General features: G+C 50.4%; 1 protein-coding gene across 5 annotated transcripts; it reads right to left on the bottom strand.

Annotated features, from left to right (window-relative positions):
• Positions 1-11012: 11012 nt before the first annotated feature.
• Positions 11013-40937, bottom strand: LOC103091757 (uncharacterized). 5 transcript variants are annotated; one of them, XR_012930155.1, is made up of 5 exons: positions 40807-40937; positions 39158-39300; positions 32201-33646; positions 17201-17952; positions 11013-17147 (listed from the first exon to the last, which is right to left on the bottom strand). XR_012930155.1 is itself a non-coding variant. In XM_076053935.1 (4 exons), the coding sequence occupies exons 2-4, from the start codon at positions 39234-39236 to the stop codon at positions 17735-17737; spliced, it is 1743 nt and encodes a 580-aa protein (XP_075910050.1). In that variant the 5' UTR covers positions 39237-39367; positions 40807-40937; the 3' UTR covers positions 11013-17734. The 5 variants fall into 5 exon arrangements, 3 of the variants coding, with proteins under 3 accessions (XP_075910050.1, XP_075910049.1, XP_075910051.1); XR_012930156.1 differs by having other exon boundaries at positions 17463-17952; XM_076053935.1 differs by having other exon boundaries at positions 11013-17952; positions 39158-39367.
• Positions 40938-70547: the final 29610 nt, after the last annotated feature.

The raw sequence follows: 70547 nt of genomic DNA, 5'->3' as shown, positions 1-70547 counted from the left end.
CTCTCTCCCCCATCTCTCTCTCCCTCTCTTCTCCCCCATCTCTCTCTCCCCCCCCCTCTCTTCCCCCCTCTCTCCTCCCCCATCTCTCTCTCCCCCCATCTCTCTCCCGCCATCTCTCTCCCGCATCTTTCTCCCCCATCTCTCCTCTCCCCCATAGCCCTTTAGCTCTCTACATCTCCCCCCCCCACGTCTCACCACCTGCATGTCCCCCCCCCCCATCCCTCTAGCCCTACAGCCTGCCCGGTCTGCTCGCTCGCTCTCCCTGCTGATACCACACAACGCCCTCTCTCTCTCTCTCCATCCATCCCTCCCTCTCTCCCTCCCTCTCCCTCCACCTCTCCATCTCTCTGCCACATCTCTGCACCTGTTACCCTCCCTGAATCTTCCATGCTTCTTATCTCCATACACATCTCACCCTACCTCCATCTCCCTGACTCTCCCCTCACTCTCACAACGTTTCTCGTCTCTCCCTAGCCCCATCTCCCCCAACATCTCTCTCCCCTCAGTCTCTCCTACACTCAACTCAACCACTCATTCACTCACTCACTGATTCACTCAGGCCACTCATTCACTCACTCACTCAACCACTCATTCACTCACTCACTCAACCACTCATTCACTCACTCACTCAACCACTCATTCACTCACTCACTCAACCACTCATTCACTCAACCACTTATTCACTCATTCACTTACCCATTTACTCGCTCGTTCGTTTATAAAGTCATTAATTCTCTCGTTCAGCCATTCATGGAGTGGTTAGCGCGCTGCGCTACAAACCCGGTGTAATAAACATCGCCACTAGAGAGACAAAGGCGGCCGGGCGTGGAATTGGCCACCCACCCCCTCGTGTGCCGTACCGGCCTTCATAGGTGCTCGCTAACAGTACTTGCCCCAAAAGTCTACACGGGAGATCTTTGTCTTTGTATGTGTGTGTGAGAATGTGTGTGTGTGCTAGCAGGTGTGAGTGTGGGGAGAGAAGGGGAGAGGGAGGGGAGTGTGAGATGGGTTTGGACAGGTTAGTGACTCTATTTGATTGAGTGAGTAGGTGAGTTAATGATTGAGTGAGTGTGTGAGTGAGTGTGTGAGTGTGAGTGTGTGGAGTGAGTGTGTGAGTGCGTCAGTAGGTGAGTTAATGATTGAGTGTGTGAGTGAGTGTGTGAGTCAGTAGGTGAGTTAATTATTGAGTGAGTGTGTGAGTGAGTGAGTAGGTGAGTTAATTATTGAGTGAGTGTGTGAGTGAGTATGTGAGTGTGTGAGTGAGTCAGTAGGTGAGTTAATGATTGAGTGTGTGAGCAAGTGAGTGTGTGTGTGAGTGTGTGAGTCAGTAGGTGAGTTAATGATTGAGTGAGTGTGTGTGTGAGTGAGTGAGTCAGTAGGTGAGTTGATGATTGGGTGAGTGTGTGAGTCAGTAGGTGAGTTAATGATTGAGTGTGTGAGTGAGTGTGTGAGTGAGTCTGTGATTGTGTGAGTGAGTGTGTGAGTCAGTAGGTGAGCTAATGATTGAGTGAGTGAGTGTGTGAGTAAGTGTGTGAGTGTGTGAGTGTATGTGTGAGTGAGTAGGTGAGTTAATGATTGAGTGAGTGAGTGTGTGAGTGAGTAGGTGAGTTGATGATTGAGTATGTGAGTGAGTGAGTGTGTGAGTCAGTAGGTGAGTTAATGATTGAGTGAGTAGGTGAGTTAATGATTGAGTGAGTGTGTGAGTGAGTGTGTGAGTGAGTGAGTGTGTGAGTGAGTAGGTGAGTTAATGATTGAGTGAGTGTGTGAGTGAGTGTGTGTGTGAGTGAGTGTGTGAGTCAGTAGGTGAGTTAATGATTGAGTGAGCGTGTGAGTGAGTAGGTGAGTTGATGATTGAGTGTGTGAATGTGTGAGTGAGTGAGTGTGTGAGTCAGTAGGTGATATAATGATTGAGTGAGTAGGTGAGTTAATGATTGAGTGAGTGAGTGTGTGAGTGAGTAGGTGAGTTAATGATTGAGTCGAGTGTGTGAGTAGGTGAGTTAATGATTGAGTGAGTGTGTGAGTGAGTAGGTGAGTGAGTGAGTGTGTGAGTAGGTGAGTTAATGATTGAGTGAGTGTGTGAGTGAGTAGGTGAATTCATTATTGAGTGAGTGTGTGAGTGAGTGAAAGTGAGTGAATGATTGAGTCAGTGTGTGAGTCAGTGTGTGAGTGAGTAGGTGTGATAATGATTGTGTGAGTGAGTGAGTAGGTGAGTTAATGATTGAGTGTGTGAGTGAGTAGGTGAGTTAATGAATGAGTGTGTGAGTGAGTGAGTAGGTGAGTTAATGAGTGAGTGTGTGAGCGAGTAGGTGAGTGAATAATTGAGCGAGTGAGTGCATTAGTTTTCGACTGAGTGAGTGAGTGGGGTTACTAGGTGAGTGGATAAACAAGTGAGCGAGTTAGGCAATGACGAGTGGCTAAGTGACTGAGTGAGAAACAGCCATGCGATTAAGAATGAAGTCACTCTGAGAAAGAATTAGAAACTATTATGCATGACCTGCCTGCACCTGTCCGCTCCCTCTCCTCCTCCCCATCCTCCCCACACCTGCTAATGCTGAACACACACGCACACGCACGCACACACGCACACGCACGCACACACGCGTGTTTCAGTGGAGTTGCAGCACCTATGAAGGCCGGCAACCACGCCCGGCCGTCTTTGTCTCTCCCCACCCCCCCCCCCCCCCCCCTCCCCTTGCTCACGTAGAAATATAATACACACCGCACCATGTAACAATTTAAGGGCTACCCGTTCGGGTATTGGTCACTGATGTTGGGCCGTGAGCGGGGAATCCAACTCGAGTCCCAGGGATCGCAGCGCTAACCACTGCGCCACCGCTCCCTTCCACATACAGGGACAAGACAAAGGTCCCCCGTGTAGCCTTCGCGGACTGTAGGGGCAAGTGCTGTTTTGCGAGCACCTATGAAGGCCGGCACTGTGGCACACGAGGGGGTGGGTGACCAGCACCACGCCCGGCCGCCTTTGTCTCTCCCCATTAGCGACGTTTACACACCGCACCAGGTACTAATTTGAGGCTGAGTCGACCTAGGGGAGGCCCCCTCGCGAACAGCACACGCGCACAGACATGTGCACACAAGACAGAGGCTGCCCGTGGGAGGCCGATGGGACTGCGGAGAAGGGCTGCGTGCAGCTGCAGCACTTGTCGTAGTTAATGATAAAAAAAGAGAGAGCGACATGGAGTAGGACGAGAGGGGGTAGAGAGAGAGAGAGAGGGGAGCAGAGAGGGGGTAGAGAGAGAGAGGGGTAGAGAGAGAGAGGGGGGGGGCAGAGAGGGGGTAGAGAGGGGGGTAGAGAGAGAGAGAGGGAAGGGGTAAGGAGAGCAGAGCGAGAAATCTTTTGTTAAATCTTTCATTTAAAAGGGGGGGGGGGGGGGGGGTTACATAAAGCAAAGCATTAAGAAAAAAACCGTAATGATGAACAAAACAAAGTGGCGACTACACCGAGCATCTTCTTCTTGTTTCCTGTGATCGTAAAAACAGAAGGGATAGAGACAGGCGAGAGAGAATGGAGAGAGTTAAGGGAGAGTTAAGGGAGAGAGAAGGGAGAGAGAAGGGAGAGAGAAGGGAGAGAGAAGGAGAGAGTTAAAGGAGAGTTAAGGGAGAGTTAAGGGAGAGAGAAGGGGAGAGTTAAGGGAGAGTGAAGGGAGAGTTAAGGGAGAGAGAATGGGAGAGTTAAGGGAGAGTTAAGGGAGAGTTAAGGGAGAGAGAAGAGAGAGTGAAGGGAGAGTTAAGGGAGAGTTAAGGAGAGAGAGTAAGAGAGAGTGAAGGGAGAGTTCAGGGAGAGTGAGGGAGAATTAAGGGAGAGTTAAGGAGAGAGAAGGGAGAGTTAAGGGAGAGTTAAGGGAGAGTTAAGGGTGAGAGAAGAGAGAGTGAAGGGAGAGTTAAGGGAGAGTTAAGGGAGAGAGAAGGGAGAGTTAAGGGAGAGTTAAGGGAGAGTTAAGGGAGAGTGAAGGGAGAGTTAAAGGAGAGTGAAGGGGAGAGTGAAGTGGAGAGAGAAGGAGAGAGGGGGCCTTCTCAGCGGCAGCGGGGAGAACGCTCCCCATCGGCGTTGGGATGACGAGGCCCCTCTCAGTCCCCCTCCACCGGAGCTCTCCGTCGTGCCACTGCATCGCCAATGCCGACAACCGAAGGCGGATCACAACCTGTGCCGGCTGGAAGACCTGCCGGAGGTGGCCTTCGCAAATGTAAAAAGGAAGGTGCTCTACTCCTACATGGTCCGGTTCCACCAACAGGACACCCTGAGGAGCCACAAGGACCATGCCTGGAGGAGAGCCCTGCCCTGCGTCTCTCCGGAGAGGCCTCGCTGGAGGCAACTCCACTCCAGCCCGACGTACAACCGCATCGGCGACCCAGCTGGAGCATCGCCCACGGCACCGTCACCACCGACGTCTCCCCGGCGCGCTTCACCGACACGTCCCGGAGTGCCGGTTCTGCGGTAAAGTGGAGACGGTGGCGCACCAATACGTGGAGTGCAAGAGCCTGGACTCGCTGTGTTCAAGCTCCTGAGAAACATCCTCCTAAGGTTCAGCCTCCACTTCTACCCCGACGGTCCTCATCTTTGGATACACGAAGGGCGACGCACCCCAACATCTTCAGGGGCCTGGTCAACGTGCTCTTCGGCCACGCCAAGCTCGCCGCTGTACTGGGCGAGGAAGGTAGCCCTGGAGGGGCAACGTCCGGCCAGCAGCCTGGGCATCTTCCACGCTCCGGTCGGAGCCAGGGTGTGGCCGGAGTTCCGCCACGCGTGGCTGACCACGCCGTGCCGGCCTTCAAGGAGCAGTGGGTGCTGGAGGAGGCCGTGTGCTCGGTGGCAGATGACGGTAGAGAGCTCTGTGCGTGCACATTGTGAGATACCCCGTCGGAGGCCGTTAGACTGTTGGGAAGGGCTGCGTGCAGATGCAGCACTTGTCGTAGTTATAAAAAAGAGAGAGTGAGCGAGAGAGAGAGCGAGAGAGAGCGAAATGGAGTAGGAAGAGAGGGGGCAGAGAGAGGGAGGAGGGCAGAGAGGGGGTAGAGAGAGAGGGAAGGGGTAAGGAGAGCAGAAAAAATAAAAATATATATTGTTGGGTCTTTCATTTAAAAGGGGGGGGGTTACATAAAGCAAAACATAAAAAACCGAAATGATGAACGGAGCAAAGTGCCGACTACACCGAGCATCTTCTTGTTTCCTCTGATCGTAAGAAAAAAGAGAGCGAAGGGAGAGAGAAGGGAGAGTTAAGGGAGAGTTAAGGGAGAGTTAAGGGAGAGAAAAGGGAGAGTTAAGGGAGAGAGTGAAGGGAGAGAGAAGGGAGAGAGTTAAGGGAGAGTTAAGGGAGAGTTAAGGGAGAGTTAAGGGAGAGTTAAGGGAGAGAAAAGGGAGAGTTAAGGGAGAGAGTGAAGGGAGAGAGAAGGGAGAGAGTTAAGGGAGAGTTAAGGGAGAGTTAAGGAGAGTTAAGGGAGAGTTAAGGGAGAGAGTGAAGGGAGAGAGAAGGGAGAGAAAAGGGAGAGTTAAGGGAGAGTTAAGGGAGAGAGTGAAGGGAGAGTTAAGGGAGAGTTAAGGGAGAGAGTTAAGGGAGAGTTAAGGGAGAGTTAAGGGAGAGAGAAGGGAGAGTTAAGGGAGAGAGTTAAGGGAGAGAGTTAAGGGAGAGAGAAGGGAGAGTTAAGGGAGAGAGAAGGGAGAGTCAAGGGAGAGTTAAGGGAGAGTTAAGGGAGAGAGTTAAGGGAGAGTTAAGGGAGAGTTAAGGGAGAGAGAAGGGAGAGTTAAGGGAGAGTTAAGGGAGAGAGAAGGGAGAGAGTTAAGGGAGAGAGTTAAGGGAGAGTTAAGGGAGAGAGAAGGGAGAGTTAAGGGAGAGTTAAGGGAGAGAGAAGGGAGAGTTAAGGGAGAGAGAAGGAAGAGTTAAGGGAGAGTTAAGGGAGAGAGAAGGGAGAGTTAAGGGAGAGAGAAGGGGAGAGTTAAGGGGAGAATTAAGGGAGAGTTAAGGGAGAGTTAAGGGAGAGTTAAGGGAGAGAGAAGGGAGAGTTAAGGGAGAGAGTGAAGGGAGAGAGAAGGGAGAGAAAAGGGAGAGTTAAGGGAGAGTTAAGGGAGAGAGTGAAGGGAGAGTTAAGGGAGAGTTAAGGGAGAGAGTTAAGGGAGAGTTAAGGGAGAGTTAAGGGAGAGAGAAGGGAGAGTTAAGGGAGAGTTAAGGGAGAGAGAAGGGAGAGAGTTAAGGGAGAGAGTTAAGGGAGAGAGTTAAGGGAGAGTTAAGGGAGAGAGTTAAGGGAGAGTTAAGGGAGAGAGAAGGGAGAGTTAAGGGAGAGAGAAGGGAGAGTTAAGGGAGAGTTAAGGGAGAGAGGTTAAGGGAGAGTTAAGGGAGAGAGAAGGGAGAGTTAAGGGAGAGAGAAGGGAGAGTTAAGGGAGAGTTAAGAGAGAGAGAGTTAAGGGAGAGTTAAGGGAGAGAGTTAAGGGAGAGTTAAGGGAGAGTTAAGGGAGAGAGTTAAGGGAGAGTTAAGGGAGAGTTAAGGGAGAGAGTTAAGGGAGAGTTAAGGGAGAGAGTTAAGGGAGAGTTAAGGGAGAGAGAAGGGAGAGTTAAGGGAGAGAGAAGGGAGAGTTAAGGGAGAGTTAAGGGAGAGAGTTAAGGGAGAGTTAAGGGAGAGTTAAGGGAGAGTTAAGGGAGAGAGTTAAGGGAGAGTTAAGGGAGAGAGTTAAGGGAGAGTTAAGGGAGAGAGTTAAGGGAGAGTTAAGGGAGAGTTAAGGGAGAGAGTTAAGGGAGAGTTAAGGGAGAGAGTTAAGGGAGAGAGTTAAGGGAGAGAGTTAAGGGAGAGTTAAGGGAGAGAGAAGGGAGAGTTAAGGGAGAGTTAAGGGAGAGTTAAGGGAGTGAGAGGAGTAAATCTCTGCGGGTTGCTAGGCGACTCGTATTGTGCCGGAGTTGGTGAGGCGCTGTGAAGGGGCGACGGTGGGGGGAGGGGGGCACGGGGAGGAGGGGGAGAGGAAGGCACGGGGGGGGGCACGGAGGGGGCACGGGTGGGGGGGGCAGGGGGGGGAGGGGGGCTCGGGGGGGGGGTGTAGCAGGGCGAACCCACGTGTCTCTGAGTCCACGGCGCTCTCTAACGGTACTGGTGCCGGTCAGGGGAATGTGGAATGTGCCACAAAATGTGCTCAGGACGGGGCCAGCGGAAATTGCCGCGTGAGTCGTCCAACACCTCACAGGGCCACTGTGAACCCTGACACACTCACTGTGACATTGACACGGCCACTGTGAACCTGACACACTCACTGTGACATTGACACGGCCACTGTGAACCTGACACACTCACTGTGACATTGACACGGCCACTGTGAACCTGACACACTCACTGTGACATTGACACGGCCACTGTGAACCTGACACACTCACTGTGACATTGACACGGCCACTGTGAACCTGACACACTCACTGTGACATTGACACGGCCACTGTGAACCTGACACACTCACTGTGACATTGACACGGCCACTGTGAACCCTGACACACTCACTGTGACATTGACAGGGCCACTGTGAACCTGACACACTCACTGTGACATTGACACGGCCACTGTGAACCCTGACACACTCACTGTGACATTGACACGGCCACTGTGAACCTGACACACTCACTGTGACATTGACACGGCCACTGTGAACCTGACACACTCACTGTGACATTGACACGGCCACTGTGAACCTGACACACTCACTGTGACATTGACACGGCCACTGTGAACCCTGACACACTCACTGTGACATTGACACGGCCACTGTGAACCTGACACACTCACTGTGACATTGACACGGCCACTGTGAACCTGACACACTCACTGTGACATTGACACGGCCACTGTGAACCCGACACACTCACTGTGACATTGACACGGCCACTGTGAACCCTGACACACTCACTGTGACATTGACACGGCCATGACAAACCTGACACACTCACTGTGACATTGACACGGCCACTGTGAACCTGACACACTCACTGTGACATTGACACGGCCACTGTGAACCTGACACACTCACTGTGACATTGACACGGCCACTGTGAACCCTGACACACTCACTGTGACATTGACACGGCCACTGTGAACCTGACACACTCACTGTGACATTGACACGGCCACTGTGAACCTGACACACTCACTGTGACATTGACACGGCCACTGTGAACCTGACACACTCACTGTGACATTGACACGGCCACTGTGAACCCTGACACACTCACTGTGACATTGACACGGCCACTGTGAACCTGACACACTCACTGTGACATTGACACGGCCACTGTGAACCTGACACACTCACTGTGACATTGACACGGCCACTGTGAACCCGACACACTCACTGTGACATTGACACGGCCACTGTGAACCCTGACACACTCACTGTGACATTGACACGGCCATGACAAACCTGACACACTCACTGTGACATTGACACGGCCACTGTGAACCTGACACACTCACTGTGACATTGACACGGCCACTGTGAACCTGACACACTCACTGTGACATTGACACGGCCACTGTGAACCTGACACACTCACTGTGACATTGACACGGCCACTGTGAACCTGACACACTCACTGTGACATTGACACGGCCACTGTGAACCTGACACACTCACTGTGACATTGACACGGCCACTGTGAACCTGACACACTCACTGTGACATTGACACGGCCATGACGAACCTGACACACTCACTGTGACATTGACACGGCCACTGTGAATCTGACAGAACCACCATTCTTTTTTACTTCTCACTCTGTGAGTCTCTGTGAGTGAGGAGTCTTGATGAGTCTCTGTGAGTCTCTGTGAGTCTCTATCCGTCTCTGTGAGTCTCTGTGAGTCTATATCAGTCGCTGTGAGTCTCTGCGAGTCTCTGTGTGTCTTTGTCAGTCTATGTGAGTCTCTGTGCTGTGAGTCTCTATGAGTCTCTGTGCGTCTCTATGAGTCTCTGTGCTGAGTCTCTATGAGTCTCTGTGAGTCTCTATGAGTCTCTGTGAGTCTCTATGAGTCTCTGTGAGTCTATATGAATCTCTAGGAGTCTCTGTGAGCCTCTGTGAGTGAGGATTCTTGATGAGTCTCCATGAGTATCTGAGTCTCTATGAGTCTGTGAGTCTCTATGAGTCTCTATCAGCCTCTGTGAATATCTATGAGTCTCTGTGAGTCTCTATGAGTCTCTGAGTCTCTATGAGTCTCTGTTAGTGAGGAGTCTTGATGAGTCTCTATGAGGCTCTGTGAGTCTCTATGAGTTCTATGAGTCTCTGTGAGCCTCTGTGAGTGAGGAGTTTCTATGAGTCTCTGTGAGTCTCTATGAGTGAGTCTCTATGAATCTCTATGAGTCTCTGTGAGTGAGGAGTCTTTATGAGTCTCTATGAGTCTTGATGAGTCTCTATGAGTCTCTGTGAGTCTCTATCAGTCTCTGAGTCTCTGTGAGTCTCTATGAGTCTCTGAGTCTCTGTGAGTATTGATGAGTCTCTATGGGTCTCTATGAGTCTCTGTGAGTCTCTGTGAGTGAGGAGTCTTGATGAGCCTCTATGAGTCTCTGTGAGCCTCTATGAGTCTCTGTGAGCCTCTATGAGTCTCTGTGAGCCTCTGTGAGTCTCTATGAGTCTCTGTGAATCTCTATGATTCTCTGTAGTCTCTATGAGTCTATGTGAATCTCTACGAGTCTCTGTGAGTCTCTGTGCTGTGACACTCCCTACTTAGTGGCTACGAGGCACCTCTGCGTCGACTCAGACTGAAATTGTAAATCTCCTCCGAGATGACGTGGTGGTGGTGGTGGTGGTGGTTAGAGCGTAGTCCGCTATATACTGCATATATGTTTACATTTACAAAACAGTTTAACATGTAGGCTTTCGCGACCAATATTATTCATAATAAAGGTTTTTGGGTTAGATCGCGTTTATTTATAAATGTGTCGTAACCCTCCACCACCCGACACGGCCAATCAGCAAAAAAAGTGTCACGTTGACAAAAGACAAATAATTCACTACTTCAGCCCACCGGTGTGTTGAAGAGTTAATCCACATTTACAGTTTGAGTACGACGTTTCGCTGGTAAATACTTCCAGCATCATCGGGCAATTCGCCAGAATGGTAAAGCCCTCGCTTGCTCCTGGTTTTATATAGAGCAGCAGGGTGACGTCATCACTTAACTCATCAGGTGCAGTGATTAGAGGCGGAGGGGGGGGGGTAATGTAATTATATAAGCGATTAGTAATCAGTCATTGGTTATGATTAGTAATCCATTGAAATTGAGAGGAACAAGAATAACTTTAATCGCTCTGACAGCTACCGGCTTAGTGCGGCCTGGAAGCGTATTATTAAATAATACACATTACATTCTGATTTAAAGAATTACTAATCTACAACTCATTACTAATCATAACCAATGACTGATTACTAATCGATTATATAATTACATTACCCCCCCCTCCGCCTCTAATCTCTGCACCTGAAATGAGTTAAGTGATGACGTCACCCTGCTGCTCTATATAAAACCGGGAGCAAGCGAGGGCTTTACCATTCTGGCGAATTGCCCGATGATGCTGGAAGTATTTACCAGCGAAACGTCGTACTCAAACTGTAAATGTGGATTAACTCTTCAACACACCGGTGGGCTGAAGTAGTGAATTATTTGTCTTTTGTCAACGTGACACTTTTTTTTTGCTGATTGGCCGTGTCGGGTGGTGGAGGGTTACGACACATTTATAAATAAACGCGATCTAACCCAAAAACCTTTATTATGAATTTACAAAACAATCCCGCGACCCGAGTTCGACTCCCGACCAATTCTGCCACTTCCTCCGCCTAGGTCGACTCAGCCCAAAATAAAACAAACCCCACACACAACGAGGAAACTCACCAACACTGGGAAGACAAAGGCGACCGAGCATGGACAGCCAATGCCCACCCCACCACGGCCTCCCACAAAGGCGTGCAGTGGTGCTCATCCAGCAGTGGATCGATAGTCCGATGGCACAACGCACAAGGATGGCACAAGAATCTGACGAGTTAAAATGTAGAAATATATTTATTATTATTACAAATATCTATCGACGAGACTTCCCCGTATAAAACGCGCCTCTGCCTCCTGCTGGCTTGTGTGTACACGTGTGTGTGTACACGTGTGTGTACACGTGTGTGTGTAAACGTGTGTGTATGTACACGTGTGTGTATGTACACGTGTGTGTACACGTGTGTGTGTACACGTGTGTGTATGTACACGTGTGTGTGTGCACGTGCGTGTAAACGTGTGTGTGTATACGTGTGTGTGTACACCTGTGTGTACACGTGTGTGTGTGTGTGCACGTGCGTGTAAACGTGTGTGTGTACACGTGTGTGTGTGTGTAAACGTGTGTGTACACGTGTGTGTAAACGTGTGTGTGTGCACGTGCGTGTAAACGTGTGTGTGTACACGTGTGTGTGTGTGTGTGTGCACGTGCGTGTGTTAACGTGTGTGTGTGTGTGTAAACGTGTGTGTACACGTGTGTGTGTAAACGTGTGTGTACACGTGTGTGTGTGTGTACACGTGTGTGTAAGTGTGTGTGTACATGTGTGTGTAAACGTGTGTGTACACGTGTGTGTGTGTACACGTGTGTGTGTGTATACGTGTGTGGGTAAACGTGTGTGTGCACGTGCGTGTGTAAACGTGTGTGTGCACGTGCGTGTGTAAACGTGTGTGTGTGTAAACGTGTGTGTGCACGTGCGTGTGTAAACGTGTGTGTGTGTAAACGTGTGTGTGCACGTGCGTGTGTAAACGTGTGTGTGTGTAAACGTGTGTGTGCACGTGCGTGTGTAAACGTGTGTGTGTGTAAACGTACGTGTGTGTGTATACACGTGTGTGTACGCGCGTGTGTTAACGAGTGTGTTTACACGTGCGTACATGTGTCTACACGCGTGCCTGTGTTTGTACACGTGTGTGTACACGTCTGTGTGTACACGCGTGTATGGCTATAGGTTTAAAAAAACACGTGTGCGTGTACACGTGCTGTACAATGTACGTGGGTATGTGCGTACACGTGGGTATTGCATACACGTGTGCGCGTACACGTGTGAGTATGAACAAGTGTGTGTGCACGTGTACACGTGTGTATGTATGGGTGTGTTCACATGTGTGTGTTCACGTGTATGGCTATAAGTCCTTCAACACGTGTGTGTGTGTGTACACGCGTGTGTGTATATATACGAGCGTGGGGAGCGGTGGTGCAGCGGTTAGCGCTACGCTGCGCTACGAACCCGGCGACCCGAGTTCGATTCCCGCTCACGGCCAACACCGGTGACGATTATCTGAACCGGTCCTGGGCCTCCTCTGTGTCGACTCAGCCTCAAACGAGTACCAGGAGCGGTGTATAAACATCGCCACTAGGGAAGACAAAGGCGGCCGGGCGTGGTGCTGGCCTCCCACCCCCTTGTGTGCCGTTCCGGCCTTCATAGGTGCTACTCGCTAACAGCACTTGCCCCTACAGTCTGTTACAGGCTACACGGGGGATCTTAGTCTTCGTATGCATGTCTTTGTTGTACACGTGTGTGTGTGAACACGTGTGTGTATGTGTATGTATGTTGGTGCCGAACGGCAACGCTGTGGTGGGCAGTGCCGTGGGGGGGAGGGCCAACTTAGATTCGCCATTCCCCTCATGGCGTCTGTGACAATCCACAGCGGCCAAATGGGGGCTCTGGACGGGTGCGAGGGGCTGGTAACCCCTCCACCTTCAATTAATTACCATAAAACCACGATTTAAAATTTGTATTAAGCTTTTGCCGGAGGTCCCGGGGGGACAGGCGTCTATGACGTCTCCTGGCCAAACCCCAATTGGCGGAGGCAGGAGACTGAATCCTTACCCTCGGGGCTCCTCCAGAAACAACAAAAAACCACTACGGGTGGCCACGTATAATGTTCAAAGGCTCACTGCAGAGGAGAGGCTGCCACTCCTCTGCTGGGAGCCGGACCGGTACCGTCAAGATCTCTATGGTATTCAGGAGGTCCGGTGGACCGGCTCTGGCTCCTGCCACCATGAGGGGTGAACAGTCCTCTACTCGGGGCAGGAGACTGCCAAACAACAGGGAGTGGCTCTTCTTCTGAACAAAAGAATGAAGGGGGCATGTGAGCGTGGCGGAGAGGTGTGGGAAGCTGTATGCCCCAGGCTACTTTGGGCTCGCCTTCCCATCAACCAGAGGCGAGGAGTGGTGGTCGTGGTTACTTATGCCCCCACGGAAGACGAACATCCGTGGAGGGATGCAGGCAAGGCCGATGAGTCAGATGCCTTCTATGACCTCCTGTCACAGGTGCTGGCTAAAGTGGCCCCTCGGGATAGAGTCATCTTGTTGGGTGACTTCAATGCTCCAGTTGGTCATGATGCTGGCACCTGGTCTAGAGTGATTGGAAGGCATGGGCCAGATCAGCTCGATAACAACGGTAGGAGACTGCTAGATTTGTGTGCAGCCCATGGGCTTGTAATTACAAACACGCTGTTCCGGCATCGCCACATCCACACAACATCATGATGCATGCCGGGTCCAAGCAAGAACATCTGCTGGACTACATAGTGACAGAACAGCGTATGCGGGCCCATGTCCTTGACACCAGGACCTACCGTGGAGCTGATCTGCCCACTGACTATCGACTTGTCATCTGCCATTCTTCCACTCCGGTGGTGGGTCTACACCCAGGACCCCATTCAACCCCATAGTGGCATGGTCTCAGCTAGCTGATGAAAGCTGCAAGCGAGAATTTCATCATCACTTGCGGCTGGGGTTGGCATCGTCCCCGACTCCTCCTGATGTCGAGGGTAAATGGGCGAGGTTTAGGACTGTGACTCATGCAGCTGCAATGGCTGCTTTGGGTATGCAGTCCAGACCTCCCCAGAGACCCTGGCGACAGAGGAGGTGTTCAGGCTGGCTGAGAAAAAGCGACAGGCCCACCGTCATCGGTTACAGAATCCCACGTCAGAGATTGATGAGGCTTACCGCAGCCTTCGCTCGGAGGTTCGGAGAGCCGTGAGGCGCTGCAAGGATGGGTGGTGGTCGCGGGTTGCTGAGGAGATGGAGTCTGCCTCAGTGGCCCGCGATCACAAATCGCTCTTCAACTCCATCAAAAAAATAACCTGCAGCGCCACACCTATTACCATCATTAGGGTAAGAACGGTGATCAATTATCCGACCCCCAAGAACAGGTTTGCAGATTTGCTGAACATTTCTGTGAGGTCCTGGGGGAGGGGAAATCCCTCGGCCTGGAAAACATCGTGGGACAAAGTAGGGATGATCCTGCTGAGGCTGCGGTGCCTCAAATAATGGAAGAAGTCACCCCCTGTGAGTGGCTGGCTGAGGTGCCATCTGTTGAGGAAGTACTGAAGGTGATCCGGAGTCTGAGACCAGGAAAGGCACCAGGCAGAGATGATCTCCCAAGCGAAATGCTGAGGGAGGGTGGCGTTTATGCACAGACTGCCCTACATAACATAATAACAGTCTGGACCACTGGACGAGTTCCGCAGGATTGGAAGAATGTCCTGGTGGTCCCCCTTTTTTGAAGGGGGACTGCACAGACTGTAATAACTACAGGGGCATCTCCCTCCTCAGTGTGCCGGGAAAGGTCCCGACAAGGATTATTCAACATCGCCTTGCGAGGCACGCTGAGGAGAGGCTTGCAGAGCCCCAATGCGGTTTCAGGAAAGGGCAGTCCTCCACAGATGCTATATTTTCTGTCCGTCTGTTACAGCATTGACCTGGTCAAGGCCTATGATACCATCAGTAGGCCTGGGCTCTGGGTTGTTATTCGTGCTTTCAGAGTCCCTGACCCTCTGCTCACGATCATTAAGGACCTTCATGATGGTGAGCGGGCTCGGGTAAAACTATGTGGCCGGGAGTCGGAGGCATTCCCTGTTCACCTTGGGGTGCGACAAGGATGCCCTCTGGCTCCCAAATTATTTAACATCTATTTCGACCACGTAGTTCGTGAAGCCTTCAATAGCTGTCCCGGAGGAATTTCCATCTGGTACAGACACAATGGGAGGCTGATCGATGCCCGGGTGCAGTCAAGGGATGGCTTCCTAATGCTCAACCATGTTATGTATGCCAATGATCTGGTAATTGCTGCTCACTCAGAGGAGGAGTTGGAGGCGCTGCTGCTGAACCTGGAGCTTGCCACTAAGAGGTGGGGCCTTACCATCAGCCCCACCAAAACTAAGCACCTGCCTGGGTATTTTGTACCATCGGACACTCCACCCCCACAACTTCCAATTGGTGATAGGGCAGTTGTGGAGAGAGTGGAGAGTTTCCCATACCTGGGCAGTGTGCTTATGACCGGCTCCAGTTTGAGAGCAGAGGTCTCACTCCGAATTAGTCGAGCAGCAATAGCTTTTCATCGGTTGCGTAACACTGTGTGGAAACAACCTGGTCTGTCGCTCCGCACGAAGCTTTAGGTCTTCTCGGCCACGGTCATTCCCTCCCTTCTCTACGCTTGCGAAACGTAGACCCCCTTAATGGAACATCTTCGCCGGTTAGAAATGTTTAGGCTGGCGTGCCTACGATCCATCCTGGGTTTAACCAGGCTGGATTGTGTGAGGAGCTCACATATCCTTGAAAGATCTGGACAAAGTCCCATCGGTGAGCTCCTCCGGCAGGCAAGGCAGTGTTGGCTGGGTCATGTAGTCCGCATGCCCAGCCACCGCATGCCTAAACAGCTTTTGTTCGGCCGGATAGAGGAGGCTACACGGGCACCGCACGGGCTAGGGAAGAGATGGAGTGATTTGGTACAGGAGGATGTGGAGCTGAGTGGACTTGCCGATGACTGATACCAGCAGTGTCAAGATCGGCCTCTGTGGAGCGAGGCTCGTGAAGGACGCTACTGGGCAGTTGGAGGCAGTCGCCCTCAAATAACAATGGAGGGTGGAGGAGCGACGCTCACAACAACGAGCGGAGCGCTGGGTGGCTAAAGCACAGGAAGTTGGCACAGTCGGGGGCACAGGTGGTGCATCTGCCAGTCATCTCAGTCATCTCAGTCAGTCGACCCGTGGCACCTGGGTCTGCCCCGTGACCTCCTGACCGCGGGCGTTCGACACTTCACGTGGCCTCAAGGTGCACATGGCCTGGCACAAGCGTCGTGGTGACGTCACTGCCACTTAGTGGCGAATGGCGGTTCTTGTTTTATGTATATATGTGTGTGTATATGTGTGTGTGTACACGTGTGTGTGTGTACGTGTACACGTGTATGGCTATAGGTCCTTTTCAACATTGCCTATGTACACGTGTGGGGGAGGGGGAGCGGTGGTGCAGCGATTAGCGCACTGCGCTACAAAACCGAGTTCGGTTCCCGCTCACGTACGAACATCAGTGACAGCGCATAACTGGACCGGTCCTGGTCCTCCCCTGGGTCGACTCAGCCCTAAATGAGTACCTGGTGCGGTGTGTGTAAACATCAGCATTGGGAATACAAAGGCGGTCGGGCTGGGCTGGTGCTGGGCACACCACCACCACCACCTCCACCTACTAAGCACTTGCCCCAACAACCTGGGTGGGCTACCTGGGGCACGTTTGCCTGTGTGTGTGTGTAACAATTGGACGTCTTCAAGTTTCAAGAGTAATTTCACTTTAAAGTTAAGACCACAATTAATACAAAAAAATAGATTCAACCACGAATAACAATCGTGGGTCACTTACAAGTAGATATTATAATACTGCTGTGCCAGGCTAGGTTACCCTGGGATTAATACATCTTGGGTCTGTGTGCGTGTGTGGATGTATACGCAGTGCAATGCTCTTCGCAAATCCATCATCAATACTTTCTAAGGCACGCGCGTGTGTGCGTGTGTGCGTGCGTGTGTGTGTGTCATCTGCAAGCAGCTGCCTGTGCGTTTGTGCAATAGTCTGCTGGTCTGTACGCGTGGGAGTGTGCGCGTGTGTGCGCCGATCTGTGCATGCAACAGATTCAAACTCTCCTCTAATCGCACCTCCACTTCGCCCGTGTGTGCGTGGGAGAGCGAGTGCCTGCCAGTGCGTTTGTGCACGCACGCACACACACACACACACGCACCTTGCCAGGGCGTTTGTGCTGCGAGCCGAAACTTGCCCCTTTTTTTTTGTTCTTAGCGCAACAAACACCTGCTTGGCCGCTCGCCTGCCAGTGCGTTTGTGCGCGCGCACACACGCACGCACCTGCCGGTGCGTTTGTGCACAATAACCTGCCGGTTCCGTTTGTGCACAATAACCTGTCGGTGCGTTTGTGCACAATAACCTGCCGGTGCGTTTGTGCACAATAACCTGCCGGTGCGTTTGTGCACAATAACCTGCCGGTTCCGTTTGTGCACAATAACCTGTCGGTGCGTTTGTGCACAATAGCCTGCCGGTGCGTTTGTGCACAATAACCTGTCGGTGCGTTTGTGCACAATAACCTGCCGGTTCCGTTTGTGCACAATAACCTGTCGGTGCGTTTGTGCACAATAACCTGCCGGTGCGTTTGTGCACAATAACCTGTCGGTGCGTTTGTGCACAATAACCTGTCGGTGCGTTTGTGCACAATAACCTGTCGGTGCGTTTGTGCACAATAACCTGCCGGTGCGTTTGTGCACAATAACCTGCCGGTGCGTTTGTGCGCACACACACACACACACACCTGCCAGTGCGTTTGTGCGAGGAACTTCAAACACACGCCCTCGAGTCTACGTGTTCGAGCGACGTCCGCCCGCCCCGCCCGCCCCGCCCGCCCCGCCGTTGCGCTCGCGGGCTGTGCCTGCCTGTGCGTGTCAGTGCGAGGAGGACGAGGACGAGGACGAGGAGGAGGAGGAGGAGGAGGCGCAGGTGCCTTCCTCGTGCTTGTTGAGCAGCGACATGCGCGAGAAGGTCTTGGCGCAGCGCAGGCAGTGGTACTTCTTCACCTCCGAGTGCGTCTGCAGGTGAGCTCGCAGGTTCGAGCGGTCGGCGAACGCGCGGTTGCAGTGCGGGCACGAGAAGGGCTTCTCGCCTGCACCACCACGCACGCGCGGGCGGGCGGGCGGGAGAGGAGACGGGGAGGGGAGGGAGGTGGGAGGGAGGGAGTGGGGAGGGAGTGGGAGGGAGGGGGGGAAGGGGGGAGTGGGGAGGGAGTGGGGAGGGAGGGAGTGGGGAGGGAGTGGGGAGGGAGGTGGGAGTGGGAAGGAGGAGGGAGGAGTGGGAGGGAGTGGGAGGGAGTGGGAGGGGGGAGGGAGGTGGGAGTGGGAGGGAGGGAGGGGGAGGGAGTGGGGAGGGAGTGGGAGGGAAGGAGGGGGAGGGAGGTGGGAGGGAGTGGGGAGGGAGTGGGAGGGAGTGGGGAGGGAGTGGGAGGGAGTGGGGAGGGAGTGGGGAGGGAGTGGGAGGGAGGGAGGGGGAGGGAGGTGGGAGGGAGTGGGGAGGGAGTGGGAGGGAGTGGGAGGGAGGGAGTGGGGAGGGAGTGGGGAGGGAGTGGGAGGGAGGGGGGGAAGGGGGGAGTGGGGAGGGAGTGGGGAGGGAGGAGTGGGAGGGAGTGGGAGGGAGTGGGAGGGGGGAGGGAGGTGGGAGTGGGAGGGAGGGGGAGGGATGAAGGAGGGAGTGGGGAGGGAGTGGGAGGGAGGAGTGGGAGGGAGGAGGGGGGAGGGAGGTGGGAGTGGGAGGGAGGGGCCACACGTGTGAATCAATCGCGAGCTCGAAGGCACGTGCTGGCTTTATACACAAATACACAAAGTGGGAGCGCACACACTCGTGATGGGCGCCTCGCCTGCACCACAAACGCACGGCAGGTCGAGAAGACTGCGAGGAGCCCACGAAATGTCAGAGGCGCGGCCATTGTGAACCGAGTGTGGGTGACGTGTCTCTATTCACGTCTATGGGTCTCTGTGTGTGAGTCTATGTGTCTCTGTGTGAGTGAGTCTATGTGTCTCTGTGTGAGTGAGTCTATGAGTCTCTGTGTGAGTCTATGGGTCTCTGTGTGAGTGGGTCTATGGGTCTCTGTGTGAGTGAGTCAATGGGTCTCTGTGTGAGTGAGTCTATGGGTCTCTGTGTGAGTGAGTCTATGGGTCTCTGTGTGAGTGAGTCTATGGGTCTCTGTGTGAGTGAGTCTATGGGTCTCTGTGTGAGTGAGTCTATGAGTCTCTGTGTGAGTGAGTCTATGGGTCTCTGTGTGAGTGAGTCTATGGGTTTCTGTGTGAGTGAGTCTATGGGTCTCTGTGTGAGTGAGTCTATGTGTCTCTGTGTGAGTGAGTCTATGGGTCTCTGTGTGAGTGAGTCTATGTGTCTCTGTGTGAGTGAGTCTATGGGTTTCTGTGTGAGTGAGTCTATGGGTTTCTGTGTGAGTGAGTCTATGGGTCTCTGTGTGAGTCTATGGGTCTCTGTGTGATTGAGTCTATGGGTCTCTGTGTGAGTGAGTCTATGGGTCTCTGTGTGAGTGAGTCTATGGGTCTCTGTGTGAGTGAGTCTATGGGTCTCTGTGTGAGTGAGTCTATGGGTCTCTGTGTGAGTGAGTCTATGAGTCTCTGTGTGAGTGAGTCTATGGGTCTCTGTGTGAGTCTATGGGTCTCTGTGTGAGTGAGTCTATGAGTCTCTGTGTGATGAGTCTATGGGTCTGTGTGTGAGTGAGTGTATGGGTCTATGGGTCTCTGTGCGAGTGAGTCTATGTGTCTCTATGTGAGTGAGTCTATGGGTCTATGGGTCTCTGTGTGAGTGAGTCTATGTGTCTCTGTGTGAGTGAGTCTGTGTCTCTATGTGAGTGAGTCTATGGGTCTCTGTGTGAGTGAGTCTATGGGTCTCTGTGTGAGTGAGTCTATGGGTCTATGGGTCTCTGTGCGAGTGAGTCTATGTGTCTCTATGTGAGTGAGTCTATGGGTCTATGGGTCTCTGTGTGAGTGAGTCTATGGGTCTCTGTGTGAGTGAGTCTATGGGTCTCTGTGTGAGTGAGTCTATGGGTCTCTGTGTGAGTGAGTCTATGGGTCTCTGTGTGAGTGAGTCTATGGGTCTCTCTATGTGAGTGAGTCTATGGGTCTCTATGTGAGTGAGTCTATGGGTCTCTATGTGAGTGAGTCTATGAGTCTCTGTGCGAGTCGCCGCGGTTGCAGCTTAATCCCAGAGTTGGAGCTCAGATGGCCGGGGGCCTCCAGGGCACAAGCCCGCACCTGTGTATCGACAGGTGCGGGCGAGCACAGGTGAGAGCGAGCTCACCTGTGTGTCGACAGATGAGTCCTAGCTCACCTGTCGATACACAGGTGGGCTAGGACTCACCTGTCGATACACAGGTGAGTCCTAGCTCACCTGTGTATTGACAGGTGAGTCCTAGCTCACCTGTGTATCGACAGGTGAGAGCGAGCTCACGGTGCGGGTAGTGTGGGACAGGTGGGGGAAGGGACAGGTGAGTGGAGGACAGGTGAGTGGGGGGGGCAGGTGGGGGGGGGGGGGGGACAGGTGGGTGGGGGGGGCAGGTGGGTGGGGGGGGCAGGTAGGGGGGGGGGACTTCACACTTTTGCCAACAGGTGCGAATGCACACACAGCAGACAACGTTTCGCCCGTACAGCCCACGCAGGCGGCTGCTAGGGGGGTGGGTGGGGTGCTTAGGTGAAGTGCAGTGAGCAGCAACAGCAGCAGCAGCGCTGTGGCACACGCCAGGGTGGTGGTGGTGGTGGTTGGTGGCCAGAATCGCGCCCACCCGGCCGCCTTTGTCTTCCCAGTGGGTGATGGGTGTTGTTGATGAATATATACATCATCTAAATCCAAGACCGATTTAGATGATCGTCCCTGGTGCTGGCCGTGAGCGGGAATCGAACTCGGGTCGCCGGGTTCGTAGCGCATCAATACAATGACCCCCTCCGTGCGCCCGTGTAGCCTTCACAGACTGTAGGGGCAAGTGCTGTTAGCGAGCAGCACCTGTGAAGGCCGGCACGGTACACGAGGGGGTGGGTGGACGGCACCACGCCCGACCGCCTTTGTCTCCCCAGTGGCGATGTTTACTACACACCGTACCAGGTTCTCATTTGAGGCTGAGTCGACCTAGGGGAGGCCCAGGGACCGGTTCAGATAATCGTCACTGGTGGTGTTGGCCGTGAGCTGGAATCGAACTCGGGCAGCTGGGTTCGTAGCGCAGCGCTAACCACTACACTACCACTACCCACACACACACAGACACACACACAAAGGCATACACTCACATACACAAAGATCCCCCATATAGCCTTAACAGACTGTAGGGGCAAGTGCTGTTAGCGAGCGGAACCTATGAAGGCCGGAACGGTACACGAGGGCGTGGGTGAACAGCACCACGCCCGACCGCCTTTGGCTCCCCAGTGGCGATGTTTACTACACACCGCACCAGGTACTCACTTGAGGCTGAGTCGACCTAGGGGAGGCCCGGGACCGGTTAAGACAATCGTCAATGGTGGTGTTGGCCGTGAGCGGGAATCGAACCCGGGTCGCCAGGTTCGTAGCGCAGCGTAGCGCTAACCGCTACACACACATTAACATGGTCCACAGACTAACACTACCCATAGACTAACATTGCCATAGACTAACATTACCCATAGACTAACATTGCCCATAGACTAACATTACCCATAGACTAACATTACCCATAGACTAACATTACCCATAGACTAACATTGCCCATACACTAACATTACCCATAGACTAACATTGCCATAGACTAACATTACACATAGACTAACATTACCCATAGACTAACATTACCCATAGACTAACATTGCCCATAGACTAACATTACCCATAGACTAACATTACCCATAGACAAACAATACCCATAGACTAACATTGCCCACAGACTAACATTGCCCATAGACTAACATTTCCCATAGACTAACACTGCCCACAGACTAACACTACCCAGCTACTCACTCACTAAATCACTCACTCAACCAACCAGCTACTCACTCACTCACCCACTCACTCAACCATGCAACTACTCACTAACTCACTCACCCACCCACCCACTCACATCCCCACTCACTCACCCACATACCCACCCACTCACATACTCACCCACCCACTCACACACTCACTCACTCACATACCCACTCACTCACCCACCCACCCACTCACCTCACATACCCACTCACAAACCCACCCACCCACTCACTCATCCACCCACTCACTCACATACCCACCCACTCACCCACTCACTCACTCACATACCCACTCACAAACCCACCCACCCACTCATCCACTCACTCACTCACATACCGACTCACTCACCCACGCACCCACTCACATACCCACACACTCACTCACCCACCCACCCACTCACTCACATCCCCACCCACATACCCACCCACCCACTCAATCACATACTCACCCACCCACTCACACACTCACTCACTCACATACCCACTCACTCACCCACCCACCCACTCACTCACCTCACAAGCCCACTCACAAACCCACCCACCCACTCACCCATTCACTCACTCACCCACCCACTCACTCACATACCCACCCACCTACTCACCCACTCACTCACTCACATACCCACTCACAAACCCACCCACCCACTCACCCACTCACTCACATACCCACTCACCCACTCACATACCCACTCACTCACCCACCCACCCACATACCCACTCGCTTACTCACCCAAACATCCACTCACCCACTCGCTTACTCACCCACCCACTCACCACACTGCAGTGTCAACTAATTTCTCTCTCTGCTCCTTCCCTCGCAACTGTTCCACTCTGGAATTCCCTCTCCCATCACCACCACCATCACCACCATCATCACCACCATCATCACCACCATCATCACCACCATCATCACCACCATCATCACCACCATCATCACCACCATCATCATCATGACCACCACCATCACCACCAACAACAAAAATCAGCGCTCAATTCAAGACAACGTGTTCGACGCTTATCCATCGCGACATTGGTACGGGTGCGGTTTGTTGCTGGCCGCTTCGCGTTTTGGGCATTTGGAATTAGGGACCCATAGACTCACATAGAGACCCACATAGTCATATAGAGACCCAAGGACTCGCATAGAGATTCATAGACTCTGATTGAAGTGCATAGACTCCCACACAGATCCACAGACACGCATAGAGACCCATAGACTCTCATAGAGACGCACAGTCATATAGAGACCCACAGACTCGCATAGAGACCCATAGACTCTCATAGAGACCCACAGACTCTCATAGAGACCCAAAGGCTCTCATAGAGACCCACAGGCTGTCATAGAGACCCACAGACACGCATAGAGACCCATAGACTCGCAAAAAGACCCAGACTCTCATAGAGACCCATAGACTGGAATTGAGATGCAAAGACTCACACACAGACCCACAGATATGTATAGAGATTCATAGACACTCATGGAGACCCATACATACACATAGAGATGCACACTCTCAAAAAGACCCACAGACTCTCATAGAGACGCATAGACTCCCATACAGATCCACAGACACGCATAGAGACCCATCGATTCGCATAGTGACCCACAGACTCTCATAGAGACCCACAGACTCGCATAAAGACCCAGATACCCTCATAGAGACCCACAGACTCTCATAGAGACCCACAGACTCTCATAGAGACCCACAGACTCTCATAGAGACCCACAGACTGTCAAAGAGACCCACAGACTCTCATAGAGACCCACAGACTGTCATAGAGACCGACAGACTCCCATAGAGACCCAGATACTCTCATAGAGACCCACAGACTCTCATAGAGACCCACAGACTCACATAGAGACCCACAGACTCACATAAAGACCCACAGATTGCCATAGAGATCCACAGACTGTCATAGAGACCCACAGACTGTAATAGAGATCCACAGATTATCATAGAGACCCACAGACTCTCATAGAGATCCACAGACTCTCATAGAGACCCGCAGACTCTCATAGAGACCCACAGACTCTCAAAGAGACCCACAGACTATCATAGAGACCCACAGACTCTCATAGAGACCCACACACTGTCACTGAAACCCACAGACTCTCATAGAGACCCACAGACTCTCATAGAGACCCACAGACTGTCATAGACACCCACAGACTCTCATAAAGACCCACAGACTCTCATAGAGACCCACAGACTCTCATAGAGACTCATAGACTCTCATATAGACCCACAGACTCTCATAAAGACCCAAACACTCACATAAAGACCCATACACTCACATAGAGACCCACAGACTACTCATAGAGACCGACAGACTCTCATAGAGACCCACATATTGTCATGGAGACACACAGACTGTCATAGAGACCAACAGACTTTCATAGAGACCCACAGACTCGCATAGAGATTCATAGGCTCTCATTGAAGTGCATAGACTCCCATACAGATCCACAGACACGCATAGAGACCCATAGACTCGCATCGAGACCCACAGACTCTCAAAGAGACCCACAGACTCTCATAGAGACCCACAGACTCGGATAGAGATCCAGATACTCTCAGAGACCCACAGACTGTCATAGAGACCTATAGACACGCACAGAGACCCACATACTATCATAGAGACCCACAGACTCTCATAGAGACCCACATACTATCATAGAGACCCACAGACTCTCATAGAGACCCACAGACTCTCATAGAGACCCACAAACTGTCATAGAGACCCACAAACTGTCATAGAGACCTACAGACTCCCATAGAAACCCACAGACTCTCAGAGATCCACAGACTCTCATAGAGACCCACAGACTCTCATAGAGACCCACAGACTCTCATAGAGATCCACAGACTCTCATAGAGACCCACAAACTGTCATAGAGACCCACAAACTGTCATAGAGACCCACAGACTCTCATAGAGACCCACAGACTCTCAGAGATCCACAGACTCTCATAGAGACCCACAGACTCTCATAGAGACCCACAGACTCTCATAGAGACCCACAGACTGTCATAGAGATTCACAGACTCTCATAGAGACCCACAGACTGTCACAGAGACCCACAGACTCTCATAGAGACCCACAAACTCTCATAGAGACCCACAAACTCTCATAGAGACCCACAGACTCTCATAGAGACCCACAGACTATCATAGAGACTCATAGACTCTCATTTAGACCCACAGACTCTCATAAAGACCCAAACACTCACATAAAGACCAATACACTCACATAGAGACCCACAGACTACTCATAGAGACCGACAGACTCTCATAGAGACCCACATATTGTCATGGAGACCCACAGACTGTCATAGAGACCAACAGACTTTCATAGAGACCCACAGACTCGCATAGAGATTCATAGACTCTCATTGAAGTGCATAGACTCCCATACAGATCCACAGACACGCATAGAGACCCATAGACTCACATCGAGACCCACAGACTCTCAAAGAGACCCACAGACTCTCATAGAGACCCACTGACTCGGATAGAGATCCAGATACTCTCATAGAGACCCACAGACTGTCATAGAGACCTATAGACACGCACAGAGACCCACATACTATCATAGAGACCCACCGACTCTCATAGAGACCCACAGACTCTCATAGAGACCCACAGACCGTCATAGAGACCCACAAACTGTCATAGAGACCTACAGACTCCCATAGAGACCCACAGACTCTCAGAGATCCACAGACTCTCATAGAGACCCACAACCTCTCATTGAGACCCACAGACTGTCATAGAGACCCACAGACTGTCATAGAGACCCACAGACTCTCAAAGAGACCCACAGACTCTCATAGAGATCCACAGACTCTCATAGAGACCCACAAACTGTCATAGAGACCCACAGACTCTCATAGAGACCCACAGACTCTCATAGAGACCCACAGACTCTCATAGAGACCCACAGACTCTCATAGAGACCCACAAACTATCATAGAGACCTACAGACTCTCACAGAGACCCACAGACTCTCATAGAGACCCACAGACTGTCATAGAGACTCACAGACTCTCATAGAGACCCACAGACTGTCACAGAGACCCACAGACTCTCATAGAGACCCACAAACTCTCATAGAGATCCACAGACTCTCATAGAGACCCACAGACTCTCATAGAGACGCACAGACTATCATAGAGACCCACACACTGTCATTGAGACCCACAGACTCTCATAGAGACCCACAGACTCTCATAGAGATCCACAGACTCTCATAGAGACCCACAGACTCTCATAGAGACCCACACACTGTCACTGAGACCCACAGACCATCATAGAGACCCACAGACTCTCATAGAGACCCACAGACTGTCATAGAGACTCACAGACTCTCATGGAGACCCACAGAATGTCATAAAAATCCACAGACTCTCACAGAAACCCACAGACGATAATGGAGACCCACAGACTATCATAGAGACCCACAGACTCTCATAGAGACCCACAGACTGTCATAGAGACTCACAGACTCTCATGGAGACCCACATAATGTCATACAAATCCACAGACTCTCACAGAAACCCACAGACGATAATGGAGACCCACAGACTATCATAGAGACCCACAGACTCTCAAAGAGACCCACAGACTATCATAGAGACCCACAGACTCACATAGAGACCCACAGACTCTCATAGAGACCCACAGACTCTCATAGATACCCACAGACTATCATAGAGACCCACATACTCACATAGAGACCCACAGACTCACATAGAGACCCACAGACTCTCATAGAGACCCATAGACTACCACAGAGACCCACAGACTCTCAAAGATACCCACAGACTCTCATAGAGACCCACAGACTCTCATAGAGATCCACAGACTTTCATAGCGACCCACAGACTCTCATAGAGACCCATAGACTCCCATACAGATCCACAGCCACGTATAGAGACCCATCGACTCGCATAGAGACCCAGATACTCTCATAGAGACCCATAGACTCACATAGAGACCCACAGACTGCCATAGAGACCCACAAACTGTCATAGAGACCCAGATACTCTCATAGAGTTCCACAGACTCGCATAGAGACCCACAGACTCTCAAAGAGACCCACAGACTCTCATAGAGACCCACTGACTCGGATAGAGATCCAGATACTCTCATAGAGACCCACAGACTGTCATAGAGACCTATAGACACGCACAGAGACCCACATACTATCATAGAGACCCACCGACTCTCATAGAGACCCACAGACTCTCATAGAGACCCACAGACCGTCATAGAGACCCACAAACTGTCATAGAGACCTACAGACTCCCATAGAGACCCACAGACTCTCAGAGATCCACAGACTCTCATAGAGACCCACAACCTCTCATTGAGACCCACAGACTGTCATAGAGACCCACAGACTGTCATAGAGACCCACAGACTCTCAAAGAGACCCACAGACTCTCATAGAGATCCACAGACTCTCATAGAGACCCACAAACTGTCATAGAGACCCACAGACTCTCATAGAGACCCACAGACTCTCATAGAGACCCACAGACTCTCATAGAGACCCACAGACTCTCATAGAGACCCACAAACTATCATAGAGACCTACAGACTCTCACAGAGACCCACAGACTCTCATAGAGACCCACAGACTGTCATAGAGACTCACAGACTCTCATAGAGACCCACAGACTGTCACAGAGACCCACAGACTCTCATAGAGACCCACAAACTCTCATAGAGATCCACAGACTCTCATAGAGACCCACAGACTCTCATAGAGACGCACAGACTATCATAGAGACCCACACACTGTCATTGAGACCCACAGACTCTCATAGAGACCCACCGACTCTCATAGAGATCCACAGACTCTCATAGAGACCCACAGACTGTCATAGAGACTCACACACTGTCACTGAAACCCACAGACCATCATAGAGACCCACAGACTCTCATAGAGACCCACAGACTGTCATAGAGACTCACAGACTCTCATGGAGACCCACAGAATGTCATAAAAATCCACAGACTCTCACAGAAACCCACAGACGATAATGGAGACCCACAGACTATCATAGAGACCCACAGACTCTCAAAGAGACCCACAGACTATCATAGAGACCCACAGACTCACATAGAGACCCACAGACTCTCATAGAGACCCACAGACTCTCATAGATACCCACAGACTATCATAGAGACCCACATACTCACATAGAGACCCACAGACTCACATAGAGACCCACAGACTCTCATAGAGACCCACAGACTACCACAGAGACCCACAGACTCTCAAAGATACCCACAGACTCTCATAGAGACCCACAGACTGTCATAGAGACCCACAGACTCTCATAGAGACGCACAGATTGTCATAGAGACCCAGACACTCTCATAGAGACCCACAGACTCTCATAGAAACTCACAGACTATCATAGAGACCCACAGACTCTCATAGAGATCCACAGACTCTCATAGAGACCCACAGACTCCCCTAGAGACCCACAGACTGTCATAGCGACCCACAGACTCTCATAGAGACCCATAGACTCCCATACAGATCCACAGCCACGTATAGAGACCCATCGACTCGCATAGAGACCCAGATACTCTCATAGAGACCCATAGACTCACATAGAGACCCACAGACTGCCATAGAGACCCACAAACTGTCATAGAGACCCAGATACTCTCATAGAGTTCCACAGACTCGCATAGAGACCCACAGACTCTCAAAGAGACCCACAGACTGTCATAGAGACCCACAGACCGTCATAGAGACCCACAGACTGTCATAGAGACCCACAGACTGTCATAGAGACCCACAGACTCTCAGAGACCCACAGATTGTCAGAGAGACCTACAGACTCTCAGAGATCCACAGACTCTCATAGAGACCCACAGACTCTCATAGAGACCCACACACTGTCATAGAGACCCAGATACTCTCATAGAGACCCACAGACTCCCCTAAAAACCCACAGACTATCGAAGAGAACCACAGACTCTCGTAGAGATCCACAGACTCTCATAGAGACCCACAGACTCTCATAGAGACCCACAGACTCTCATAAAGACCCACAGACTCTCATAGAGACCCACAGACTCTCATAAGACCCACACACTCTCATAGAGACCCACAGACTCTCATAGAGACCCACAGACTGTCATAGAGACCCACAGACTCTCATAGAGACCCACAGACTCTCATAGAGACCCACAGACTCTCATAGAGACCCACAGACTCTCATAGAGACCCACACACTGTCATTGAGACCCACAGACTATCATAGAGACCCACAGACTCTCATTAGAGACCCACAGACTATCATAGAGAGCCACAGATTGTCATAGAGACCCACAGACTCTCATAGAGACCCACAGACTGTCATAGAGACCCACAGACTCTCATAGAGACCCACAGACTCTCATAGAGACCCACAGACTCTCATAGAGACCCACAGACTCTAATAGTGACCCACAGACTGTCATAGAGACCCACAGATTCTCATAGAGACCCACAGACTGTCATAGAAACCCACAGACTGTCATAGTGACCCACAGACTATCATAGAGACCCACAGACTCTCATAGAGACCCACAGACTCGCATAGAGACCCACAAACTCGCATAGAGACCCACAGACTCTCATGGAGACCCACAGACTCTCATAGAGACCCACAGACTCTCATAGAGACCCACAAACTCTCACAGAGACCCACAGATTGTCATAGAGACCCAGATACTCTCATAGAGACCCACATACTCTCATTGAGACCCACAGACTCTCATAGAGACCTACAGACTATCATAGAGACCCACAGACTATCATAGAGACCCACAGACTCTCATTGAGACCCACAGACTCACATAGAGACCCACAGACTATCATAGAGACCCACAGACTCGCATAGAGACCCACAGACTCTCATAGAGACCCACAGACTCTCATAGAGACCCACAGACTGTCATAGAGACCCACAGACTGTCATGGAGATACACAGACTCTCATAGAGGCCCACAGACTCTCATAGAGACCCACAGACTCTCATAGAGACCCACAGACTGTCATAGAGACCCACAGACTGTCATGGAGACCCACAGATGATCACACAGATGATCGCACAGACCCACAGACTGCCATAGAGACCCACAGACTCTCATAGAAACCGATAGACTCTCAGAGACCCACAGACTCTCATTGAGACACACAGACTAAGATAGAGACCCACAAACTCTAATAGAGACCCACAGGCTATCATAGAGACCCACAGACTCTCATAGAGACCCACAGACTCTTATAGAGACCCACAGACTATCATAGAGACTCACAGACTGTCATAGAGACCCACAGAATCTCACAGAGATCCACAGACTCTCAAAGAGACCCACAGACTGTCATATAGATCCACAGACTTGCATAGAGAACCAGTTGAGATATGTGCCACTGTTGGTGGCCGTGAGTGGGAAACGCATTTCGGATCACGAAGTGCTGCGCTAACCGTTGCACCACCACTCCCGATGTTAAACAACAAAAACAGCAGCCGCCATTCGTCAATAAGTGGCCCTGACGTAACCACGGAGCTTGTGCCAGGCTAGGTGCACTGCGGCCACGTGTATTGTGGAAGGCTCGCTGCTGGCAGGAGGAGGTCTCTGGACAAACCCAGCAGGTGCCATTGGTTGACCGACTGAGATGACCGATAGATGCACCACCAGCTGTAACCCCCTACTGTGCCAAATCGCTGCGTTTTATCCGCCCGGGGCTCCGCTCGTTGTTGTGAGCGTCGCTCCTCCGCCCTCCGTTGTTGCTGGAGGGCGACTGCCTCCAACTGCCCAGCAGCAGCAGCGTCCTTCACGAGCCTCCTCCACAGAGGCCGATCTTGACACCGCTGGTACCGCTCATCGGCAAGTCCACTCAGCTCCACATCCTCCTGTACCACATCACTCCATCTCTTCTCTAGCCCGTTCCACTTACTCTCCCACCCACTCACTCGTCAGCCCTTCTCTACTCTAACCCGTGCCATCATTCACTCACTCCGACTCTTCTCCAGTCCCTGCCGCGCCTCCCCTCTATCCGGCCAAACAGCAGCTGCTTACTCAGACACACACGTGTGTGTGTGTGTCACTGTCTGTGCGTGTGTCTGTGTGTGTGGAGAGCGGTAGTGTAGTGGTTAGCGCTACGCTGCGCTACGAACCCGGCGACCCGGGTTCGATTCCCGCTCACGGCCACCAACAGCAGTGTCGATTATCTGAACCGGTCCTGGGCCTCCCCAAGGTCGACTCAGCCTCAAATGAGTACCTGGTGCGGTGTGTAGTAAACATCGCCACTGGGGAGACAAAGGCGGTCGAGGCGTGGTGCTGGCCACCCACCCCCTCGTGTGCCGTGCCGGCCTTCATAGGTGCTGCTCGCTACCAGCACTTGCCCTGACAGTCTATAAGAGCTATACGGGAGGGGGGGGGGGGCTTTGCCTTTGCGGTGCGCGTGACTCACATCATCGTCACAGTGGCTAGGAGATGTTAACTACCTCGCCTGGTGTACAGGAGGTCGTGGGTTCGATCCCGAACCTGACGACGCCTGCTGCTGTATATTTGGGAGTTTGCGTGTCTCTCTCTCTCATCATCATCATCAGTGTGGCTGGGAGATGTTAACTACCTCGCCTGATGTACGGTAGGTCGTGGGTTCGATCCCGAACCTGACGACGCCTGCTGCTGCTGTATATTTGGGAGTTTGCGTGTCTCTCTCTCTCCCCGTGGCCGCGTGGATTTGTCTCCGGCTCCTCCGTGGGTTTTTTCCCCCTCCGCATTTAAGAATCAACGTCACCACGGGTTCAGAGCCTTCGGCCGCTGTACATTTCCACGCGATAACGACGACAGTGATAGACGATGATGAATGATGATGGATGATGATGAATCGTGATGAATCATGATGAATCGTGAATGATAGATGACCCACACACACAAAGACAAAGATCCCCCATATAGCCTTAACAGACTGTAGGGGCAAGTGCTGTTAGCGAGCAGCACCTATGAAGGCTGGAACGGCACACGAGGGGGTGGGTGGCCAGCACCACGCCCGACCGCCTTTGTCTCCCTAGTGGCAATGTTTACACACCGCACCAGGTACTCATTTGAGGCTGAGTCGACCTAGGGGAGCCCCGGGACCGGTTCAGATAATCGTCACTGGTGGTGTTGGCCGTGAGCGGGAACTCGAACCCGGGTCGCCGGGTTCATAGCGCAGCGTAGCGCTAACCGCTGCACCACCGCTCCCCATAAACACGCACACACACACAGCGAGCCACACAGCACAGACAGCGTTTGTAGGGGCCGCCTTACACCTGCCAACAACACAAAAACAAATGTTCTCGACGCACGAGGGGACTCACCAGTGTGGGTACGCACGTGCCCCTGCAGCAGCCAGGGCCGGGAGAACGCCTTGCCACAGATCTTACACACGCACGGCAGCGTGTGTGTGCGGATGTGCATCTTGAGGGCTCCCAGGCTCACGTATTCCTTGGCGCAGAACTTGCAAGTGAACGCCTTGCGAGTCGTCAACGATGAAGACGACGACGATGGCGGCGGCGGTGGTAGTGGTGGTAGCGGTGGTGGTGCTGCTGGTGGTGCTGCTGGTGGTGCTGGTGGTGCTGGTGGTGCTGGTGGTGGTTGCAGATGCGGCGAGGCTTGACGATGGAGCGAGGCCGATGTGGAGCCTGCGACCGGAGGGCATCGCCCGTGCCTCGCCAGGGCGGACGCGGACAGGAACGAGTCCCCGCACCTTGTGCACTGGACCCTCGGTTGGACGTCGGACACGGGGCATTCCGCGGGTCCGTTGACTCCACTGCCGCCATCACCACCCCCGCCATCACCACCCCCACCATCACCACCCCCGCCATCACCACCCCCACCATCACCACCCCCACCATCACCACCCCCACCATCACCACCCCCACCATCGTTCTGCTGCTCCGTCTCCGGGCCATCTTCACCGCAAAGCGACAGCGACGTCTCAGTCGGCGCCGTTAGCCGCGATCGGATTCTAGACGGGTCCTTCTTCATGTTGTTGATGCTGCTGCTGCTGTTGCTGTTGTTGTTGTGGTTGATGATGGCGTTGTTGTTGTTGTTGACGTCTCGTCTCGCGCTCTGGATGATGCAGCACGCGACGCTGCCGTCAGGACTCGCCACGTGGTGCCTCCTCCAGAGCGACTCCTCGTCATCCTCATCATCCTCACCATCACCAACGTCATCATCATCATCATCATAGTCAACATCCTCCTCCTCCTCCTCCACCTCGTGATGGTCAATGTAGTCACAACCATTACTGGTATCGTTGTGAATGCCGTAGCCGGCTACAGTACCATCAGCACCGCCGTCATCACCACCACCATCACCACCATCAACACCACCATCAACACGCGGGCGCTTGCTGCTGCTGCTGCTGCTGCTGCCTCCGTGGTGCGTGTGCTTGCGAAGCCGGTATCCAGCAGCGTTTGGTGGTGGTGGTGGTGGTGGTTGTGGTGGTTGTGGTGGTGGTTGCTGTGGCGGCGGTGGAACTCCAACTGGTGACGTCGACACAACGACCAGAAGTCGTGTTCCAAATTCTCCTCCTTTCCCACTTCCTCCTCCTCCTCCTCCTCCTCGCCGTCTCGCTGCCCCACGTCGCCTGCCCCCCCCTGCCCCTCCTCCACGGATGGCCTCGCGGCGGCGCCACGTGACCCGCGGGGAGGCCCCCGCCGCGGCCTCGAGGGCGGCCCCCGCAGGCGCGTGAGCGCTGGCGCTCAGCACCTCGGGCCGAGCGATGAAGGCATGGTCGGAGAAGAAGGGCGAGATGACCACTGGGGGAGGGGTGGGGTGGGGGGGGAGGGGGGCATCGTCGTTGTCATCATCATCAGGGCCACCATCATCAGCATCATTATCATCATTGGTAGCGTCACCACCGCCATCGTAATCATCAGTGCCATCGTCGTCATCATCATCATCAGGGCCATCATCATCAGCATCATTATCATCATTGGTAGCGTCACCACCGCCATCGTAATTATCATCGTCATCATCATCAGGGCCACCATCATCAGCATCATTATCTTCATTGGTAGCGTCATGATCAGTGCCATCAAGATCAGTGCCATTATCATCATCATCATCATCAGTAAGAAGATCATCATTGGTAGGGTCACCACCACCACCATCATCATCAGCGCCATCACCATCATTGGTAGCGTCACCATCAGTGCCATCATCATCAGCGCCATCATCATCATCAGTGCCATCATCATCAGCGCCATCATCATCATCAGCGGCAGCATCACTGTTGGCACCACAACCATCACCGCGCCTCAGCGCTCTGTAGCTTATTCGCTCCGCCCGTCGTTGCAGGAGGATCGCGGTTCGAATCGGGCGGGCGCCCCGATTAATACGACGGCGGATGTGGCACTCACACGCGTGTTCTGCTACTGCTGACAGTTGTATTTGGGAGAATTTCATATTTATCTGACGTTCTTTTAGTCTCGTGCTGATCATTCGTCCTGTTTGCCCAACGTAACATTTGCCACACGTGCAGTGAATCCTGCGCACACCTTCCGTTGATAGCTTCGGTAATACATCGTTTGTACCAGATATTAATTTCTGTATTTTATGTACCGTGCCAAATCTGACTCGGATGTTTTGTTTTTCCAAACATCTGGCTGGTTTATCAGTTACTCCCGCAATGTACGGTATTTTGATCCTTTTAATTACTCGGGCAGTTTCAATGCGCGTGTAATGTTATTTGGTTTTGGCATTCAACGCCCTGTTGATTTGTGCATCATTGTAACCGTTCATTGGCAGCGCTTCTTGAACATGTTGAAATTTCACTTCTCAGACCGTCACCATCTGACGCTTTCTCAGCTCGATGAATGAGCGTTCTTGATAAGAGCAGATTTTTGTTGCGGGGTGATGGTGTGACTCTGCATTCAGATCGGCGTCAGTGTGCGTTTTCTTTCTGTAAACGCAGTCTGTGTGTGTGTGTGTTTTTATTGGTACGGCTATTTTAATACAAACAATGGGACAGGAAGGACAATATAAAAGGGCTCGCATCATGCGGATGCATCATGTACGTTGACTCTGTAACCCCCCCCCCACCCCCCACTATGCGTGGTCACCACATCTACGCCTCTATATGAGGAATGAAACTGGTGGACTTCTCCGCAAGTCTGGCTGTTGCCTGATGAAGCTGGTTGCAATTACTGGCGAAACGTCGTACTCGGATTGTAAATGTTGTGGCTGGGCTCTCCAACACACAACCGGTGTGGTGTACTAGTACACTACACTATACACTACACTACACACTACACTATACACTACACTATACACTACACTATACCCTACACTATACACTACACTACTATACACTACACTATACACTACACTATACACTACACTATACACTACACTATACACTACACACTACACTACATTATACATTACACTATACACTACACACTACACCATACACTACACTACTATACACTACACTACTATACACTACACTATTATACACTACACTACTATATACACTACACTACTACATACACTACACTATACACTACTATACACTACTATACACTACACTATACACTACACTACACACTAGTGCTGTACTAGTGACGAATTGGCCACGTTCGGTTCACGTGACAACCCTTACTAGTTGGCTGTGTCGGGTGGTGGCGACTTTAACGACACAACATTTATGTATTCGATCTAACCCAAAAAACCCTCTGTTATTTACTACTTTAATGAGCCAAGAACGTCTGTGTATCCCGCGCGTGACGTCACTCCACGTCGGCCAGCCCCCCCCCCCCCCATTAATAAATCATGAAGAGGTGACGTCTTACAAATGGACACCCCCCCCACCATTCATAATAATTAGCGGCTGACGTCACTCCACATGGCGGGCGGGGGGGGGGGCGAGGCGACTCCTCCCCCCTCCTAGGCGTCAACTCACAACCCTCACTACAAAAGGCAGAACCGTCACGTCATCACGTGATCTCCGTGACGCTGTTGTTGAGACATCGAGGTAAAAAGGACGTCTTGATGAACAAGGGACTATAAACCTTTTACAGATTGCACACGAATTTATTTAATGATTATATCACGTCGTGCTCTGCGTGTCGCTTGCAAGTTTCACTTTGACTGCAATATCATCCACTCGCAACAGGCGAGTGGATGATATTGATCGCGACAGCCTGCGTGCTAAATCTACCAGAAACTCTGCACCGGCTTTGACTTTCAGTATCTCATCAGCAGCGTTGGTTTCAACGCAATCAGAAACTCTGCACCGGCTTTGACTTTCAGTATCTCATCAGCAGCGTTGGTTTCAACGCAATCAGAAACTCTGCACCGGCTTTGACTTTCACTGTCTCATCAGCAGCAATGGCTCAACGCAATCAGAAACTCTGCACCGGCTTTGACTTTCAGTATCTCATCAGCAGCGTTGGTTTCAACGCAATCAGAAACTCTGCACCGGCTTTGACTTTCACTGTCTCATCAGCAGCAATGGCCCAACGCAATCAGAAACTCTGCACCGGCTTTGACTTTCAGTATCTCATCAGCAGCAATGGCCCAACGCAATCAGAAACTCTCCACCGGCTTCGACTTTCACTGTCTCATCAGCAGCGTTGATTTCAACGCAATCAGAAACTCTGCGCCGGCTTTGACTTTCACTGTCTCATCAGCAGCGTTGGTTTCAACGCAATCAGAAACTCTGCACCGGCTTTGACTTTCAGTATCTCATCAGCAGCGTTGGTTCAACGCAATCAGAAACTCTGCACCGGCTTCGACTTTCACTGTCTCATCAGCAGCGTTGGTTTCAACGCAATCAGAAACTCTGCACCGGCTTCGACTTTCACTGTCTCATCAGCAGCGTTGGTTCAACGCAATCAGAAACTCTGCACCGGCTTTGACTTTCAGTATCTCATCAGCAGCGTTGGATCAACGCAATCAGAAACTCTGCACCGGCTTCGACTTTCACTGTCTCATCAGCAGCGTTGGTTCAACGCAATCAGAAACTCTGCACCGGCTTCGACTTTCAGTATCTCATCAGCAGCGTTGGTTTCAACGCAATCAGAAACTCTCCACCGGCTTTGACTTTCACTGTCTCATCAGCAGCGTTGATTCAATGAGGCACTCCTGGATGAAGCTTAGCGTAATCATGATCGCAAAGCATCATCATGAACTATAAACTAACTTTTTTTTATTTGACCAGGTGAAGGCCTTAACTGAGCCGCAATGCTTCTTTTTCCGAAGCGACCTGGCCACCACAGGTGACAGCTCAACGCAAGTTTAGTCTCAGTAGCAGCAGCCGAATAACTCTCAAACAGCGCGGCGACGTTGGTTCTAAATGTAGAGGGGAAAAACCGGACGACCCGGAGGAAAAATCCACGCGACCACGGGGAGAGAGACAAACACACAAACTCCCAAATATACAGCAGCAGCAGCAGGCGTCAGGGTCGGGATAGAGCCCACGACCTCCTGTGTACCTGGCGAGGTAGTTAACATCTCCTAGCCACCGTGATGGTGATGAGAGAGAGAGACACGCAAACTCCAAATATACAGCAGCAGGCGCCAGGGTCGGGATCGAACCCACGAACTCCTGCGTACCAGGCGAGGTAGTTAACATCTCCTAGCCACCGTGATGATGATGATGATGATGAGAGAGACACAAACTTCCAAATATTTAGCAGCAGGCGTCAGGGTCGGGATAGAGCCCACGACCTCCTGTGTACCAAGCGAGGTAGTTAACATCTCCTAGCCACCGTGGTGATTATGAGAGAGAGAGAGACACGCAAACTCCAAATATGCAGCAGCAGGCGTCAGGGTCGGGATCGAACCCACGACCTCCTGTACACCACGAGGTAGTCAACATCTCCGAGCCACCGTTGCGATAATCATCGTCGTCGTCACCGCGATCATTGTTGCAATCGTCATCATCATCGTCATCATCATCGTCATCATTGTCGTAGTCATCCAACTCATCAGTGTTGTCACGATCATGATTGTAATCATCGTGATCATCATCGGGATCATCATCAACACAGCTGTTGTCATTTCATAATTGCCACGACTCAACGCACTTTGAGGGTCTCCATTATGCGAACATAGGCATCATCATCATCACCTTTGTATCATCATCATCATCATCTATGTATCATCATCATCTATGTATCATCATCATCTTAGTATCATCATCATCATCTTTGTATCATCATCTTTGTATCATCATCATCTATGTATCATCATCATCATCTTTGTATCATCATCATCTATGTATCATCAGCATCATCATCATCATCATCTTTGTATCATCATCATCATCTATGTATCATCATCATCATGATCTATGTATCATCATCATCATCTATGTATCATCATCATCATCATCATCTATGTATCATCATCATCTTTGTATCATCATCATCATCATATTTGTATCATCATCATCTATGTATCATTATCATCTATGTATCATCATCATCATCATCATCTATGTATCATCATCATCTTTGTATCATCATAATCATCATCTATGTATCATCATCTATGTATCATCATCATCATCATCTTTGTATCATCATCATCTTTGTATTATCATCATCATCAATCATCATATTTGTATCATCATCTTTGTATCATCATCATCTTTGTATCATCATCTTTGTATCATCATCATCATCATCATCTTTGTATCATCATCATCATCATCATCTATGTATCATCATCATCATCTCTGTATCATCATCATCTATGCATCATCATCATCATCTATGTATCATCATCTTTGTATCATCATCATCATCATTATCTTTGTATCATCATAATCATCATCTATGTATCATCATCATCATCTATGTATCATCATCATCATCTATGTATCATCATCATCATCATCTTTGTATTATCATCATCATCAATCATCATATTTGTATCATCATCTTTGTATCATCATCTATGTATCATCATCATCATCTTTGTATCATCATCATCATCATCAACTTTGTATCATCATCAGCAGCCGTGATTTATCCACTGCTGGATGAAGGCTGCCCAGCACCTGCTCATCACCACGTGCGCATGATGCCGATGATGATGCTGTTGCTGCTGATGATGCTGTTGCTGCTGATGATGCTGCTGCTGATGATGATGATGCTGCTGCTGATGATGATGATGCTGCTGCTGCTGCTGCTGATGATGATGATGCTGCTGCTGCTGATGATGCTGCTGCTGCTGCTGATGATGCTGCTGCTGCTGCTGATGATGCTGCTGCTGATGCTGCTGATGATGATGCTCCTGCTGATGATGATGCTGCTTACCGGATCTGGCGCTCAGGAGTCCGTAGTTGGGTCTGCGATTCACCGACCCGTGCGTCTTAACGAGGAATGATCGAGGCATCGCTGAGCGAGGTCCCAGATGGCCCACGTCGACTCCGCTCGGTCCGGGCGACGATATCCGACCTCTGGTGGCGGCAGATTCAGGAGGAGCGGGCACCACCAGCACGCGTGAACGTCGGGCGAGGTGGAGCGCTGCGCTCACGGACAACACCGGTGACGAATCGTGGTCGGGAGCCGGCCCAGCGACTCTCCGTTGATCGACTCGGTCTCAAACACGAGCACGTGGTGCGGTTGCGTATGTTAAAGCGTCGCCACCGGGGAGACAAAGGCGGCCGGGCGTGGTGCTGGACACCCACCCCCTTCGCGTGCCACAGCGCTGGGTGGCCTTCGTAGGCGCTGCTACTCGCTAACAGCACTTGCCCCAACAGTCTGTTACAGGCTATACAGGGGGGATCTTTGTCTGTGTGTGTGTGAATGTGTGTGTATGAATGTGTCTCTTTGTATGTGTGTGTGTGAATGTGTGTCTCTTTGTATGTGTGTGTGTCTGTGTGTGTGCATGTGTGTGTCTGGGGAGCGATAGTGTAGCGGTTAGCGCTACGCTGCGCTATGAACGTGGCGACCCGGGTTCGATTCCCGCTCACGGCCAACACCAGTGACGATTATCTGAACCGTTTCCGGGCCTCCCCTAGGTCGACTCAGCCTCAAATGAGTACCTGGTGTGGGTGTGTAAACATCGCCACTAGGGAGACAAAGGCGGTCGGGCGTGGTGCTGGCCACCCACCCTCTCGTGTACCGTTCCGGCCTTCATAGGTGCTCGCTAACAGCACTTGCCCCTACAATCTGTTAAGGCTATATGGGGGATATTTATCTTTGTGTGAATGTGTGTCTCTTTGTATGTGGGTGGAAAGTGTCCTTCTGTGACTGTCCCTTGTCGTCTATGTAAGCGTGTCTTTCTCTCTCTGCCTGTGTGTCTATGTGTCTATGTAAGCGTGTCTTTCTCTCTCTGCCTGTGTGTCTATGTAAGCGTGTCTTTGTCTCTGCCTGTGTGTCTATGTGTCTATGTCTGCGTGTCTACGTGTCTATGTCTGCGTGTCTACGTGTCTATGTCTGCGTGTCTACGTGTCTATGTCTGCGTGTCTTCCTCTCTCTGCCTGTGTGTCTACGTGTCTATGTCTGCGTGTCTCTCTCTCTCTGCCTGTGTCTATGTGTCTATGCATGTACGGGGAGCGGTGGCGCAGCGATTAGCGCTGCGCTGCGCTACGAACCCGAGTTCAACTCCCGCTCACGGCCACCAACACCACCAGTGACGATTATCTGAACCGGTACTGGGCCTCCACTAGGTCGACTCAGCCTCAAAAGAGGACCTAGTGTAGTTGTGCGTAAAGCATCACCACTGGGGAGACAAAGGCGGTCGGGCGTGGTGCTGGCCACCCACCCCCTCGTGTGCCGTGCCGGCCTTCATAGGCGCTGCCGTTCGCTAACAGCACTTGCCCCTACAGTCTGTTAAATGCTCTACTGTTGGATCTTCGTGTCTATATGTAACACTCTGTCTCTCACTCACTCACTATCTCTCTCACTCTCTCACACACACAGCTGCTATTGTGTGAGCGCGGTCGGAGAGTTCCACTCACGCGCTCTGCCCACCACCACCTCCTCCTCCTCCTCGTCGTCGACGTCTTCGCGTCTTGGAGAAAAGCGATCACATTCCTACGCAGCCTTAAGTAGTGGGCAGGCAGGCAGGCAGGTGCCTGGTAAGCTCTCCCTCCCCTTCTCCCTCCCCTTCTCCCCTTCTCCCTCCCACGCTCCCTCCCACTCTCCCTCCCTCCCTCTCTCCTTCCCACTCTCCCTCCCCTTCTCCCTCCCACTCTCGTCCACTCTCTCCCACGCTCTCGCCTCTCCCATTGGTCAAACGCCCTCCCTCCTCTCTCCCTCGCTCCCTCTCGCTGTGCTGAGCCCTGCCCACCCATGTACACACTCACTCATATACACACTCACTCATGTACACACTCACTCACTCATGTACACACTCACTCACTCATGTACACACTCACTCACTCATGTACACACTCACTCATGTACACACTCACTCATGTACACACTCACTCATGTACACACTCACTCATGTACACACTCACTCACTCATGTACACACTCACTCATGTACACACTCACTCACTCATGTACACACTCACTCACTCATGTACTCACTCACTCACTCATGTACTCACTCATGTACACACCCACTCACTCACTCATGTACTCACTCACGTACTCACCCACTCACTCATGTACACACTCACTCATATACTCACTCATGTACACACTCACTCACTCATGTACTCACTCACTCATGTACTCACTCACTCATATATACACCCACTCACTCATGTACTCACTCACTCATGAACTAACTCACTCACTCATGTACTCACTCACGAACTCACCCACTCACTCATATACTCACTCATGTACTCACCCACTCATGTACTTACTCACTCATATACTCACTCACTCACTCATGTACTCACTCACTCATGTACTCACCCACTCACTCATGTACTCACTCACTCATGTACTCACCCACTCACTCATGTACTCACTCATGTACTCACCCACTCACTCATGTACTTACTCATGTACTCACTCACTCATGTACTCACTCACTCACTCATATACCCACTCACTCATGTACTGACATCACCACGGCGCTTGTGCCAGGCTAGGTGCACTTTGAGGACACACACACACGCACACACGCACGGGCACACACAGACACTGTCTGTGTGTGTGTGTGTCTGTGTGTGTGTCTGTGTCTCTGTGTGTGTCTGTGTGTGTGTGAGTGTCTGTGTGTGTGTCTGTGTGTGTGATGAGCAACACGTTGCGTTGGGAGCCCTCCTCCCCCACCGCCGCCGCCACCCCCCCCGCCCCCGACGTTTCGCAGGCGCAGGCGAGGCAAGGGACACGCATACATATTCATGCGCGCGTAGCCATTCACATGCACATGTACAAAGACAACGATTACCCCGCAGAGCCTCAACAAACTCTAGGGGCAAGTGCTGTTAGCGAGTAGCAGCAGCACCAGTGAAGGCCGGCACCACCAGGCCCGGCCGCCTTTGTCTCCCCAGTGGCGATGAGTCGACCCGGGACCGGTTCAGACAATCGTCACCGGTGGTGTTGGCCGTGAGCGGGAATGGAACCCGGGTCGCCGGGTTCGTAGCGCAGCGCGCTAACCGCTGCACCACCGCTCCCCACACACACACAGACACACACAGACACACACACTCACTCTGACAACAGCCATCATCACCACCACCACAATCACCAAGACCCCTCGGCTCCACAGCACCCACATGCCCGTTGCCTAAGAGGCGACAGGTGGTAGTGTAGGGGATGCGTGTGTGTGAGTGTGCACGTGGGTGCACGTGCGTGTGTGTGCGCGTGGGTGTGTGTGTGTGCGTGGGTGTGTGTGTGTGAGTGTGCGTGCGTGTGTCTGAGTGTGCACGTGGGTGCGCGTGTGTGTGTGTGTCCGTGTGTGCGCGTCTGTGTGTGCGTGTGTGTGCGCGTGCGTCTGTGTGTGTGTGTGCGTGTGTGTGCGCGTGCGTGTGTGGACCCAATGAATGGAGGAATTAGAATGGGGGAGGGGGAGGGGAAGAGGGGGGAGAGGGGTCGTGAGAGCCGCGTGAGACGCGCAAAACGACCACCGCGTGTGTGTGTGTGTGTTAGTGTGTGTGTGTTAGTGTGTGTGTTAGTGTGTGTTAGTGTGTGTGTGTTAGTGTGTGTGTTAGTGTGTGTTAGTGTGTGTTAGTGTGTGTGTGTGTTAGTGTGTGTGTGTGTTAGTGTGTGTTAGTGTGTGTTAGTGAGTGTGTGTTAGTGTGTGTGTGTTAGTGTGTGTTAGTGTGTGTTAGTGAGTGTGTGTTAGTGTGTTAGTGTGTGTTAGTGTGTGTGAGTGTGTGTGTTAGTGTGTTAGTGTGTGTGTTAGTGTGTGTGAGTGTGTGTTAGTGTGTGTGAGTGTGTGTGTTAGTGTGTGTGTTAGTGTGTGTGTGTTAGTGTGTGTGTTAGTGTGTGTGTTAGTGTGTGTGTGTTAGTGTGTGTGTGTTAGTGTGTGTGTGTTAGTGTGTGTGTGTTAGTGTGTGTGTGTTAGTGTGTGTTAGTGTGTGTGTGTGTTAGTGTGTGTGTGTTAGTGTGTGTTAGTGTGTGTGTGTTAGTGTGTGTGTGTTAGTGTGTGTGTGTTAGTGTGTTAGTGTGTGTGTTAGTGTGTGTTAGTGTGTGTTAGTGTGTGTGTTAGTGTGTGTTAGTGTGTGTGTGTTAGTGTGTGTGTTAGTGTGTGTTAGTGTGTGTGTGTTAGTGTGTGTGTTAGTGTGTGTTAGTGTGTGTGTGTGTTAGTGTGTGTGTGTGTTAGTGTGTGTTAGTGTGTGTTAGTGAGTGTGTGTTAGTGTGTGTGTGTTAGTGTGTGTTAGTGTGTGTTAGTGAGTGTGTGTTAGTGTGTTAGTGTGTGTTAGTGTGTGTGAGTGTGTGTGTTAGTGTGTTAGTGTGTGTGTTAGTGTGTGTGAGTGTGTGTTAGTGTGTGTGAGTGTGTGTGTGTTAGTGTGTGTTAGGGTGTTAGTGTGTGTTAGTGTGTGTGAGTGTGTGTGTTAGTGTGTTAGTGTGTGTGTGTTAGTGTGTGTGAGTGTGTGTTAGTGTGTGTGAGTGTGTGTGTGTTAGTGTGTGTGTTAGTGTGTGTTAGTGTGTTAGTGTGTGTGTTAGTGTGTGTTAGTGTGTGTGTTAGTGTGTTAGTGTGTGTGTGTGTTAGTGTGTGTTAGTGTGTGTTAGTGAGTGTGTGTTAGTGTGTGTTAGTGTGTGTTAGTGAGTGTGTGTTAGTGTGTGTTAGTGTGTTAGTGTGTGTTAGTGTGTTAGTGTGTGTTAGTGTGTGTGAGTGTGTGTGTTAGTGTGTTAGTGTGTGTGTTAGTGTGTGTGTTAGTGTGTGTGTTAGTGTGTGTGTGTTAGTGTGTGTGTGTGAGTGTGTGTGTTAGTGGGTGTGTGTTAGTGTGTGTGAGTGTGTGTGTGTTAGTGTGTGTGTTAGTGTGTGTTAGTGTGTGTGTTAGTGTGTGTGTGTTAGTGTGTGTGTGTGTTAGTGTGTGTGTGAGTGTGTGTGTGTTAGTGTGTGTGAGTGTGTGTGTGAGTGTGTTAGGGTGTGTTAGTGTGTGTGTGTTAGTGTGTGTGTGTCAGTGTGTATGTGAGTGTGTGTTAGTGTGTGTGTTAGTGTTTGTGTGTGAGTGTGTGTGTTAGTGTGTGTGTTAGTGTGTGTGTTAGTGTGTGTGTGTGAGTGTGTGTGTTAGTGGGTGTGTGTTAGTGTGTGTGAGTGTGTGTGTGTTAGTGTGTGTGTTAGTGTGTGTTAGTGTGTGTGTTAGTGTGTGTGTGTTAGTGTGTGTGTGTTAGTGTGTGTGTGAGTGTGTGTGTGTGTTAGTGTGTGTGAGTGTGTGTGTGAGTGTGTTAGGGTGTGTTAGTGTGTGTGTGTTAGTGTGTGTGTTAGTGTGTGTAGTGTGTGTGTGTTAGTGTGTGTGTGTTTGTGTGTGAGTGTGTGCGTGAATGTGTTAGTGTGTGTTAGTGTGTGTGTGTGTTAGTGTGTGTGAGTGTGTGTGTGTGAGTGTGTTAGTGTGTGTGTGTGTTAGTGTGTGTTAGTGTGTGTGTGTGTTAGTGTGTGTGTGTTAGTGTGTGTGTGTTAGTGTGTGTGTTAGTGTGTGTTAGTGTGTGTTAGTGTGTGTGTGTTAGTGTGTGTGTGTTAGTGTGTGTTAGTTAGTGTGTGTGTGTTTGTGTGTGAGTGTGTGTGTGAATGTGTTAGTGTGTGTTAGTGTGTGAGTGTGTTAGTGTGTGTGTGTGTGTGTTAGTGTGTGTTAGTGTGTGTGTGTTAGTGTGTGTGTGTTAGTGTGTGTGTTAGTGTGTGTGTGTGTTAGTGTGTGTGTTAGTGTGTGTTAGTGTGTGTTAGTGTGTGTGTGTTAGTGTGTGTGTGTGTTAGTGTGTGTGTGTGAGTGTGTGTTAGTGTGTGTGTTAGTGTGTGTGTGTGAGTGTGTGTGTTAGTGTGTGTGTGTTAGTGTGTGTGTGTGTTAGTGTGTGTGTGTTAGTGTGTGTTAGTGTGTGTGTTAGTGTGTTAGTGTGTGTTAGTGTGTGTGTTAGTGAGTGTGTGTTAGTGTGTTAGTGTGTGTTAGTGTGTGTTAGTGTGTTTGTGTGTTAGTGTGTGTGTTAGTGTGTGAGTGTGTGTGTGTGTGTGTTAGTGTGTGTGAGTGTGTGTGTGTGTTAGTGTGTGTGTGTTAGTGTGTGTTAGTGTGTGTGTTAGTGTGTGTGTTAGTGTGTGTGTTAGTGTGTGTGTGTGTGTTAGTGTGTGTGTGTTAGTGTGTGTTAGTGTGTGTGTGTTAGTGTGTGTGAGTGTGTTAGTGTGTGTTAGTGTGTGTGTGTGTGTTAGTGTGTGTTAGTGTGTGTGTGTGTTAGTGTGTGTGTGTTAGTGAGTGTGTGTTAGTGTGTGTGTGTTAGTGTGTTAGTGTGTGTTAGTGTGTGTTAGTGTGTGTGTTAGTGTGTCAGTGTGTGTTAGTGTGTGTGTTAGTGAGTGTGTGTTAGTGTGTTAGTGTGTGTTAGTGTGTGTTAGTGTGTGTGTGTTAGTGTGTGAGTGTGTTAGTGTGTGTGTGTTAGTGTGTGTTAGTGTGTGTGTGAGTGTGTGTGTTAGTGTGTGTGTTAGTGTGTGTGTGTTAGTGTGTGTGTTAGTGTGTGTGTGTGTTAGTGTGTGTTAGTGTGTGTTAGAGTGTGTGTGTGTGTTAGTGTGTGTGTGTGTGTTATTGTGTGTTAGTGTGTGTGTTAGTGTGTGTGTTAGTGTGTGTGGGGGGAGCGATAGTGTAGCGGTTAGTGCGCTGCGCTATGAACCTGGCGACCCGGGTTCGATTCCCGCTCACGGACAACACCAGTGGCGATTATCTGAACCGGTCCCGGGCCTCCCCTAGGTCGACTCAGCCTCAAATGAGTACCTGGTGCAGTGTGTAAACATTGCCACTAGGGAGACAAAGGCGGTCGGGCGTGGTGCTGGCCACCCACCCCCTCGTGTACCGTTACCGGCCTTCATAGGTGCTTGCTAACAGCACTTGCCCCTACAGTCTGTTAAGGCTATATGGGGGATCTTTGTCTTTGTCTTGTTAGTGTGTGTTAGTGTGTGTGTGAGTGTGTGTGTGTTAGTGTGTGTGTGTTAGTGTGTGTGTGAGTGTGTGTGTTAGCCAGGAGATTGAATACCTACCCTCGGGGCTACTTCAGAAACAACGAAAAGCCACTACGGGTGGCCACGTGGAATGTTCGAACGCTCACTGCAGAGGAGAGGCTGCCACTCCTCTGTCGGGAGCTGGACCGGTACCGCCTGGATCTATGCGGCATTCAGGAGGTCCGGTGGACCGGCTCTGGCTCCTGCCACCATGAGGGGTGGACAGTCCTCTACTCGGGGCAGCAGACTGCCAAACAACAGGGTGTGGGTCTTCTTTTGAACAAAAGAATGAAGGGGGGCGTGGGAGCGTGGCGGTAAGGTGTGGGAAGCTGTAAGCCCCAGGCTACTTTGGGCTCGCCTTCCCATCAACCGGAGGCGAGGAATGGTGGTCGTGGTTACTTATGCCCCCACCGAAGATGAACATCCGTGGAGGGATGCAGGCAAAGCCGATGAGTCAGATGCCTTCTATGACCTCCTGTCACAGGTGCTGGCTAAAGTGGCCCCTCGGGATAGAGTCATCATGTTGGGTGACTTCAATGCCCGAGTTGGTCATGATACTGGCACCTGGTCTGGAGTGATTGGAGGGCATGGGCCAGATCAGCTCAATAACAACGGTAGGAGGCTGCTAGATTTTTGTGCAGCCCATGGGCTTGTAATTACCAACACGCTGTTCCGGCATCGGCGCATCCACACAACATCATGGATGCATGCCGGGTCCAAGCAAGAACATCTGCTGGACTACATAGTGACGGACCAGCGAATGCGAGCCCATGTCCTTGACACCAGGACCTACCGTGGAGCTGATCTGCCCTCTGACCATCGACTAGTCATCTGTAAGATGCGCCTGCCATTCTTCCACTCCGGTGGTGGGTGTACACCCAGGACCCCATTCCAACCTAAAGTGGCCTGGTCTCAGTTATCTGATGAAAGTTGCAAGCGAGAATTTCATCATCGCTTGCGGCTGGGATTGGCATCGTCCCCGACTCCTCCTGATGTCGAGGGTAAATGGGCGAGGTTTAGGACTGTGACTCATGCAGCTGCAATGGCTGCTTTGGGTACGCGGTCCAGACCTCCCCAGACACCCTGGCTGACAGAGGAGGTGTTCAGGATGGTTGAGAAAAAGCGACAGGCCCACTGTCATCGGCTACAGAATCCCACGTCAGAGAATGAGGAGGCTTACCGCAGCCTTCGCTCGGAGGTTCGGAGAGCCGTGAGGCGCTGCAAGGATGGGTGGTGGTCACGGGTTGCTGAGGAGATGGAGTCTGCCTCAGTGGCCCGTGATCACAAATCTCTATTTAACTCCATCAAAAAAGTAACCTGCAGCGCCACACCTATTACCATCATTAGGGGAAAAAACGGTGATTCAATTTCCGACCCCCAGGAACAGGTTCGCAGATTTGCTGAGCATTTCTGTGAGGTCCTGGGGGAGGGAAAATCCCTCAGCCAGGAAAACATCGTGGCACAAAGTGAGGATGACCCTGCTGAGGCTGCGGTGCCTCAAATATTGGATGAAGTCACCCCCTGTGAGTGGCTGGCTGAGGTGCCATCTGCTGAGGAAGTATTGAAGGCGATCCGGAGTCTGAGACCAGGAAAGGCAGCGGGCAGAGATGATCTCCCAAGCGAAATGCTGAGGGAGGGTGGCGTTTGTGCACAGACTGCCCTATATGACATCATAACAACAGTCTGGACCACTGGACGGGTTCCGCAGGATTGGAAGGATGCCCTGGTGGTCCCCCTTTTTAAGAAGGGGGACCGCACAGACTGTAACAACTACAGGGGCATCTCACTCCTCAGTGTGCCGGGAAAGGTCCTGGCAAGGATTATTCAGCATCGCCTTGCCAGGCACGCTGAGGAGAGGCTTGCGGAGCCCCAATGCGGTTTCAGGAAAGGGCGGTCCTGCACAGATGCCATATTTTCTGTCCGTCTGCTACAGCAGAGGTGTAGGGAATTCCAACAAGACCTACATCTCTGCTTTATTGACCTGGTCAAGGCCTATGATACTATCAGTAGGCCTGGGCTCTGGGTCGTTCTTCGTGCTTTTGGAGTACCTGACCCTCTGCTCACGATCATTAAGGACCTTCATGATGGTGAGCGGGCCCGGGTAAAACTACGTGGCCGGGAGTCAGAGCCATTCCCTGTACACCTTGGGGTGCGACAGGGATGTCCTCTGGCTCCCACATTATTTAACATCTATTTTGACCACGTAGTTCATGAAGCCTTCAATAGCTGTACCGGGGGAATCTCCATATGGTACAGATATAATGGGAGGCTAATCGATGCCCGGGTGCGGTCAAGGGATGGCTCCCTATTGCTCAACCACGTTATGTATGCTGATGATTTGGTAATAGCTGCTCAGTCAGAGGAGGAGTTGGAGACGCTGCTGCTGAGACTGGAGCGTGCCACTAAGAGGTGGGGCCTTACCATCAGCCCCACCAAAACTAAGCACCTGCCTGGGTATTTTGTACCATCGGACACTCCACTCCCACAACTCCCAATCGGTGATGGGGCAGTTGTGGAGAGAGTGGAGAGTTTCCCATACCTGGGCTGTGTGCTTATGACTGGCTACAGTTTAACAGCAGAGGTCTCACTCCGAATCAGTCGAGCGGCAATATCTTTTCATCGGTTGCGTAACGCTGTGTGGAAGCTACCTGGTCTGTCGCTCCGCACTAAGCTTCAGGTCTTCTCGACCACGGTCATTCCCTCCCTTCTCTACGCTTGCGAAGCGTGGACCCCCCTGGTGGAACATCTTCGCCGGTTAGAAACATTTAGTCTGGCCTGCCTACGATCCATCCTGGGTTTAACCAGACTGGATTGTGTGAGGAGCTCACAAATCCTTGAAAGATCTGGGCAGGGTCCCATCGGTGAGCTCCTCCGGCAGGCAAGGCTGCGATGGCTGGGTCATGTAGCCCGCATGCCCAGCCACCGCATGCCGAAACAGCTTTTGTTTGGCCGGATTGAGGGGGCTAGGCGGGCGCGGCACGGGCTAGAGAAGAGATGGAGTGATGTGGTACAGGAGGACGTGGAGCTGAGTGGACTTGCCGATGACTGGTACCAGCGCTGTCAAGATCGGCCTCTGTGGAGGAGGCTCGTGAAGGATGCTACTGGGCAGTTGGAGGCAGTCGCCCTCCAACAACAACGGAGGGCGGAGGAGCGACGCTCACAACAGCGAGCGGAGCGCCGGGTGGCTAAAGCACAGCAGGTTGGCACAGTAGGGGGCACAGGTGGTGCATCAGCCAGTCATCTCAGTCAGTCGACCCGTGGCACCTGGGTCTGCCCCGTGACCTCCTGCCAGCGGGCGTTCGACACTTCACGTGGCCTCAGGGTGCACATAGCCTGGCACAAGCGTCGTGGTGACGTCACCGCCACTTAGTGGCGAATGGCGGTTGTTGTTGTTAGCGTGTGAGTGTGTGTTACTGTGTGTGTGAGTGTGTGTTAGTGTGTGTTAGTGTGTGTGTTAGTGTGTGTTAGTGTGTGTTAGTGTGTGTGTTAGTGTGTGTGTTAGTGTGTGTGTTAGTGTGTGTGTTAGTGTGTGTATTAGTGTGTGTGAGTGTGTGTTAGTGTGTGTTAGTGTGTGTTAGTGTGTGTGTGTTAGTGTGTGTGTGTTAGTGTGTGTGTTAGTGTGTGTGTTAGTGTGTGTTAGTGTGTGTTAGTGTGTGTGTGAGTGTGTGTGTGAGTGTGTGTGAGTGTGTGTTAGTGTGTGTTAGTGTGTGAGTGTGTGAGTGTGTGTTAGTGTGTGTGAGTACGTGTGAGTGTGTTTTAGTGTGTGAGTGTGTGTTAGTGTGTGAGTGTGTGTGTGTGTTAGTGTGTGTGTGAGTGTGTGTGTCAGTGTGTGTGTAATAGCTGCTCAGTCAGAGGAGGAGTTGGAGACGCTGCTGCTGAGACTGGAGCGTGCCACTAAGAGGTGGGGCCTTACCATCAGCCCCACCAAAACTAAGCACCTGCCTGGGTATTTTGTACCATCGGACACTCCACCCCCACAACTCCCAATCGGTGATGGGGCAGTTGTGGAGAGAGTGGAGAGTTTCCCATACCTGGGCAGTGTGCTAATGACTGGCTCCAGTTTAACAGCAGAGGTCTCACTCCGAATCAGTCGAGCGGCAATATCTTTTCATCGGTTGCGTAACGCTGTGTGGAAGCTACCTGGTCTGTCGCTCCGCACTAAGCTTCAGGTCTTCTCGGCCACGGTCATTCCCTCCCTTCTCTACGCTTGCGAAACGTGGACCCCCCTAATGGAACATCTTCGCCGGTTAGAAACATTTAGGCTGGCCTGCCTACGATCCATCCTGGGTTTAACCAGACTGGATTGTGTGAGGAGCTCACAAATCCTTGAAAGATCTGGGCAGGGTCCCATCGGTGAGCTCCTCCGGCAGGCAAGGCTGCGATGGCTGGGTCATGTAGCCCGCATGCCCAGCCACCGCATGCCGAAACAGCTTTTGTTTGGCCAGATTGAGGGGCTAAGCGGGCGCGGCACGGGCTAGAGAAGAGATGGAGTGATGTGGTACAGGAGGACGTGGAGCTGAGTGGACTTGCCGATGACTGGTACCAGCGGTGTCAAGATCGGCCTCTGTGGAGGAGGCTCGTGAAGGATGCTACTGCGCAGTTGGAGGCAGTCGCCCTCCAACAACAACGGAGGACGGAGGAGCGACGCTCAGAACAACGAGCGGAGCGCCGGGTGGCTAAAGCACAGCAGGTTGGCACAGTAGGGGGCACAGGTGGTGCATCAGCCAGTCATCTCAGTCAGTCGACCCGTGGCACCTGCTGGATCTGCCCCGTGACCTCCTGCCAGCGGGCGTTCGACACTTCACGAGGCCTCAGGGTGCACATAGCCTGGCACAAGCGTCGTGGTGACGTCACCGCCACTTAGTGGTGAATGGCGGTTGTTGTTGTTGTGTTAGTGTGAGTGTGTGTTAGTGTGTGTTAGTGTGTGAGTGTGTGGTAGTGTGTGTGTGTGAGTACGTGTGAGTGTGTGTTAGTGTGTGAGTGTGTGTTAGTGTGTGACTGTGTGTGTGAGTGTGTGTGTGTTAGTGTGTGTGTGAGTGTGTGTGTCAGTGTGTGTGTGTGTTAGTGTGTGAGTGTGTGTTAGTGTGTGTGTGAGTACGTGTGAGTGTGTGTTAGTGTGTGAGTGTGTGTTAGTGTGTGAGTGTGTGTGTGAGTGTGTGTGTGAGTGTGTGTGTGTTAGTGTGTGTGTGAGTGTGTGTGTTAGTGTGTGTGTGAGTGTGTGTGTCAGTGTGTGTGTGTTAGTGTGTGAGTGTGTGTTAGTGTGTGTGTGAGTACGTGTGAGTGTGTGTTAGTGTGTGAGTGTGTGTTAGTGTGTGTGTGAGTGTGTGTGTGAGTGTGTGTTAGTGTGTGTGTGTTAGTGTGTGAGTATGTGTGTGAGTGTGTGTGTAAGTGTGTATGTGAGTGAGTGTGTGTGTAAGTGTGCGAGTGTGTGTGTGTGAGTGTGTGAGTGTGTGTGTGAGTGTGTAAGTGTGAGTATGTGTGTTGGTGTGAGTATGTGTGTGAATGTGTGTGTGTGAGTGAGTGTGTGTGTAAGTGTGCGAGTGTGAGTGTGTGAGTGAGTGTGCGTGTGCGAGTGAGTGTGCGAGCGAGTGTGTGAGTGTGCGAGCGAGTGTGAGTGTGTGAGTGTGTGTGTGAGTGTGTGAGTGTGTGTGAGTGTGTGTGTGAGTGTGTGTGAGTGTGTGAGTGTGTGTGAGTGTGTGAGTGTGTGTGTGAGTGTGTGTGTGAGTGTGTGTGTGAGTGTGTGAATGTGCGTGTGTGGAGCGGTAGTGTCTTAGTTATCGCGCTGCACTATGAACCTGGCCACCCGGGTTCGACTCCCCGCTAAGGGCCCGCCAACGCCGATTGATCTGAACCGGTCCTGGGGCCACCCCCTAGGTCGACTCAGCCTCAAATGAGTAGTACCTGGCGCGGTGCGTAGCAAACATCGCCACGAGGGAGACAAAGGCGGCCGGGGCCCACATCGATCGCGTGCCGCTCCGGCCTTCATGCTCGCTCACAGCACTTGCCCCTGACAGTCTGTCGAAGCTTATACGGGGGACCTTTGGCTTTGGATTGCGGGCTGGGGCGGTCCTGGCTGAACGATTTGGGGAAAATATCTAATTGCGATTTTTCTGACAGATATTTGCGATGCCATTTGATTTGCGATGACAATGTTTTAAAGTCAAGCTTTAGTTCAATATTCACTGTGTAATGGGTTTAAACACGCGTGATGGAGCATTCCCACGTGATGCCATCAAAATATGAACTGCTCTATTTATTATAGTCTTGGTTCTTTCGGTAAAGTCACGTAAAAGGGAAATAAGAAAATAAATAAAAATTTTTATAAAACAACACGAGCAATCATCATCATGATGATTGCTTGTGTTGCAGTCGAAACGTCGTGAGAATTTTATTGTTTTATATTTTTTATTATTTTATTGTTTCCCTTCTAACGTGGTGACTTTACCGGAAGAACCCCAAGAAAATATGAATCCCTGCAGTCACGAAAGCTTTAAATCGAAATTTGCGCGATATATTAGAACGCAAGAATGATAACTTAAAAGATAAGAATTTCTTCCGACATGCATATATATAAATATATTTAATTGAAATAGAACAAGCAAACATGGAAACAATTGTTAAGTTTAAATAAAAGTGCTAATAATGAGAAAAAAAATTAACGATTCCAATCAGAAAGTAATGGGACTTGTGTTAATCGCAAACATTTTCAGCCTTTGCGATTAGCTAGTCGCATTGTTTTAAATTTCGATTAATCGATTTGTAGCACGCCGGGTTACGAAGCCATCGATCACGAGATCAACTCCCCCCCCCCTCCCCCGTGGCGAGTCATTTTTCTGTTTTGTAAAACCCCGGGGGGACCTCCCGTAGGTCGACTCAGACTTAAATGTCCACGTGCTTGCGGTGAGTTAAGGGGCCGTCCATAAATGACGTCACGCGACTTTGGACGATTTCTGACTCCCTCCCCCCCTCGTCACACGGAGTCACAAAAAGTCAGACCCCCCCCCTCAAATATGACGTCACAAAGCTCTGCCCCCCCCCTAAAAACAATATTAAAACATGCTTCAAATCTCGCTTTAAACTATTGTCATTGTAGTGCGTATTTAATGTGGCGCTGCACTCTGATGTTGTAGGTAGAACACATTTATTAAAAGTCTATGTAATTAACCATAGAACGTGTTGTCTATGTTTTGTTGTCTTCTTTACAAACCCACACCCCCCCTCGTCACACATCGTCACAAATGTCTGACCCCCCCACCACCACCCCCCCAACCCCCCCCCAGGTGCGTGACGTCATTTATGGACGGCCCCACAAATTAAAAATCAGCGCTGGGGTAGACAAAGGCGCATGGCCACGGCGTCGTGTTTCATCGGTGCCCTGTCCCGGCCTCTATCGCTGCTCAACAAACACTTCGTCATGTCGCTTACAAGGCGACGTGCACTTGAATGGGGTTGGGGAGCGGTGGCGCAGTGGTTAGCGCCCCGCGCTACAAATCCTCCAACGCCACCCGATGTAGATTCCTCGCGCGCGGCTAACAGGCGGATGTCTGAGCCTCTACTGGGGACACACCCCCCCCCCCCCACCTAGGTCGACTCGGCCTCGAATGGGTAAAGTTGTAAACGTCGCCAATGGGGAGAGACAAAGGCGGCCCCAGCTTGGTGCTGGCCACCCACCCCCTCGTGTGCCACAGTGCCGAACTTCACAGGTGCTAGCTCGCTAACAGCACTTGCCCCTACGGCCTGTTAAGGCTACACGGGGGATCTGTGTCTTGTGTGTGAGGCGCTAGCTAGCAGCACTTGCCCCTACGGCCTGTTAAGGCTACACGGGGGATCTTTGTCTGTGTCTTGTGTGTGAGGCGCTAGCTAGCAGCACTTGCCCCTACAGCCTGTTAAGGCTACCCGGGGGATCTTTGTCTGTGTCTTGTGTGTGAGGCGCTCGCTAGCAGCACTTGCCCCTACGGCCTGTTAAGGCTACACGGGGGATCTTTGTATGTGTCTTGTGTGTGAGGCGCTAGCTAGCAGCACTTGCCCCTACAGTCTGTTAAGGCTACACCGGGGGGGTACACCTTTTGATTTGCTTTAACGTGTGTGGGGGGGGGTGCTCGCAAACAATCGAACGACACAGCGTGTTGTTGTTGTAGTTGTTGGTGTTGTTGTAGTTGTTGGTGTTGTTGTAGTTGTTGTTGTAGTTGTTGTTGTAGTTGTTTTAGTTGTTGTTGGTGGTGTTGTTGGTGGTGGTGTTGTTGTAGTTGTTGTTGGTGGTGTTGTTGCTGTAGTTGTTGTAGTTGTTGGTGGTGTTGTTGGTGGTGTTGTAGTTGTTGGTGGTGTTGGTGGTGGTGTTGTAATTGTTGTTGTAGTTGTTGGTGGTGTTGTTGGTGGTGGTGGTGGTGTTGGTGGTGTTGGTGTTGTAGTTGTTGTTGTAGTTGTTGTTGGTGGTGTTGGTGGTGTTGGTGGTGTTGTTGGTGGTGTTGTTGGTGGTGTTGGTTGTGGTGTTGTAATTGTTGTTGTAGTTGTTGTAGTTGTTGTTGGTGGTGTTGGTGGTGGTGTTGGTGGTGGTGTTGTAGTTGTAGTTGTTGGTGGTGTTGTTGGTGGTGTTGTTGGTGGTGTTGTTGTAGTTGTTGTAGTTGTTGGCGGTGGTGTTGTTGTTGGTGGTGGTGTTGTAGTTGTAGTTGTTGGTGGTGTTGTTGTTGTTGGTGGTGTTGTTGGTGGTGGTGTTGTTGTTGTAGTTGTTGTTGGTGGTGGTGTTGTAGTTGTTCTTGTAGTTGTTGTAGTTGGTGGTGTTGTTGTAGTTGTTGTTGTAGTTGTTGGTGGTGTTGTTGTTGTTGTAGTTGTTGGTGGTGTTGTTGTAGTTGTTGTTGTAGTTGTTGTTGTTGGTGGTGTTGTTGGTGGTGTTGTTGTTGTAGTTGTTGGTGGTGTTGTTGTTGGTGGTGTTGTTGTTGGTGTTGTTGTTGTTGGTGGTGTTGTTGGTGGTGCTGTTGTTGTTGGTGTTGTTGTTGTAGTTGTTGTTGGTGTTGTTGTTGTTGTGCATCGCTGCGTGTCTACCCACATTTGACCCCGCCCGCCCGCCAGGTTGTGACAACCTGTCTCATCTCAATGGCCACGTGGGGTTGTTGTTGTTGCGGGGTAGCGGCTCGGGGGTAGGGGCTAGCGGCTAGGGGGTAGGGGCTAGGGGGTAGGAGCTAGGGGCTAGGGGATAGCGGCTAGGGGTAGCGACTAGGGGGTAGGGGCTAGGGCTAGGGGGTAGGGTTAGGGTCTAGGGGGTAGCGGCTAGGGGGTAGCGACTAGGGGGTAGGGGCTAGGGCTAGGGGGTAGGGCTAGGGGGTAGGGGCTAGGGCTAGGGCTAGGGGGTAGGGGCTAGGGTTAGGAGCTAGGGGGTAGGGACTAGAAGCGAGGGGGTAGGAGCTAGGGGCTAGGGGTAAGGGGCTAGGGGGTATGGGTATGGGCTAGGGTTAGGGGCTAGGGTTAGGAGCTAGGGGGTAGGGACTAGGGGGTAGGGACTAGGAGCTAGGGGGTAGGAGCTAGGGGCGAGGGAGTAGGAGCTAGGGGGTAGGAGCTAGGGGCGAGGGGGATAGGAGATAGGGGGTAGGAGCTAGGGGCTCTGGCTGGGGGTACACAGTGAGCATCACGCGACACCTGCCGCGACTCCATTGTGTTGCAAACGCGAGGGATCCCTCCTCCTCCTCCTCATCCTCCGACCGTCACTCTTCAAATGCAAAATTATGGAGGGGGGGGGACGACGGGGGGGGGGAGGGTTTAATAGTGAATTGACTCATCCCATCAGCAGCACAGAGACGGCGGTCTGCCTCTGTGGTGAGGGCATAACTTCAGCAAAAGCGACGTTGGTTTCCAGTGTCTCATCAGCAGCGAGGGTTCAACACGAGGCCACGTAACTCTGAACCGGTTTCGACATTCAGTGTCTCATCGGCAGCATCGGTTTCAACGCAACGCCAACATTCTGTGCGGGTTTCGACTTTCTGTGTCTCATCAGCAGCATTGGGTCAGACAATTGGCGTCCACGTGAGGCATTGTATAATTATTGTACTGGCGTGGTCTGCCACCTCGTGGTGACTCTGTGTAGCGCAGATGAGGGTACGCGGTGGCGTTGAAATATCAGCGCTAGGGAGACAAAGGCGGCCGGGCGTGGTGCTGGGCACCCACCCCCCTCGTGTGCCGTGCCGGCCTTCATTGGTGCTCGCTAACAGCACTTGCCCCTACAGTCTGTTACAGGCTACACGGGGGATCTTTGTATGGACCATCAGTGTAGAGCGGTAAGTGTAGTGGTGAGTGCTCTGGGCTACCAACCTGGCGAGCCGAGTTCTGAAGATTATCTGAACCGGTTCTGGGCCTCCCCTAGGTCGACTCAGCCTCAAATGAGTAACTGGTGCGGTGTGTAGTAAACATCGTCACTGGGGAGACAAAGGCGGCCGGGCGTGGTGTTGGCCACCCACCCCCTCGCGTGCCGTGCCGGCCTTTATTGGTGCGACTCGCTTACAGCACTTGCCCCAACAGTCTGTGAAGACTATACGGGGGATCTTTGTCTTGTATTTACAAGTGATATAATTGGTGAGTGAGTGAGTGGGCGAGTGGGTGGGTGGATGGGTGGGTGAGCGGTGAAAAGGGTTTGTGAATGGGTCGGTGAGTGGGTGAGCGGGTTGGTGAGTTGGTGGGTGAGTGGGTGGGTGGTGGGGGAGTGGGTTGGGGAGTGGGTTGGTGAGTGGGTAGGTGAGTGGGTAGGTGAGTAGGTGGGGGAGTAGGTTGGTGAGTGGGTAGGTGAGTGGGTGAGTGGTGGGGGAGTGGGTGGGTGAGTGGTGGGGGAGTGGGTGGGTGAGTGGGTGAGTGGTGGGGGAGTGGGTTGGTGAGTGGGTTGGTGAGTGGGTAGGTGAGTGGTGGGCTAGTGGGTTGGTGAGTGGGTGAGTGGTGGGGGAGTGGGTTGGTGAATGGGTTGGTGAGTGGATGGGTGGTGGGGGAGTGGGTTGGTGAGTGGGTGGATGAGTCGGTTGGTGAGCGGGTGAGTGGTGGGGGAGTGGCTTGGTGAGTGGGTAGGTGAGTGGATGGGTGAGTGCTTGACCGGTGAAAAGGGTTTGTGAATGGGTCGGTGAGTGGGTGAGCGGGTTGGTGAGTTGGTGGGTGAGGAGGTAATTACAGTAACTGAGTGAGTGAATTAGTCAGTGGTTGGGTCAATAGGTGAGTAGCTGAGAAAGTGAATGAGTGAGTGGATGGGTGAGTGAATGAATGGGTGGATGGGTGGTTGAATGAATGAGTGGGTGGATGGGTGAGTGAATGAATCAGTGAATGGGTGAGTGGATGGATGAGTGAATGAATGCGTGGGTAAATGGGTGAGTTGCTGAGTGAGCAGTTGAGTGAGTGGATGGGTAAGGAGGTGAATGGCTGATTGACTTAATGAGTGGGTGAATTAATGGGTCAGTGAGTAGGTTAGTGGGTAAATGCGTGAGATTTGGGTGGTGGTGTTTGTGGTTACCCATCCAAGAATTAACCAGGCTAAAAACCTGCTTAGCTTCCTAGACGTTACAACATTTGGGAGCATTTAGGGCCTGCGTCAGGCTTTGCTTCAACCAATGCTGTGGATGATAATACTGAATGTCCAAGCCGGTCCAGAGTTTGGCTCGCGTTGAACCATGGTTGCTGATGATACACTGGATGTCGAACCCGGTCCAGAGTTTCTGATAGCATTGAACCGACGCTGCTGATGAGACCCTACATGTCGAAACCGGTTCCACGGTTTATCCAATGATGTTGGTGACATGCACGAAGGCCGTGTGTGAGTGTGCATGATGGAGCAAACAAATGTGAAACCGGAGTTTGGATTCATTCTCCGCGTTGTGCAAACTTAGTCCAGCAGAGGGCAGAATGGTAACGAAAATCACGGTGCTATGGATTGACAAGACTCCAGCACTACTTCACTTTACACTGCACTATACACTACTATACACTACACTTTACACTACACTATACACTACTATACACTACACTATGCACTACACACGACTACACTATACACTACACTACTATACACTACACTATACACTACACTATACACTACTATACATTACTATACACTACACTATGCACTACACACGACTACACTATACACTACTATACACTACACTATACACTACTACACTATACACTACACTAAACACTACTATACACTACACTATACACTACTATACACTACACTACTATACACTACACTATACACTACTACACTATACACTACACTATACTAAACACTACTATACACTACACTTTACACTACACTTTACTCTACTATACACTACACTATACACTACTATACCCTACTATAAACTACACTATACACTACACTTTACACTACACTATACACTACTATACACTACACTACACACTACTACACTATACACTACACTATACACTACAATATACACTACACACTACTACACACTGCACTATACACTACTACACTATACACTACTATACACTACACTATACACTACTATACACTACACTATACACTACACTATACACTATATCCAGAGTTTGGCTCGCGTTGAACCAATGTTGCTGATGATACACTGGATGTTGAACCCGGTCCAGAGTTTCTGATAGCATTGAACCGATGCTGTTGATGAGACCCTACATGTCGAAACCGGTTCCACGGTTTATCCAATGATGTTGGTGACATGCACGAAGGCCGTGTGTGAGTGTGCATGATGGAGCAAACAAATGTGAAACCGGAGTTTGGATTCATTCTCCGCGTTGTGCAAACTTAGTCCAGCAGAGGGCAGAATGGTAAAGGAAATCACGGTGCTATGGATAGACAAGACTCCAGCACTACTTCACTTTACAATACACTATACACGACACTATACACTACTATACACTACACTATACACTACACTTTACACTACACTATACACTACTATACACTACACTATGCACTACACACTACTACACTATACACTACTATACACTACACTACTATACACTACACTACTATACACTACTCTACACTATACACTACACTAAACACTACTATACACTACACTATACACTACTATACACTACACTACTATACACTACACTATACACTACTACACTATACACTACACTATACACTACACTAAACACTACTATACACTACACTTTACACTACACTTTACTCTACTATACACTACACTATACACTACTATACACTACACTATACACTACACTATACACTACACTATACACTACACTACTACACTATACACTACACTATACACTACACACTACTACACACTGCACTATACACTACTACACTATACACTACTATACACTACACTATACACTACACACTACTACACTATACACTACTATACACTACACTATACACTACTACACTATACTATACACTACGCTAAACACTACTATACACTACACTATACACTACTATACACTACACTATAAACTACACTACTATACACTACACTATACACTACAGTTTACACTACACTACACACTACTATACTATAAACTACACTACTATACACTACACTACACTATACACTACTATACACTACTATACACTACTACACTATACATTACACTATACACTACACACTACTACACTATATACTACTATACACTACACTATACACTACTACACTACACTAAACACTACTATGCACTAAACTATACACTACACTATACACTACACACTACTATACACTACACTACTATACACTACACTATACCCTACTAAACTACTACACTACACTATACACTACACACTACTATACACTACACACTACACTATACACTACACTACTATACACTACACTATACACTAATACACTACACTATACACTACACTATACACTACTACACTATACACTACACTATACACTACTACACTAAACACTACTATGCACTACACTATACAGCACACTATATACTACATTACACACTACTGTACACTACACTATACACTACACTACTATACACTACACTATACACTACTCTATACAGTACACTATACACTAATACACTACACTATACTCTAATACACTACACTATACACTACTACACTACACTATACACTACTATACACTACACTATACACTACACTATACACTACACTACGCTATACACTACTATACACTACACTGTACACTATACTATACACTACACTGCACTACTATACACTACTATACACTACACTATACACTACACTACTATACACTACACTATACACTACACTACTATACACAATATACACTACAATATACACTACACTATACACTACTATACACTACACTATACACTTCTATACACTACACTATACAGTACTATACACTACACTATACACTACACTATACACTAAAATATACACTACACTACTATACACTACACTATACACTACTATACACTACACTATACACTACTATACACTACACTATACACTACACTATACACTAAAATATACACTACACTACTATACACTACACTATACACTACTATACACTACACTATACACTACTATACACTACACTATACACTACTACACACTATACTATACACTACTACACACTACACTATACACCACACTATACACTATACACTACACTACTATACACTACACTACTATACACTACACTACTATACACTACACTACTATACACTACACACTACTACACTGCTATACACTACACTATACACTACTACACTATACACTACTACACTATACACTACTACACTATACACTACTACACTATACGCTACACTTCTATACACTACTATACACTACACCATACACTACACTGCTATACACTACTATACACTACACTATACACTACACTATGCACTACACACTACTACACTATACACTACACACTACACTATACACTACTATACACTACACTATACACTACTATACACTATACACAACTACACTACTACACTATACACTACACTATATACTACTATACACTACACTATACACTACACTACTATACACTACACACTACACTATACTCTACTATACACTACTATACACTACACTATACACTCTATACACTACACTATACACTACACTATACACTACAATATACACTATACACTACACTATACACTACTATACACTACACTATACACTACTATACACTACACTATACACTACTATACACTACTATACACTACACTATATACTACACTATACACTACACTATACACTACTATACACTACACTATACACTACTATACACTACACTATACACTACTATACACTACTACACTACACTACTATACACTAAACTATACACTACACTACTATACACTACACTATACACTACACTATACACTACTATACACTACACACTACACTATATACTACACTATACACTTCTATACACTACACTATACACTACTATACACTACACTATACACTACTATACACTACACTATACACTACTACACACTACACTACACTATACAATACACCATACACTACTACACTACACTATACACTACTACACTATACACTACACTATACACTACACTATACACTACTACACTATACACTACTACACTATACACTACACTATACACTACTACACTACACTATACACTACTACACTACACTATACACTACTACACTACACTATACACTACACTATACACTACTACACTACACTATAGACTACACTATACACTACTACACTACACTATACACTACTACACTACACTATACACTACACTATACACTACACTATACACTACTACACTACACTATACACTACTACACTACACTATACACTACTACACTACACTATACACACTATACACTACTACACTATACACTACTACACTACACTATACACTACACTATACACTACTACACTACACTATACACTACTACACTATACACTACACTATACACTACACTATACACTACTACACTATACACTACTACACTACACTATACACTACTACACTATACACTACACTATACACTACTACACTACACTATACACTACTACACTATACACTACACTATACACTACTACACTACACTATACACTACTACACTATACACTACTACACTATACACTACACTATACACTACTACACTATACACTACTACACTACACTATACACTACTACACTATACACTACACTATACACTACTACACTACACTATACACTACTACACTATACACTACACTATACACTACTACACTATACACTACTACACTACACTATACACTACTACACTACACTATACACTACACTATACACTACACTATACACTACTACACTACACTATACACTACACTATACACTACTACACTACACTATACACTACTACACTACACTATACACTACTACACTACACTATACACTACTACACTACACTATACACTACTACACTACACTATACACACTATACACTACTACACTATACACTACTACACTACACTATACACTACACTATACACTACTACACTACACTATACACTACTACACTATACACTACACTATACACTACACTATACACTACTACACTATACACTACTACACTACACTATACACTACTACACTATACACTACACTATACACTACTACACTACACTATACACTACTACACTATACACTACACTATACACTACTACACTACACTATACACTACTACACTATACACTACTACACTATACACTACACTATACACTACTACACTATACACTACTACACTACACTATACACTACTACACTATACACTACACTATACACTACTACACTACACTATACACTACTACACTATACACTACACTATACACTACTACACTATACACTACTACACTACACTATACACTACACTATACACTACACTATACACTACTACACTACACTATACACTACACTATACACTACTACACTATACACTACACTATACACTACACTATACACTACTACACTACACTATACACTACTACACTACACTATACACTACACTATACACTACACTACTACACTATACACTACACTATACACTACTACACTATACACTACTACACTACACTATACACTACTACACTATACACTACTACACTACACTATACACTACACTATACACTACACTATACACTACACTATACACTACACTATACACTACACTACTACACTATACACTACACTATACACTACTACACTATACACTACTACACTACACTATACACTACTACACTATACACTACACTATACACTACTACACTACACTATACACTACACTATACACTACACTACTACACTATACACTACACTATACACTACTACACTACACTATACACTACTACACTATACACTACTACACTACACTATACACTACTACACTACACTATACACTACTACACTATACACTACTACACTATACACTACACTATACACTACACTATACACTACACTATACACTACACTATACACTACACTATACACTACACCCGGCGTTCCCAGGCCAGCGTCTCGCCACCCCCGCCAGCAGCAGCAGCGTCCTGGGCCAGCTCCTCTCCCGGGGGCCGTGCCTCCCGGTCAAGTTCCGGGGGGGGGGGCAGTCTATGGGGGGAGGGGTGGGGGCAGGGGGGGAAGGGTGGGGGCAGGGGGGGAGGGGTGGGGGCAGGGGGGGAGGGGTGGGGGCAGGGGGGGCAGGGGGGGAGGGTGGGGGCAGGGGGGGCAGGGGGGGAGGGGTGGGGGCAGGGGGGGAGGGCATCCTGACCAGATGCCCGCACCACCGCAGCTGACTCAGATGACAACAGCGCCGGATGATCCTCGTAGCAAAAGTCGCTACATAAGTAGTAGTAGCTACTACAAGTAGTAGCTACTACTACTACAAGTAGTAGTAGCTACTACAAGTAGTAGTAGCTACTACTACAAGTAGCTACTACTACTACATGTAGCTACTACTACATGTAGTAGTAGTAGTTACATGTAGTTGTAGTAGTTACTACTACATGTAGTAGTAGCTACTGTGTAGTAGTAGCTACTACTACATGTAGTAGTAGTAGCTACTTGTGTAGTAGTAGCTACTACTACATGTAGTAGCTACATCATAAGTAGTAGTTACTACATGTGTAGTAGTAGTAGTACTACATGTGTAGCTACTACCCATGCAGCTACTACTTATGTATCTACTACTGATGATGTAGCTACTAGTACTACATGTAGCTACTATACATGTAGTAGCTATACATCATAAGTAGTAGCTACTACACACGTAGCTACTACTTATGATGTAGCTACTACACATGTAGCTACTACTACGTATGTGTACGGTGTGTGTGTGTACGGTGTGTGTACAGTATGTGTGTGTACGGTGTGTGTACAGTATGTGTGTATGGTGTGTGTGTGTACGGTGTGTGTCTATGTACAGTGTGTGTGTACAGTATGTGTGTGTACGGTGTGTGTGTACGGTGTGTGTGTACGGTGTGTGTGTACAGTATGTGTGTGTGTGTACGGTGTGTGTGTACGGTGTGTGTGTACAGTATGTGTGTACGGTGTGTGTACAGTATGTGTGTGTACAGTACGTGTGTGTGTACGGTGTGTTTGTACGGTGTGCGTACAGTGTGTGTGTACGGTGTGTGTACAGTGTGCGTGTACAGTACGTGTGTGTACGGTGTGTACAGTATGTGTACAGTACGTGTGTGCGGTGTGTGTACAGTGTGTGTGCAGTGTGTGTACGGTGTGTACAGTATGTGTACAGTACGTGTGTACGGTGTGTGTACAGTGTGTGTGTGCGGTGTGTGTACGGTGTGTGTACAGTGTGTACGGTACGTGTGTGTACAGTGTGTGTGTGCCGTGTAAAACATCGCCACTGGAGAGACAAAGGCGGCCGCGCGTGGTGCTGGCCAATCGCGCGCTCGCGAGCGGTGAACCTACGTCACGGACACGTGACGACGTTCCGTGTCCTGGGCCTCCCCTTAGCCCTAATAAAAACAAATAATAATAATGGTTTTGGGGTAGTCTGCGTGAGTACCCACGTGAGTATTGACGCGAGTGCTGACGGATGCTTAAGAGGCCGTCCATAAATGACGTCACGCACCTAGGGGGGGTGGGTCAGACATTTGTGACGTCACATCAAAATGCGCAACTTTTTAAATAATTAATGAAAATAGTCTTTTTCATATAAATGTTTTCTCCTACACAACATCAGAGCGCAGCGCCACATTAAATACGCAACTACAATGACAATAGTTTAAAGCGATTTGAAGCATTGTTTAATTTTTTGGGGGGGGGGGGGGGCAGAGCTTTGTGACGTCATATTTGAGGGGGGGGGGCGGTCTGACTTTTTGTGACGCCGTATGACGAGATTGGGGGGGGGTCAAAAATCGTCCCAGATCGCGTGACGTCATTTATGGACGGCCCCAAAGTGGTAAGAGGCAAGGCAGCGAGCAGAGAGCAAGCGCGCTAACCGCTGCGCCACCGCTCCTCAGGCACGCACGCACACAAAGACAAAGATCCCCCGTGTAGCCTGTAACAGACTGTAGGGGGCAAGTGCTGTTAGCGAGCAGCACCTATGAAGGCCGGCACGGCACACGGAGGGGGGTGGGTGGCCAGCACCACGCCCGGCCGCCTTTGTCTCCCCAGTAATGATGTATAATGTACACCACCGCACCGGGTACTAATTTGAGGCTGAGTCGACCTAGGGGATGCCCAGGACCGGCTCAGATAATCGTCGCTGGTGTTGGTGGCCGTGAGTAGGAATCGAACTGGGGGTCACATCGTAGTGCTTAGGGGACATCCATTGAGTCCGTACGCATGGAGGGGGGGGGTTAACCCAAACGCGTGTGTATGGGGGGGGGTCTACTGACAATGTGGCATAGCCAACGGGGGGGAGGGTGAGGCCTCGCTAATAATTTGTCTACATTAGCCTTCAAATGAGCCACAGTCCAGCAGTGCCTTCTTCAGCCGTGAGACATCAAGTCTTTACTCTTTGGTTCTATTGGCTAAAGTCACGTAGGTGAAAATAAAATAACAAAAAATCACGACGTTTCGTGCTGTGGCCGAAACGTCGTAATTTTCTGTTATTTTATATTCACCTACGTGACTTTACCCAATAGAACCAAAGGAGTATGGATCCTAGCAGGCACGAAAGCTTTAAATCTAGAACATCAGGTCCTGCCGGGAGAGACGTTGAACTGCGTGAGAGGATGAGCCTCCCGAGTGCCACGTGCCCCTGACCACAGCTGTCACCCGGCAGGCCAGACGACAACATCACTCACCAAGGCTCACCCCAACTTCACTCTTTCATGCAGCCGGCGGCGGACTATCTCTTTGCTGAAACACGTTAATATTATTCATCCTTGATCGTTTCTGCGTGGATTAAATATCGTCCGTTCTAGAGGATTCTGGGGGTGGAGGTGTAACAAATGCGCGTGCGTACAGGGAGGGGGTAGGGGTGAAGTCGTGACGGATTTGTTTTTTGCGTGCGCACTCAACGGATGGCCCCTAACCGCAGCGCCACCGCTCCCTGACTACACACACAGACACCACACACACGCAGGCACACACACACAGACTCACACACACAGACAACTCAAACACACAGACACCACAAACACACAGACACCACACACACACAGACACCACACACACACACAGACAACTCACACACACAGACACACACACAGACAGACTCACACACACAGACACCTCACACACAGACACCTCACACACACACACAGACACCACACACACACACAGACACTACACACACAGACAACTCACACACAGACACTACACACACAGACACCTCACACACAGACACTACACACACAGACAACTCACACACAGACACTACACACACAGACACCTCACACACAGACACACACACACAGACACACACACACACACAGACAACTCACACACACAGACACCACACACACACACAGACACCACACACAGACACCTCACACACACAGACTCACACACACAGACACCTCACACACACAGACTCACACACACACAGACACCTCACACACACAGACACCACACACACACAGACTCACACACACAGACACCTCACACACACAGACAACTCACACACAGACACCTCACACAGACACCTCACACACACAGACACCTCACACACACACAGACACTACACACACACAGACACCTCACACACACACAGACACTACACACACACACAGACTCACACACACAGACACCTCACACACACACACAGACACCACACACACACACAGACAACTCACACACAGACACCTCACACACACAGACACCTCACACACACAGACACCTCACACACACAGACTCACACACACAGACACCTCACACACACAGACACCTCACACACACAGACACTACACACACACAGACACCACACACACACAGACAACTCACACACACAGACAACTCACACACAGACTCACACACACAGACACCTCACACACACACAGACACCTCACACACACAGACAACTCACACACACAGACAACTCACACACACAGACAACTCACACACAGACTCACACACACAGACACCTCACACACACAGACAACTCACACACACAGACACCTCACACACACAGACTCACACACACACAGACTCACACACACAGACACCACACACACAGACACCACACACACACACAGACTCATACACACAGAGACTCGCACAACACAGACACCACACAAACACAGACACCACACCGACACCTCACACACGCGGACTAACACAAACACAGACAACACACACACAACAACCGCCATTCGCCACTAAGTGGCGGTGACGTCACCACGACGCTTGTGCCAGGCTATGTGCACCTTGAGGCCACGTGATGTGTCGAACGCCCGCTGGCAGGAGGTCACGGGGCAGACCCAGGTGCCACGGGTCGACTGACTGAGATGACTGAGATGACTGGCTGATGCACCACCTGTGCCCCCTATTGTGCCAACTTGCTGTGCTTTAGCCACCCGACGTTCTGCTCGTTGTTGTGAGCATCGCTCCTCCACCCTCCGTTGTTGTTGGAGGGCGACTGCCTCCAACCGCCCAATAGCGTCCTTCACGAGCCTCCTCCACAGAGGCCGATCTTGACACTGCTGGTACCAGTCATCGGCAAGTCCACTCAGCTCCACGTCCTCCTGTACCACATCACTCCATCTCTTCTCTAGCCCGTGCCGCGCCCGTTTAGCCCCCTCGATCCGGCCGAACAAAAGCTGTTTCGGCATGCGGTGGCTGGGCATGCGGGCTACATGACCCAGCCAACGCAGCCTTGCCTGCCGGAGGAGCTTACCGATGGGACTTTGTCCAGATCTTTCAAGGATATGTGAGCTCCTCACACAATCCAGCCTGGTTAAACCCAGGATGGATCGTAGGCAGGCCAGCCTAAATGTTTTTAACTGGCGAAGAGGTTCCATTATGGGGGGGGGTGGTCCATGTTTCGCAAGCATAGAGCAGGGAGGGAATGACCGTGGCTGAGAAGACCTGAAGCTTCGAGCGGAGCAACATACCAGGTAGCTTCCACACAGCGTTACACAACCGATTAAAAGATAATGCCGCTCATCTGATTCGGAGTGAGACATCTGCTGTCAAACCGGAGCCAGTCATGAGCACACTGCCCAGGTATGGGAAACTCTCCACTCTCTCCACAACTGCCCCATCACCAATTGGGAGTTGTGGGGGTGGAGTGTCCGATGGTACAAAATACCCAGGCAGGTGCTTAGTTTTGGTGGGGCTGATGGTAAGTCCCCACCTCTTAATGGCAAGCTCCAGGTTCAGCAGCAGCGCCTCCAACTCCTCCTCTGAGTGAGCAGCAATTACCAGATCATCGGCATACATAACGTGGTTGACCAATGGGGAGCCATCCCTTGACCGCACCCGGGCATCGATCAGCCTCCCATTGTATCTGGACCAGATGTAAATTCCTCCTGGTACAGCTATTGAAGGCTTCACGAACTACGTGGTCGAAATAGATGTTATATAATGTGGGAGCCAGATGACATCCCTGTTGCACCCCAAAGTGAACAGGGAATGGCTCCGACTCCCGGCCACGTAGTTTTACCTGGGCCCGCTCACCATCATGAAGGTCCTTAATAATCGTGAGCAGAGGGTCAGGGACTCCGAAAGCACAAAGAACAACCCAGATCCCAGGCCTACTGATGGTATCATAGGCCTTGACCAGGTCAAAGCAGAGATGTAGGTCTTGTTGGAATTCCCTACACCTCTGCTGTAGCAGACGGATAAAAAAAAATTGTCATCTGTGCAGGACTGCCCTTTCCTAAAAACACACTGGGGCTCCACAAGCCTCTCCTCAGCGTGCCTGCAAGGCGATGTTGAATAATCCTTGTCAGGACCTTTCCCGGCACACTGAGGAGTGAGATACCCCTGTAGTTGTTACAGTCTGTGCGATCCCCCTTCTTAAAGAGGGGGACCACCAGGGCATCCTTCCAATCCTGCAGAACCCGTCCAGTGGTCCAGACTGTTTTTATGGTGTCATGTAGGGCAGTCTGTGCACAAACACCACCCTCCCTCAGTGATCTCTGGATCACTTCCTCAACAGATGGCACCTCAGCCAGCCACTCACAGGGGGTGACTTCTAACAATATTTGAGGCACCGCAGCCTCAACAGGGTCATCCCCACTTTGGCCCACGATGTTTTCCAGGCTGAGGGATTTCCCCTCCCCCAGGACCTCACAGAAATGCTCAGGAAATCTGCAAACCTGTTCCTGGGGGTCGGAGATTGGATCACCGTTCCTTCCCCTAATGATGGTAATAGGTGTAGCGCTGCAGGTTACTTTTTTATGGAATTAAAGAGCGATTTGTGATCGCGGGCCACTGAGGCAGACTCCATCTCCTCAGCAACCCGCGACCACCACCCATCCTTGCAGCGTCTCACGGCTCTCGTAACCTCTGAGCGAAGGCTGCGTTAAGCCTCCTCATTCTCTGACGTGGGATGCTGTAGACGATGAGAGTGGGCCTGTCGCTTTTTCTCAGCCAGCCTGGACACCTCCTCTATCAGCCAGGGTCTCTGAGGAGGTCCGGACCGTGTACCCAAAGCAGCCATTGCAGCTGCATGAGCTACAGTCCGAAACCTTGCCCATTTCCCCTCGGCATCAGGAGTCGGGGACGATGCCAACCCCAGCCACAAGCGATGATGAAATTCTCACTTGCAACT

The sequence above is a fragment of the Petromyzon marinus genome, chromosome 63 (assembly GCF_048934315.1).
Source record: "Petromyzon marinus isolate PM22_M1 ecotype Great Lakes invasive population chromosome 63, UKy_Petmar_22M1.pri1.0, whole genome shotgun sequence".
Lineage (NCBI taxonomy): Eukaryota > Metazoa > Chordata > Hyperoartia > Petromyzontiformes > Petromyzontidae > Petromyzon > Petromyzon marinus.
The sequence above is the reverse complement of the archived record's forward strand: the minus strand, read 5'-3'. Positions and strand labels throughout refer to the sequence as shown.

Coding starts and splice junctions, on each gene's coding strand:
- LOC103091757 (XM_076053935.1), bottom strand. CDS start 39,236: ATGCCTCGATCATTCCTCGTTAAGACGCACGGGTCGGTGAATCGCAGA. Junction 33,647..39,157: donor ACTCCTGAGCGCCAGATCCG/GTAAGCAGCATC, acceptor CCCCTCCCCCAG/TGGTCATCTCGCCCTTCTTC. Junction 17,953..32,200: donor GCACGTGCGTACCCACACTG/GTGAGTCCCCTC, acceptor GTGGTGGTGCAG/GCGAGAAGCCCTTCTCGTGC.